General features: G+C 51.8%; 2 protein-coding genes across 3 annotated transcripts; one reads left to right on the top strand and one right to left on the bottom strand.

The window, feature by feature from the left end:
- Positions 1 to 1,708: 1,708 nt before the first annotated feature.
- GPR31 (G protein-coupled receptor 31) lies at positions 1,709 to 2,662 on the top strand. Its single transcript, XM_057740348.1, has one exon. It carries the CDS (start codon positions 1,709 to 1,711, stop codon positions 2,660 to 2,662), a length of 954 nt encoding a protein of 317 aa, XP_057596331.1.
- Positions 2,663 to 19,068: 16,406 nt separating this feature from the next.
- On the bottom strand, positions 19,069 to 33,909 carry CCR6 (C-C motif chemokine receptor 6). Of its 2 annotated transcripts, none has more exons than XM_057739901.1 (3): positions 33,794 to 33,909; positions 20,315 to 20,423; positions 19,069 to 20,215 (listed from the first exon to the last, which is right to left on the bottom strand). In XM_057739901.1, the coding sequence occupies exons 2-3, from the start codon at positions 20,321 to 20,323 to the stop codon at positions 19,097 to 19,099; spliced, it is 1,128 nt and encodes a 375-aa protein (XP_057595884.1). In that variant the 5' UTR covers positions 20,324 to 20,423; positions 33,794 to 33,909; the 3' UTR covers positions 19,069 to 19,096. The 2 variants fall into 2 exon arrangements, with proteins under 2 accessions (XP_057595884.1, XP_057595885.1); XM_057739902.1 differs by lacking the exon at positions 33,794 to 33,909 and adding an exon at positions 31,950 to 31,960.
- Positions 33,910 to 52,175: the final 18,266 nt, after the last annotated feature.

Here is a 52,175-nt window from a genome sequence, read left to right on the forward strand (position 1 = left end):
AAAAGAAGCAGATTTTCTATATTTAAAAAGGAAAACATGTAATTATTAATGTTTATGTTACCTATTGAGCTAGAATATTTATAATTTAGAAAGTTTTTGGTATACTGTGAACTGAAATCTGGAATTAGGGGGTAGCTTTTAAGGTCTCTCGACGTGTCCAGTGTGTTGAGAGAAAGAGATCTAATCTGTTTCTTTCCTGCATCTGTGTAACTTCTGTCCCTCAGGAGCTGAGTGAGTGCCAGCTTTTCTGGGTGTCACCATGTGTCACAGCATCCTTAGAGATGAGATGTGTGGTCTCCAGCCAACCCTCACCTGGAAAGAATGCGCCCTGTCGTGTCCCCGAGGAGCCCTTCATCACAGGCATGCAGTGCACGGGAGGTGTCACTGGAGGTACCAGGCGGGACGTTTCTGCAGTTCCGGATGCTTGGACGGCTCTCTGAATGCACCTTCTCAGGAAACATGTGGGAGGTGAACCTGCGTGACACAGAGGTGGGGGGACATGTGGGCTGGGGGTCCAGTTGGAAAGGAGAATCCTGATAAAATTAAAACAAGAAGGAAGGAATACAAGTCCAGTCACCTGAAATGTCACGCAGATCGGTGGCTGTGGCGGGCTTCCTGAGACGCGGCCGCCTCATGAACACAGGAGTGAGGCTGCCGTCTCCAGGGAAGCAGTGGGGCAGCGTGGTCGGGACCCAGGGCTCTGGTGCAAGCTGAGCGGAGGGGGTCCTGCTAAGGGGAGAAACCAGGTAGAACTAGAGTCCGTTTGACTCCAAAGCCCAAAGCAGGCCAAACAGGGACCTCCCTGGGGTCCAGCGGTTAGGACTCTGTGCTTCCACTGCAGGGGGCACGGGCTCGATCCCCAGTCATGAAACTAAGATACTGCACGCCATGTGGGGAAAAAAAACAGGTTGAACAGAAACAGGGTGAATGGGGATCACGTGTGGGTCAGGACCCGGGTGAATGAGGGTCAGGACGGGCAGGAACGGCCGGGTTCACCATTGTTTCTGTTCTGACTCTCCTCGTGTCTCAGGTTCTGTTTCCTCACTGGCACACAGGGCATGTCCCTGGGCTCACGGACCTGACATTCGGGTTGATTCTGTGCATCTGGGCCCATCATCGACTTTACTCCGCTTTCCGGGCCCACCGACGCCCGGGGTGTGGGACCTGACCCAGGTGGTGTGGGTGGGCAGGGAGGCCGCCTCTGCAGAAAATCAAATCCGACAAAATGAAAAGACAAGTGAAAATGGGCAGCTATGAAATGAGCGGGCCGCCCCACATCCTCCTCCAGGGGAACGCAGAGCGGATCTGACTATCGGAAAGCAATGCCAGCTAGAGAACGACCTAGCTCTTTCCCTCATGATTTTCACTTTACAGACAGCAAGTCTCCCTGAACTTCCCAAGCCCCTCCGGCGACAGCTGCGGGTGGAGGGCCGTGCCCGCCCCGGACACCCTCAGCACACGATGGTGATTTAATGCCAGATGATGGGAAGTGAAACACAATTTCCCCTTTTTCAAGGCAAAACAAAACTGCAAGGGGTTTTTTCCCTCTGCCCCTGATCCTCTTTCCCCAAACAAATTTTAGTTTGCCTTTGACTGTGATCGGACGCTGGTCAGTGTGCTTTCCGTCCTTCTGTGGGAAAGAGCACACCTCAGGCCCGCGTCCCTGCCTTCCGCTCCGTCGGGCTCGACCCAGCAGGGACGCAGTGACATGCTGCCACCCAACTGCTCAGTGGTGCACAGCCACGCGGTGGAGGCAGCCACGGCCGCGCTGCTGCTGCTGGAGTGTGCCCTGGGCGCGCTGGGCAACGCCGTGGCGCTCTGGACCTTCTTCTTCCGCCTGAAGGTGTGGAAGCCCTACGCCGTCTACCTGTTCAACCTGGTCCTGGCGGACCTCCTGCTGGCCACCTGCCTGCCCTTCCACGCCGCCTTCTACCTGCGGCGCAAGACCTGGGGCCTGGGCCGCACGTCTTGCCAAGTGATGCTCTTCCTGAGGGCCCAGTGCCGCGGGGCGGGCGTCGCCTTCCTCACCGCCGTGACCCTGGACCGCTACCTCCGGGTGGTCCACTCGCGGCTCAAGGTCAACCTTCTGTCGCTGCGGGCAGCCTGGGGCATCTCGGTCCTGGTCTGGTTAACGATGGCAGCCCTCACCCACCAGAGCGTGTTCCTCTCTGAGGCCGAGTGCCCCAGTTCTGAGCCCAGGATGGAGTCCTCCTTCAGCCTGATCTGGCAGGAAGCGCTCTTCTTCCTCCAGTTCATCCTTCCCTTCGGCCTCATCCTCTTCTGCAGCACCGGAATCATCAGGACGCTCCAGAGGAGACTGCGAGACCCAGACAAGCAGCCCAAGCTGCAGAGGGCCCAGGCGCTGGTGGCCGTGGTCGTGGTGCTGTTCACGCTGTGCTTTCTGCCCAGCTTCCTGGCCCGCGTCCTACTGGCCATCTTCCAAAGGACACACACCTGTGGGGTCCTGAGCGCCATGGTGCACGCCGCGGACGTGACCGGCAGCCTCACCTACCTGCAGGGCGTGCTGAACCCGGTGGTGTACTGCTTCTCGAATCCCACCTTCAGGCGCTCCTACCGCAAGCTCTTCTACACCCTCACCCTCAGAGGCCGAAAGCAGGAAGCAGAGGCTCCGGGCTACGAGCTCAGAGACTCCTACTCCTGAGGACGGCCAGCTCCCACCCTGTTTCCAGGACAGCTACTGGGGACTGAGCAGTCGTGATGGTTAGTTGGGATTTTGCACTACAAACTTCCACATGACTTCAGCAAGCGTGTGCATTGTTTGACAGGATTTCCTTCAGCTGTTTTGCATTACAGAGCAGTTACTCAAAATGAGCGAGCAGAGCCTCCTTTATGCTGTCCCGATGCAGGCGCGATCGCGAAATTACTACTACACACTTGCAGCTGAAGAAAGAGGCTCTGGTGGACGGGCGAAGCAGGAGGCAGAAAGCAGTGTTGCTGGACCCTGGTGTTGGCAAGTCACTTTAACTTCCTGTGCTTGTTTGTAGATGCAGAACATCTATGCTCTTTCCCACCTATTGCACAGACTTGTGGTAACTGACATGGGGAAGTGGGGCTTTGGGTCTCAACACAGGTTCTGCCAGGTCTAAGTGTCCTGAGCTCAGCTCTACCTAGCTCACAATGTTTGATGAACCTGAGCTTCACTTGCATAGATTATACGTTACATCCAAGACAATGCTGTCAGTGCCCTCGTTAGAAGGTATACTTTCCCACTAAACTTCTCAAAATTGCTTCTAGAAGTTTTTGTTGAGTGTGAATGTCTAAATGCTTTTGAAACTCAGTCTGCTTCCCCTGCTCTAAAAAAAATCGCTCTACCTGAAGCCTGCTGGGAGGAGCGCAAGGTGTGAGACACGAATTTGCGTGTGAAATGGTGGTTTCCACCGATGCCACCACGTAACCCCTGAGGAAGGCGGGCAGCTGGGGTCTAGCCGGGGGCACGGCCACTGTCGACAAGGCGGCCACAGCCCCTGGACACCAGCGACGGCTGCGTCTTTTCCTCTCACTCTTCTTAAACTCTGTCCCAAATTTGTAGCTCGTGCTGGTGGCCAAGGATTTAGCAAGTCACCTTCCTGCCTGCCTTCTCTCTACCTTCTGTTCAAGGCGGGGGTGCGCGCCCGCAAACGGACTCGCCAGAATGCTCAGAAGCGGCCTGGGGTCTGCTCACGGTACAGGGTCCCACGCAGCCCCCACCGGGCGCCTCCCCTGGAGCTGCAGCTGCACGGCCCCCAGGGAGAGACCGCTGCTTTTCCCAGGAGGGAGGCCTTTGATCACTGTAATATTCCAGGTTAAAACTGCTGGCATTAGGCAACAGAAAACGGCACATTGACACCCTCTGCAGGGGCTGTTTGCCTCCTAGGTAGGCTCTGCTAACAGAGCCAGGCTTGAAAGGTGGGTGCGACCCCGCTATGGTGCTTCTGAAGGATGCAGACCCTGCCAGCTCCGGGGGTGTCATGTGCCCAGTGGTCCCAGGGGAACGAGGACCCCATCAGCAACGCTGTGCGGGTTTGTTTCCTCCTGAGTGAATAGAATTCCAAAGGGCTTAGAAGGGACATGCGACCGCATGAGATGCGAAGCAGCTGTAGGAAATTCTCTGATGTGAACATTCTATGCTGTGTTTCTTCCCTTCCAAAGAAATGTCTCCATTTTTCTTCCTTTGTTCTGCGTATACAATGTTAAACGCTGCTTTTAAAAAATCTAACACTTAATATAGACATTTCCACGTTATGATAAACTCCCCATAAACGTCACTGATAAGCCAGCCATCTACCCAGAAGATGTTTCCCAACCATTTTCTGCTGATGACACTCAGATCCCTTCCCCCCACGCAGGTGGATCCACACCTGAAAGCACGTAGCCAGCTGTGTACAGACACCAGGTGCCCACAGGTGGGGCAAAGCCAGCCCGCGTGGTGGTCTGGACAGGTGTGCTGGCAAACGCTGCGCGCTAACGCTTCCCACGCGCGGTCCTGCCAGGCGGGCTCCCTCCACGACGCTGCGGCCAGCGGCTCTGCCCACCCTCAGGGTGGCGAGACTGGCGGTCTCCCCACAGCGCTGCTGCCTGTCGGGGTCTTGCTGACCATCTCCCGGGCTTGCCGTGGGGTCCGGGGGCTTTTGAAACCCTGATGTGTCGGCTAAGCCCGGGTGTTCTGACTCGGTTGGTCTGGGAGGCACGGGTAGGTTTGACGTCCCCTCGTTAATTCCGTTACTGTGCGTCCGGGACTGAGCGGCCCTGGGTTGGCGGCCACCGCCGGGGACTTTGGGTCAGCATCCTGCGTTGTCACTTTCCCACTTTGTGACCCGGGATGATTCGCCGAACCGCTCTGAACTTTCCTCTTCAGCAAAATGGGGGTAATAAAAACTGACCATACGGGACGACCGTGGGGAGGAAGCAGTACACAGAACTGAGAGGCACTAGCACACGACCAGGCTCGGCGGGCGCCACCCAGCTCTTTCCAAGCCATCGGCTTAGTCTCTGGTCTTTGCTTACATCTCCAGCGAGTCTGTGGCCCTTGCAGACACAGCCTTTCACCTGCACACCCCTGACTCAAGGCCTCGTGAGCTGGGTGTCGAACAGTTCTGCTAAGTCAAGGCTTTATCACTATTCTCTCTTTCTAGTAACTCCTTTCTGCACCTTTTCCAAAGAGCCTGTGGAAAGGACAATGTTTTGTACATGGAAGGTTCTGGATCCTCCGAACACCCGTCCCTGAGGATGCTCTTGCCACCCTGTTCTATCACTCCCATCAAAGTCACCCGCTCTGCACTCAGGTGGTTCTCTTCTTTAAAGACGTGGAGTAACAAGGCTCTTATCTTCTCCAAATTATTTTCTCTGAGTAAGGAAATGACTCAAAATGAAAGCATGAGTAGATAGCACACTATGGGCCTCCGAACCACAACCGTGTTGCTGCCAGCAGCAGGTTTTGGTTTCTTTCCCCTGTGACTCACTTCTTGTAAGACGGCAGGTACCCAGCCCTGACTGTGAGCCTGTAAATCTCAGCACTGTCTTGCTCCGGACACACGCAGGAGCCCAGATTCCCACCTGAGAGGTGCCTTTCTTTCCCTACGCAGACAATGCTGTCGCTTTTTCCAGATCCCGGTCATCTTCTCCTCTCCCTTCCCAAATCCGGCAGCCCCTGAGCTCTCCCGGTACACACGTCCTGCAGGTGCAGCGGTCCTGCCGGGGACGCTCCGGTCTCTGTCCTGAGAACCCCTACCTGCTGCTCAAGCCCCGGGACCTGCCTCTGACGCCCCCGCCGGACACGCACGCAGCGGCTGACTCCCTCCACCCCCGCAGGCCTCCTGTGGGCCTCACGGCTGCGCTCCCCTCCCTGTCAGCTGCTCGCACGGGGCCTGGCCCACAGACGACACTTAATAAATCTGTGGAGTAAATGCATAAACAGATCAACCCGATTTCAAGTTAAAAAATTCACTTTATGCACTATTTAATAGGTTTCTTTAAAAAATATACTTTGAAAGACTAGATCCTGAGGCAAACTTAAAATTGTTTCGGAGAGTCGTCCAGGAAAACACTAACACAAAGGAAAACATCACTTCCGTGTTTATTGCAGAAGCTTTTCCTCTGTATTTTCGTAGTGATTTCTGCCAAGAATTAAGTCCACAGTTCTGATTGACCTGAGGGTTGGGATGGTGAATGGGGCCCACGTTTGGCCGTGGGCTCGGTGTGGGGGGATGCAGCGTGTGGTCCTCAGAGGCTCCCGAGCCCACCGGCCCGTGCTCCCAGGACCCCAGGCACAGTCACTCTCAGAATGGCTCGTTTCTGAAGTTGGGGTAACATATACATAAAAGGTACCATCTTAACCGTTTTTAAGCGTACAGTTCAGTGGCGTTAAGTACCTCGTGCACCATCACCACCATCCACCTCCAGACGCTTTTCTCACCCGAACTGACACTCTGTCCCCACCAAACAGAGGCCCCAGCCCCTGGCACCCACCACTGTCCTCTCTGTCCCTGTGACGTTGACTCCCCGGAAGCCTCCCGTAAGTGGAGGCAGACGGTACTTGGTGTTTTCCTGATGCAGTATCCCCATGACGTCCCCACGTTTCCTCTGCTCTGGAGCCTGCGGCAGCATTCCCTTCGTCTCTAAGGCTGAGTCCCTGTCCACTGCTCAGACGCCCTGCGTTCTGCGTGTCCATCGCCCATCAGTGGACATGTGGGTTTCTTCCCCTTCTTGGCTACTGTATGCAGTGCTGTGATGAACGCGGGTGTGCCAGTATCTCTTCAAGACCCCAATTTCAGTTCTTTTGCGTCTATACCCAGAAGAGGAATACTGGGTCATATGATAATTCTAGTTTTAATTGTTTGTGGAATCTCCCTACCATTTCCACGGTGGCTGCACCATTTTACGCTTCCACCAACAGTGTGCAAAGATTCCAATCTCCCCATATCCTCACCAACACCTGTTATTTTCTGGTTTTGTTTTTTCTTTGTTGGTTTGTTTCTTAGAGTAGACATCCTAATGGATGTGAACTGTAGAAATGCTTCTTTGAAAATCAGGAAATGCTTGATAACTTCGGAGACTAAGAAAAAGAAATCCCTATGCCTGGACCCCAGACGACTAGACTCAGGCCCACCCTGAATTCGTTTCGCAGCTACACGGTTCTCTAAGCCACTGAGGTCTCACACAGTTTCTGTTTCTAAGGCTCTTCTTCACTGACACCCTAGGCCCGAGGACAAGTGCGCAGGGGACCCTGTCAGAGGAGCCATGGCCCGGACGTGAGCTGAGGCCCCCGGCCCCAAGCTCAGCCTCCCATGCCGGAGCCGCCTGGGCTCCAAAGTCAGGACCGGACAGGGTGCCGTCCAGCCGGGAGCACTTGGGCCTCAGCTTGAGCTTTAGCCCCGTTGCTCTTTGGCCGGGTGACCTCAGACACATCACCTTGTGGAGGCTACATCTTCATCGGAAAAGGGTGACAACCCTTTCCTGGAAGGACAGCCGGGAGGACAGCCGACCACCCAGGGCCTCGTCCTTACGTGTTCACGCTTGACACCACGGGGTCTTCAGTGAAACTGAACAGCAGTCTGAGAGCTGTGACCAGCAGACAGGAGAACCGGGAGCTGCAAGGTGGCGCCCCTCTTTACATCCTTCCCCTTCCCCTCCCCCTCCCCCACCCCCTCCGGTACCCACAGCCCAGCCTCTGCCCCCTTCTCTCTGCCGCACACGCCAGCCCGGCCCCATGGCCCCTCCCTCTCATGGGGGTTTACAGATACCCCCCGTGGCCCGGGCTCTTTTCTCTTCTCTTCCTCTGTAATCTGACAGGCTTTTCGTTATTCAGGCAGGGTGATCTGAGGGTGTAGATGGACTACATTCGCACACACAGGGCGTGCTGAGCTGCCGTGAGCCGTCCAAGCCCAAAACGGGAAACGGACCAGAAATTCGTGTTTACAAAACCTGTGAGGTCAGCAAGGAAAGTACTATCAGCACATCTACAGAGGGGCAAACTGATGCTCTGGGAGGCTTGGGAGTCTGGCTGAGACCCCCAGATGCGAGCCAGGCCTCCTGGAGTGGCGGGGAGCGGGGGACCAGGGCGGGAGACAGGAGTCCTTGTCTCCGTCTTCTCTCTCTGGCCGAGTTTTGCCTGCTGCTACTGAATCCCCTGCTAAGCAGCCGTGTGCTGGTGCTGGGCTATCTGGGAAGAGAAGACGCAGCAGTCCTGACCTGAAGGAATCCCCGAGATGTCAACACTCCCACGTGGCTGACTTGAAGCTGTGACCAGCTCACAGCAGCTTCCTGAAGGCTCCCCAGCGAGGCTGAAGCTGTAGCGCCCTCTCCTCTGTCCTGGCCCTGAGTCCCTGGGAACCATGTGCACCCCACTCCCGCACCTCGGGTCACTCGCCAGGAAGACCAGGACAGAATGAAGGGCCCTAAGAATGAAAGAATCTCACGCAGACCCCGGGGTGGGGGGGAGAAGGTCCCACTGACAAGCGGCCAAAGGGAAGGTGTAAGGCGCCCGTGATCCTGCCCCAACACTTAACCCCATCAGCCCAGCTTGTTGTCAAACAAGAGCGTCGTTGTGGAAACTCCTGGAAACATCCTGCAAAGAGAGCTTGTCTTAAAGGCCACCAAAAGGCTGGTCAAACATGCACGCCAGTGTTCACTGCAGCACTATTTACAAGAGCCAGGACATGGAAGCAACCTAAATGCCCATCGACAGATGAATGGATAAAGAAGACGTGGCACATATATACAATGGAATATTACTCAGCTGTAAAAAGGAACGAAATTGGGACATTTGTAGAGACATGGATGGATCTAGAGACTGTCATACAGAGTGAAGTGAATCAGAAAGAGAAAAACAAATATCATATAGTAACACATACATGCGGAATCTAGAAAAATGGTACAAATCAACTGGTTTGCAAGGCGGAAATAGAGACACAGATGTAGAGAACAAACATATGGACACCAAGTGGGGAAAGCGAGGTGGGGAGGGAATTGTGGGGAAGAATGAATTGGGAGATTGGGATTGCCATATGTACATTACTAATAAGAAAAAACATCAAACTGTACACTTTAAATACATGCAGTTTATTGTATGTCAATTGTATCTCAATAAAAGTTCTTTAAAATATAAAAAAGGCCAGTCAAACCCAGGCACGCAGGAGAGACCTAGCGAGTGGCTTTGAAGTGTGAGCTTCAGTAAGTAGAGGGTAATGCAAGATAAGACCTCAGATTTCTGAAGAACAACAGGAGGAAACGTGCTTCAGCAGACGGCACGTGACGAGGTCGGACGTTCTCGGGCTGGAATTCCAGCTCCTCCACGTGCGGCTTCCAACTCCCGCCCGAGAGCGGCATGGCCACCCTGCTGCATGTCTGCAGGGTGAGGTGAGGCTCGTGTGAGCCCAGCGAGATGGGGAAAGATTGGGCTGCCGAGCCGCCCCTCCTGGGGGTGTCCTCTGAGACACTCAGTGCGACGCGCCTCCTGGGCCCACACATCGGGACACATGGAGCCCAGGCCCTCGGCGGGTCAGGCTCAGCCCACCTTTCCCTGAGGAGTGACTAAGACAGCATCACATCCACAGACAGAGGGAACCACGATGGTTTTTGGAGAACATCCTAAATGAAAGCTTACAAATGCAAGTGATATTCACCAAAACCGCTACAAGATTTTCCTCCCATATATTTGATTGGAAAAGTATACAGTAACATGGAACAATTTTTAGTGTTCTAATCAAGAGCAGCAGGACTTCCTAGGTGGTGCAGTGGGTAAGAATCCACCTGCCAATGCAGGGGACACAGGTTCGATCCCTGACCCAGGAAGATACCACATGCCGCGGAGCAACTAAGCCCGTGTGCCACAACTATTGAGCCCATGTGCTGCAACTACTGAAGCCCACGCGCCTGGAGCCCGTGCTCTGCAACAAGAGAGGCCACTGCACTGAGAAGCCTGCGCACCGCAAGGAAGAGTAGCCCCCGTTCGCCGCAACTAGAGAAAGCCCATGTGCAGCAATGAAGACCCAATGCAGCCAATAAAATAAATAAATAAATTAATTAATTAATTAATAAAAAAAAAAAGAGTAGCAGCGGGAATATTGGGCCCAAACTATATTCTTGTTTCCTAAGTTAAACCAACTGAGTACGGCACAGCGGGAACTGGGGGAGGAGGCGGGGTCTCTTCTCAGCACCCTCACCTCCATGGTGCCGACCTCCTTAGGGCCCTGACTTCCTTTCTACACCTCGGGGTGCTCTTGTGTCCATCCCCGGTGAGCCCTGGGGGACCGCACGTCCGGACAGCGCCTGCTTCCCGGACATGGAGATGTCACCAAAAGTCACGCACCTGAGGGCGTCGCAGTGCTGGGTGAGACCAAGACTCCAGAGCTCACTTGCCCAAGCTGCTCCCAGGGCCTCCCCTGGCCCAGGCTGGGTAGTCGGGGAACACGATGGAATCTCCTCTCAGTCAGTTCAGCCCCCGGACCTGCAGCGCAGAGGGCTTCCCACATTTTCATTCAAATGGGACGGTTTGCTTAATGGGCCACTTGAGTGGACACGAGAACAGTCTTTGTTCTGTGATGTTTCACTTTACATCCTCAGCAGCTTCTCGAGCCTGTAAAGGGAGATCACGGGTGGAGACTGTGCTCCAGAGGATTCTTTGCAGACGGAGATTCAGAGACGGGAGGACACAGATGTGTGTGGTGGACGGGGCGTGGCAGAGGGAGGACGAGAGAGGGTGTGGAGCCCAGACCTCAGGGGGCCTGCACAGCCGCTGTGCCTGGTCACCTGGCTGTGCACTGCACCGTCACTGCGCCAGTCTGATGGCCTGAGGGCGCAGCAGGGGCTCCCCAGTCTGCCGCTGCGTCTGGGTGGTTAAACCACGGTCCATCTCGGAATATTTTAATAGCGACGCAAAGGCTGCATTCAGCCCACGGAAGGCTTTTGATTGACTCACGTTATTTTTAATTACTTTATATTCTTTGTAGTTAAGAAAAACCCAAGACTCTACACTTTTGTTTGGTTTTTTTTTGTTTGTTTTTTTTTTGGCACACGGGCTTAGTTGCTCCGTGGCATGTGGGATCTTCCTGGAGCAGGGATCGAACCCATGTCCCTTGCATTGGCAGGCGGATTCTTAACCACTGCGCCACCTAGGAAGCCCTACACTTTTACAAGTTTAGCTTTTCAGCTCTTCTTGAAAAGTGGCAGACCTGCCAGCCCTGGGCGTAGAGCCCCCAGGCGCTGGTGGGGGTAGAGCCCCGCCCTGGGGTGGATTTCACCTGCCAGTCCCTGCATCTGGGCTGGTGTGTGTCCCTCCTGGTCCCAGCGAGTGTTTACGCCGTCGTGGGCCCTGATCTACACCTCACTGAGTTTCAAACGCATTTTTCAGTTTCCCTTCCTCGGTAAGTGTGATGGTTAATTGTCTCTGTCCACTTGGCCAGACCAGGATGCCCAGTGACTCATCAGACACTAACCCGGGTGTTTCGTGAAGGTGTTTGTGGACAAAGTCAGTGTCGTGAGTGAAGGAGCTCCCCTTCCATGACGTGGTGGGCCTCGGCCCATCAGGAGACGGTCTTAGAGACAGAACCCCGAGGTTCCCGAGAGGAGGAGGAATCCTGCCCCCGGACCCGAACACAGAAACCCGCAGGAGCTTGCAGCCCTGTGAGCTTCAGACGTGTCACCCCTACAGGCGTGGCAGTCAATTCCTTTAAATAAATCCCTGTATCTGTGCCACACCTGTCCCGTTCCCGGGAAGGCATTCTCCTCCACCCTTGCTGTCACCTTCCCGTGTATCAGAGGTGGCGATTTCAGTGATGGCTGTCAGTGTGGATCTTCAAAAGCCTCACTTGTCTCTCTCACTCACATCTGCTCCACGCTCTCAATTTCAGGCCTCAGCTGGGCCTTGACCCCCTTCTCCTCCTAAGTGTCCTCTTGTCCTTTGACGCCCTCGCGTCTCCCCCGACACACGTCAGTCCCCTGACCCTGGCTTTTCCCTGCAGTCTTCCCGTGCCTGCGTGGGGACAGTCCGGAGTCTCCGGCCCTCGTGCATTTGGTTTCTGTTTGACATGAAACTGAAGCGGTCTCGGTTAGGTTCAGCCCATATCGGGTCAGCTTGTGTTCGTACAGCCCTGTGCAACTCAGAAGTTCAGCACAGGAGGTAGGTTTGTTTCTGACCTCTGGACAAAACTCAGACTGCTCTATTATCTGCATATGCACATGACACTTTTTCTCATTTAGCAAGAAAAGGGCAGCCAGGTCTCACCAAAATCCTAACCCGTCCCACACCCGCACGATATAGAAACACCGTTGTGCGCTGCAAGCCCCTGTCAGCTAAAACTCAACAAAGACATAGTAAATAATAGCAATTATTTCCAAATTAAAAATACAGGCAAAGGAAACCCTCTTGAAGCCTGAACAGGAAGCTGGGGTGTGAACACCCTGGCCGTTCTAGAGAAAATAAACACGTTCTCGGGAAATAATTCCTCAAGCGCCGCGAGCTTGCCTCGGGGGAGACTCAGACGCACTCTTTTGGTTTCTAACATGAATCTCAACGTCAGGTGAGTTTTAATGACTCACTTTTCTCATTTTTACTAGAACTCTGAGGCAATCATCCTTTTATTTTTTGAGACTCTCGTCCAGCCGCATAATAACAGGCCTGTTATTATTATTAAGAAGCCTGAAACTCTCCTGTGATCGTATCATTTTACCCACGGCACATTAAAAGCAATTAGAGCTTTAATTTACTCTAAAACTTTTAGTTTGATTCCAAACACCAGCTTCCTAAAATTTTAAGAGCTGGCTGCCTAGAAAAATGCATCGGCTATTACTTTTGCCAACACAAAGGTTAAGATAAAGGAAGAAAACAATAAACGTGAGGTGGTAAAATTCCCTGGAAACCATGGTAACAGCAATCGCGTTACTCGAAAATTCAATTCCCAGCCTGACGTTTAAGAGGTCGGCGGGGGCAGGGAACTGATAAAAGTGAAATGGTTCGCGGGTGGAGAGGCAGACAAAGGGACTCTGCATCCTCAGTGGGCGAGAGATGGGAGGGGCTCTCCCAACCTCCTCACCCACTCACCCTGGACAAAAACCTGAGTATCTTCAGGAGGGAAGGGGTTTCCTGGGCTCTGGCAATGGGCGGATGCTCCCCTCCTGGTCACGCCCAGCTGCCCGGTAACCATGGTAACCGTCACCAGCCTAGGGAGACCTGGGTGCCAAGGTTCCTGGCCCGTGTCCAGTCTCTTCTTCAATTGTGGAACATCAACAGATTCCTTCAGCCCTGAGAGTGGGCGCACAGGGCATGACCGTCCCCAGGTGAGGGTGCAGGGAGCCCCGCTGTGACTTAGCCGGAGGGCCTCATAATCCCCACACAGAGGGCTCTGTGTCTGCTCCCCTCTGCCCCCTTGCCCCACCTCCACACCTGGGTCTCACAGGGCCTGCGACTCGTACCTTCTTGCCAAGACAAATTGGAACAGCGATGCTGGCATTTTGGGTGGGACCAAAGAGTTTACGGAGAGAAAAGATAAGAACCAAAAGAAAAGATACGCGTAGCGTCAGTGCTACTCTAGCACCTCGTGCCAGCTCCCCCTTGACTCGTACACACAACCAAATGTAAACCAGCTAGTGGGAAGCTGCTGCATCACACAGGGGGATCAGCTTGTTTTGTGGCGACCTAGAGGGCTGGGATGGGGAGGGTGGGATGGGGAGGGTGGGAGGGAGGCTCAAGAGGGAGGGGACATGGGGATATATGTATACATACAGCTGACTCAGTTGTACAGCAGAAACTGGCACAAGAGTGTAAAGCAATAATATTCCAATAAAAAAATATCCTGTGATAAACTGTAATGGACACGGTGCCAGGCTTTCTAGGCACAGGGTGCGGACTTGAAAAGATGGCCCCTCTGACCACAGGACCCACCCCTGGCACCTTCTACCATTTGAACAGAAGAATATGTGCTTTTTACACAGCGCAGTGGAATCAGAGCTGCAGCCCAGCCCCAGAGATCAGGGATAGTCGGGCAGAAAGGGCGCTTGAGTATTAAGGTGTGATCTGTGTCTTCATCTGTGCGCTGATTGGACATGCACGCTTCAGGTGTGGAACACGTGCCAGGCATTGGCCGCCACTGGCGGGACAGACACCGTCCTGCCCGAACCAGGGCTCATCGCGAGTTGGACACAGACTCTGAAAAGTGAAATACACAGAACAAGCAGAGGAAGGAGCTGTGGGATGCCAGGAGGCCACCGAGAGGGTGCAGGGTTACAGGACGGCGTGGGGACCCACCTGGGTCAGGGAGAGAAGCCAGAGAGGCCCCACCGAGGAGGTCACCTTCCAAGCAAACCTGGCAGGATGAGCAAGCGTGATCCGTGCCCAAAGAGGAGCGTCCAGGCGGGAGGACAGTGCCGAGGAGGGGAGAGGTGGCCTTGGGAGGGAGGGGGCCAAGCTCTGGATGGGAGCCAGGGAGCGAGAGGGGCCTGAGGTGGGGAGGGGGCAGTGGGACCGGGACATCAGGCCTGGCGGGGGGTGGGGGGGCTGGGCAGTCAGGACGGTCTTCTAACTGCAAAGCCAGGGACTGAGAGGGGTGAAGCGGGAGAGGGAGAGGATGCATGCTGGGTTTAAAACCCCACTCCGGCTGCGCTGTGAAGGCAGAAGGGAGGGCGAGGCTACGGAGCACGGTGCTACTGCAGTGGCCCGTGTGAGACGAGATGCAGGTGGGAAGAGGGGCGGGGGCCCCGCCATGTGGAGATGTGCTTGGAGACAGGACCGACGGGCTTGGAATCGGGCTCTCCAGGGAGTGGGCTCGGTAAACACAGGGAGTAGAGGCAACAGTCGCTGAAAAGAGGAAGACGGGGCAGCGTCCTGGGGAAGACGGAGCGCTCGCCAGGCTCACGTGGAGTGTGAGACCCCGTGGAGGTACCTGCTGGCCACATTCAAGAGACAGGTCCGTTCGTGAGCCCAGAACCTCGGGGAAAGCTCCACACGTGTCATCAGCATGTGTGCGTGTGGGGGAGGGGGAGGGTTCTGGAATCCAGGGACGGAGGTGGCCTGGGTGGGGGTACACGGGGAGGGGAGAGAGCCCAGTGGGAGCAGCTCTGCACGGAGGGGTCGGCTAGAGCAGGGGGGGCCAACCGTGCCGCAGAGGAGGAGCCCCGGGGGAGAGAGCCCTCGCCCGGGCTGCGTCGGCAGGCGCTGGGCGAGGAGGCGGCCACCAAGGTCCTGAACGTCTCCAGAACTGCAACCCGCAGCCCCTGCTCCCCAGATCAGGCGGGCCAGCGGGCGTGTCTGTGCGGTGGCAGAGACCGGACCTCGGAAGTCAGGTCCGCGGGTGACCGAGGACAGCTCGTTGGGAAGGCTTTTCCCAAAGGCAAGGCTGCCGGCAGCCTTTGATGGGGTCTCCAGTGTGGCCACCGCTCCCCTGCCCCGTCGCACCCACAGACCAGACGCAGGAACCTCCCACAGGCCCAATCGCCATCTGAGGTTCTGCAGAATCTCTCACCCGGAGGCCCTGTGAGCGCAGCCTGCGTCCAGCAGGTGGCGGCAGCGCCCGGTCCAGGAGGCCAGCGGGCCCCACGTCGCGCTCTGGACCGCCTTACAGGCTGGCGCAGGTGCATTTGTTCACTGCTGGCGTGGAGGGAAGGGCTGGGTCATCACCTACGCGCTCAGCTCAGAAAAGGACTCCCAGAGGTCCTCTTCAAATTCAAATTCTTAAATTCAGGAAGCCAGTTACTCTTTCAAAATGAGGCAGAGAAATGAAACTTTCTCATTAAGATATTAACCCTGACTCCAAACACGGTCCTTGGACAATTTAGGCGGACCAGCAGGAAGGTGGGGAGGGAGGGCCCTCGCGGGTCGAGGGGGCTGGGCCGACCCTCTTCTCAGAGGCCTTGGCTAAGACCACAGCCACTTCTTGCGCTCTGTTTTTTTTACTGCAGCTTGAACATTTCTTTAAAATTTGCTACCTTGGTTCTTTTTTTTGAAGTGAGTGGTACAGCTGTCCCTCCTTCCGTTGAAGTTCATTTTCCCAGGGTCTCATCTCCCCTTCCGCAGAGTACCAGTCCATAGTGACAGAATTGCAGTGTGTTCACTGCTGTTACACGTGTGTGCACATGTGGCCCAGCAGGGGACATTTCCCGGCTTCATTACACCTTGTTGTAACCACACGACTAAGTTGAGGCCAATAGGTTGGGGGGTGTGATTCCCACAACTTGCAGGTTGCGCCCTTAAAAAGAAGGCCACCTGCCTCCCCCTTTTCCTCTTTCTGTTGGCTGGAACAAAAAAGTGATAGAGGGAGCTAGAGCAGCCCTGTTGCACCACGAGGACAGGTTGGAGTTGAGGACAAGAGCATCCCACTGGTCATCCTGGATCGTCAACCTGGACTCTAATACAAGAGAGAAATAAGCCAAGGGATTAGAAAAGATACACCTCTTACCACTAGCTCTCTTGTAGATTTACCTAAACAAAACTTCAGGAAAAATATTAGCAAAAGCAACTCAAGGAAGAACGTGAGAAAGCAATCTGGCAATTTGCAGTGAGTGTTGCAGGTGTACGTGCTAAATCCTAAAATGTGAAAATAAGTCACAGCTGCTCGCTCTGAGCTCTGCTTCTGCAGGCTCCCCACTTTACACGTGGGCACCAAGACAGCACGTACCTCCGGTTCCTGTAGGGCAACGAGCTCCACATCAGAGGAGCTGAACTCCATGGGGGCTGCAGCAATTTGAACAGTCTGCCAGTAAATGTGAAACACTGACTCTCTTCCTGCCGTTGTGAGGGAGGATACGGGATGCTCTAGGAGTCGGATTAGATAACAGAGGCCTCTGAAGTCTTGAGCCAGGAGTGCCCTATTTATACAAATGGGTGGGCGAATGGGGTCCCACTTCCACTGGCACCATCACAGCTGCCTTCTGCGGCCACAGCCGCTGCCTGTCCCCGAGAGAAGAGGGTGCTCTCTATTTCACGTACAGAAGTGGCCCAGGTTTGGGGGAATTCTCACAGCACTGCCGAGCCGGAGGGTGCGGGAGGGGAGGTGGGAGCAGCTCCCTCCCCCAAGGCGGGATGGAGGGCGGCAGACTGGCCAGAGGAGGCTCTCAGAGGAGGGCCATCAGTGGTCGGATGATCAGGGCTCAGTTACTGAGGCTGAACAGGTGGGGGCGGCTGGCCAGGACCACAGCGTCCACTGTCATCCTCATTTTAGGGGGACACGCACCTGAAAACTGAAAACCTGAACTGGGAATGACTACCTGGAACCTACCTTATCAGAAAGGAAATGAATTCTCACGTGTTTGAAATTAGGTGTTTAGGTAAATTACATTAAAGGATGCCATTTAATGAAATAAAGTATGTAGCACATTTTAGAAACATCTTTATTCATTATGGCTGAAATTTGAAGAGGGTTATTGCATAAAGAAGCAAGCTTCACTCCCCTGGAGACCTAGATGCAGAAGAGCTTGATTCCAGCTGCACCAAGTCCGCACGATGTTTTGGTGCCAGTGTAGAAACACACTTTCACGGATCGCACACCTGTGCTCTGGTCAAACCGAAAGAAGCATCTGAGTAATGCCTCCTCTGCTTTGATTTCTGGAGTCACACGCTAACAGATTTGAAGGACGTGGGACCCCTGAACACCAGGGTCTCCTGGTCAGAACCCTGAGCCTGGAAGACAACTCCCGCTTCACCCATAGAACAGCTTTATTTTGCAAAGCCAAAACCATGTTTTAAAAATACAGGCTCTGGGTCTTAAGAGATCACACTGAATTTCACGTAGGGATGTAGCTGAAGCTTGGAAGAACAAAGTTTCAAATAACACATTAAAAACACATCACTATCTTCGCAGTCCATGTCAGGGACTTTCTAATATGCACTTGTGGGGTTTTCTGCTTGTTTGTGTGTTTTGTTTCTTTGGCCATGCCTCAAGCCTTGTGGGATCCTAGCTCCCCGACCAGGGACCAAAGCCAGGCCCCCTGCAGTGAGAGCACAGAGTCCTAACCCCTGGACCGCCAGGGACGTCCCACATGTGTGTTTTCGTAAGATATATTGATGCCTTTCCACTTAGGTTCATATATTTACAAAGCACTTTCAAAACTTGAGTTCTATGAACTTTCAGTGAGGCCAAAGAGAGCTGTTAAGATCTGATTCCATGGCTAACCTCAGACTTTAGGTGAAACCACTTTCCTGCAGCAGAAGCCGACTCAGTCCGAGCTCTCCGCCAGCCACTTTGAAACTCGTCACAACCAGAGTCCCCTCCGCGCCTCTTCTTTCAGCTCCATGGTGGAAATGAACCAAAGTTCTTTCGTTATGGTCTCAGTAAAGTTTCCTGGTTCTTTTTTAAAAATTATTCTATTTATTAAAAAAAATATTTAAGCAGCTAACAGTTTAAACTGCACTATAAGCTCCAATTTTACTATGTTTTGTTAAACAAATATTTATTAAGCCCTTTCTGTATGCTACATGCATGCAGTCTAATGAATTTTTAGAGAATTACCAATCACGGAGGGAAATAAGGCAAACTTACTCTTCCTGACGACCTGTTACTATCTGAGCTGACTTACCCACCGTGGCAAGCATCCTAGTACTTACACAGCCACCTCTTCTGTCTCTGAGCTAGCTTTCCTTCTGCTTTTTTACGATCTCATGCATGAGAAATGAGGAAAAGCTCACACTTTTTCACAAGGAAAGGATATAAAGCTCAAGCCTGCCCATTTTGCTGCTATGATTACCAACAATAACCATTGCACTGGAAAAAATGTTTAACCTTTTGCCTAAAATGAGTTACGTGAGGGTTTCATTTGTTTTTTCCATGTTGGTTTTTTCAGCCATGGGACGTTTTGCCATGACCAGAAGAGACTGTGGTCTAGGGCTGCTTCATGAATATCCCTGAGAGGGTTCACATTTTATAAGCGAATTGTTTTCATCCAGTGTTTCCCAAAGCCTGTGTTGCGGGAATGCCAGCCTCAGGGACGGGGGCACAGAGCTTCCCCGGGCAAGTGAGTTTCAGGGGTGATGCCCGTCAGCGCCCGCCGGCACCCAGAGCACATGCAGCCCTGATCCTGCAGGAAAGACCCCGCTCGCCTTTGCTTCTTTTCCACATTCTCCGTACATTTTTGTCCTGTCTCTTTAACCTGTGCCGAGCCTGGGCGCAGGGTATCACATGGTGAAGGAGGATGGGTTGTCGTTGTCCACTGTCTCGCTGTTCTGCCGGGAGATGAAGGTGTCCGAGTGCAGCCGGGAGCAGGAGAAGCCCGCCGCCTTCTGCTTCCTCCTCACACACCACAGGTCCTTCATGATCTTCAGAAAGTAGCTTCTAAACTTCTGACCGATGAAGGCGTAGAGCACCGGGTTGAGGCAGCAGTGCAGGAAAGCCAGGACCTCGGTGACGTTCTTGGTGTAGCCCAGCAGCCTCTCGCTGCTGCACGAGCGGTCCGTCCTGCCCAGGTTCACGGCCGTCACAAGAAGCACCATGTTGTGCGGGATCTGGCAAGCCAGAAACACGAGGACCACTGCGATGATCACGCGGATGGCTCTGTGCCTTTTAGAATTCTGAGCTTGAATCAAGGTCTTGACAATAAACATGTAGCAAAATATCATAAACACCAGCGGGATGAAGAAGCCGAAGAGGAGCTGAAGCCCCAGCATCAGCAACTTCCACCGGATGGGCTCGGAGACCGAGTGGTACCTGGGCTCGCAGACGTCGCTGCCTTGCAGCTTGTATTTCTCGTTGAACGTGAAGGTGGAGCTGGAGATGAGGACGGACAGCACCCACACGACCAAACAGATCATTTTGTGGTGCGCCAAGGTTCTGGACCGGAGCCGGAAGGACTTGGTGGCCTGCACGATGGCAATGTAGCGGTCCAGGCTGATACAGGTCAGGAGCAGCATCCCACAGTTAAAGTTGACGGCGTAGATGCCCCGCGTCAGCTTGCACATGGCGTTGCTGAAGATCCACTCGCCGCTGGCGTGGTTGACTGCCCAGAACGGGAGGGTAAGGACAAAGAGTATATCTGCGACAGCCATGTTCAAGAGATAAACGTCTGTCATTGACTTGGCTTTCTTATAGAAAGCAAAGGTGACCACCACCAGAATATTGCCCAGGAGGCCAAAGACACATATGAAGGAGTAAGCGAGTGGCACAAACAGCCCGGAGAAGTTCCTGACCTCCTGCAGGGAACACAGAAAGCTCTCATCGTCCAGCATATAGTCTGAGCTGTTAGGCGACCCAAAATAATCCTCGCTGGCGTCGTAGATGTTGGTGGCGTTCGTGGGTTCCTGGAAAGCGAACAAAGACAGAGTTAGCTATCGTGTGATCTTCAAGGAGCCGTCATTGACCGAAATTATACTCCCAACCAAAATGGAGAAGGTGCTCACCGCCCTCATGGTGGTGCTGGCTCTTGGCAGGAAGTCCAGGCCTGGAGTGGAAGGGGATGGATGTTCAGCTCCTCCGGCTCACAGCGGCGAGGGTAAGAGAGGAGTGAGTCTAAGGAAAGAAAGCAAAGTGCATCCTGGTGAAGCACTCTCAGAGAGCCAGCGGATTAAGGGAATAGAATTCTTTCCGTTTTAACGCCACGCGTGTGCAGCGTGCCGACACAGAAATACTCGTCTAGCACTGCTGTCAGCAGCCTCTCTCGGGGACGGACCAGGTGGTAAGTATTTCAGGACCTCGGGTCACGTCGTCTCCGACACAACTACTCACGTCCGCGGGGCAGCGGGAGAGCAGCTACAGACAACTGCGCAGATGCGCGGGCGGGCCAGTCGTGGCGCCGTGGGCTGTGAGCCACGGACCCCTGAGCTAGAGCACAGAGGAGCGGGGACCAGCAAAGCCACAGATTCCATCTGCAGAAAATCTTCCTGCAAAATTCAGTGTAATCACAGTCCACAAGATCACACCGCACAAAACCTATAGAAGTGCAGATGTTGCTAGGATACTCTCATTTATAGTCCTAGCCTCAAAGCATTGTATATACTAGTAAAGACTGTGTGTGTGTGTATATATATACATGGTTTTATATAAAGCCACAGACACGTCCAGCGTGCACTCTAGCCGACGACCACTCACCCGCTGGAGCAAACACCTCGCAACCCTCAGAAACCCGAGTTCGGGAAGGAAGGCTCAGGCTGGCACGGTGAGGGAGGGCTCTGTGGACAGACCGCTCTGGGCCCTGGGAGGACAGAGTCCCTGCAGGTGACCGCTCTGGACGTAAAGGGCTCCTGAGCATCGGGTGTCTGTGAAACGGCTGCTAGACAACCGTGATGCCGCGTGTGATGTGCTGGGAATGCAGGGGAGGAGACGCAGGGGTCCAGCTCGGGAAATTCACCAGGGGACGAGGACAGGACGGTGCTGGAGCCTCAGCACGGAGGGCTCTGAAATCTGTCATGTGACGCCAGCAGGGCGGGAGGCAGGACCGTGTGCTCCTCCTGTCCTCGCGCCCCCTCCTTCACCTGTACCACTCCTCATCCTGCTACCCAGCCCCACCCCTGGCGAGCCCCCGAGCCTGCAACCCCGATACTCTCGTGCGACATGCACACACTCTCCTCCCTCGGCACCCCCCACCACGTGGCCGAGCAAGGCCAGGAAGAGGGAGAAACAGCAGAAGTGCAGGCCTCAGACGCTCAGACAGGAGGGGAACTTGCCTGTGACCCGTCCAGCTGTGCCCAGTCTGTCCCCACCTACGGAGTCAACACTGACACCTGGAGGAGGCACTTGGTATAACACAGAGGTCACCCTGGAGGGTTCCCTGGACACACTTCTTGTATCATTGGATCCTCCGGTTGTTGTTTCACAATCACAGATCAGGTGGCCCGGACCCACGCCTTCCCCGACACCTGGAGACTGGGTCTCGCTGCCGCTGGTCCCCACTCTGGACACAGGACTGCAGGGAGGCTAGGCTCACCCTGCACTTGGCCGTCACCTGCAGGTGCAGAGTTCTAACGGGCACTTCAGAGCATGCAGAAGACGCTCAACACAGAGCTCCTCTGTTGCAAAAGTATATGAGGAGGTAAGCACAGAGATCAGATTATCAGATTAAGCATATTAATCAAAGCATGACCCCAAGACGTGTGTTTCCAGCCATGACGGATTAGCAGAGACCAAAGGCACCCTGCTGCATTGAACAACAAAAAAGCCTATAACGAGTACTAAGTCACAGTTTTCAGACACTGGGTAACGGACGTCACAGGACTCTGGTCCCTGACAGGAGAAGTGTGAGGTGGGCAGTGGTCTGAGCTCTGCGAAGCCCCCAGCTCTCCTGGGGAGCAGGTCCCAAGTGCAGAGCAGGGGGGTCACCAGAGAGTGGCCTCCTCGCCGAGTTGAGGAGATGGGACCAGCATTCCGGGAGGCATGCGGCTGAGAGAGGAGGCCCTACTCACACACAAATGAGCAGACCTGCAGGGCAGCGTCCTCGAGAGGAAGCAGGAGGCAGACCCCCCCCCCACCCCACCCCAGGCTGGAGCCAGCTCTCCCACGCAGGGCGCGGCCGCAGCAGAAATTCCTTGACGGCCTCCACCACGTTCACCTTTCCTCTTTCAGCCCATCCAGCCGCTCTCTCTCACAGATACCTTTTTTTCTGTTTCTTTTTGCTTAACTATAGATTGAAAACGATTGTTTTCTGGTTAGAATTGTACTGTGCACCTGGTGTTCACTCCTTGAAGAGAACACTCACTAACTACCCCCCGCTTTGTGGGCATTCATTCCGGAAAAACACCGCGGCGCAGTTGCCTCAAGGACCACCAGAGCCCGTCCCCGGACCACCAGAGCCCGTCCCGGGACCGCCTGGCGCCAGCTTTGACGGTGTTGAAACTTCCCTGAAGTGAAGAAGGATCTGCACGCTCACCCTTGTCTGCGGCCCGATTTCCCAGCCTAGACTGTAGGCGCCTTTCCTTCTCTCTCTCAAGGGAGGGCACATCTTGGGCACTGGCCTGCCGTCGCCCCCTTTGCCTGGCAAAGCAATAAGGGCTACTCTTTTCTACTTCACCCAAAGCCGTCTCGGCGTTTCTCTCTGGCACCGGTAAACACAGGGGGATTTCGGCACCAGCACACCCCTGTCGCAGGGCCCTGGGAGCACCCTCAGAACGGTGCCGCCTTGGGGGCAGTGGGGTTAAAATAATCCGACCTACATGCAGCTCTGGACCTGCTGTAACAAAGCCTGAGAGAAAGCCTCACGTGACCCCTGATTCCAATAATACAACTACATTCCACAATAAAGCCCAAAATTATTTAGAGAAATAAAATTCAGCCTTCAACATGTAAAATTCATAATGTCAGGCACCCAAACAAAACCTTCCAGACCACTGTAGACGGAGCGTCTGCACGAGCTGCAGCCGAGCTCCCGGTGTGATGGGGTGTGGACGTGGGCCCCCCCTCCCCCACCCCCGCTCCACCCCGCCCCGCCCCCGCCCCCGCCCCCGCCCCCACCACCGCGATGGGATTCCACTTGAGCACCTGCTTCCCCTCTGGCTGCTCTCCGCCCCCTGGGGACACAGTGCGGAGACTGCAAGCCAGGAAGCAGGCTTTCGTCAGACCGGGATCTGCTGGGGCCTTGACCTTGGATTTCCCAACCCCTAGAACCGTGAGAAATAAAACCTTCGCTGTTTAAGCCACTCAATCTACGGTAATTTGTTATAGCAGCTCAAACGGACTAAGGCGCAGACATTTAAAATAACAGGAAAGTATGACCCATGATCTATACAGAGAAACAGAAAAATGACAGAGATGACAGAATTAGCAGAAAAAGATGTTCTAACAGCTACTGTAAATACACTCCAGGTGATCAAGAAGGTAGAGGAAAGTATAACCGTGAGGAGTGTCGTGAAAGATAAAAAAGACCTAAAGAAAGATCCTGCAGGTGAAATACACATTATGTAAAATGGAAATACACTGACTGGGGGACTTCCCTAGCGATCCAGTGGTTACGAATCCGCACTTCCACTGCAAGGGGGGCAGGTTTGATCCCTGGTCAGGAAACTAAGACCCTGCATGCCTGCGGTGCAGCAAAAATAAATAAATAAATAAATAAATAAATAAGTAAGTAAATAAATAAATAAATAAATATAAATATAAATAAAGGACTTCCCTGGTGGCACAGTGGTTAAGAATCTGCCTGCCAACGCAAGGGACATGAGTTTGATCCCCGGTCCGGAGAGATCCCACATGCTGAGGAGCAACTAAGCCTGTGAGCCACAACTACTGAAGCCTGCACGCGTTAGGGCCTGTATGCCACAACTACTGAGCCTGTGCACCTAGAGCCTGTGCTCTGCAACAAGAGAGGCCACTGCAATGAGAAGCCCAAGCACCAAAACAAAGAGTAGCCCCTGCTCACTGCAACTAGAGAAAGCCCATGTGCAGCAATAAAAATCCAACGCAGCAAAAAACAAAACAAAACAAAAAACAAATTAAAAAGATACACTGATTGGGATTAACATCAGATTGGACACTGCTGATATACACAAATCAACTGTAATTCTATACCCCAGCAACGTTTGGAAATTGAAACTGAAAACACAATTATAATAGCATCAGAAAACATGAAATGAAATACTTATGAATACATTCACCAAAATTTATGCATATCCTGAAAACTACAAAACATTGCTGAGAGAGATTAAATAATCTAAATTAATGGAGAGACTTCGTATTTACGATTAAACAATTCAATATTGTTAAAATGTCAGTTCTCTTCAAATTGATCTACAGTTACAACAAAACCCAAATCAAAATTGTGGCAAAGGTTTTTGTAGAAATTAAGGTAAATGTAAAATTTATTAAGAAATTCAAGGGATTTAGAATAGGCAAAACAACTTTGAAAGAGAGAACAAAATTGTAGGACTCACAATACCTGATTTCAAGACTTACTACGAAGTTACAGTAGTCATGACAGTGTGGTACTGGTAAGAGGACAGATACATACATCAGTGGAACAGAATAGAGACTTATTTTTAACTAAAGTATCAAAGTAATTCAGTAGGAAAAACAGTCTTTTCAGTAAATGGTGTCAGAACAACTGGATATTCATGTATAAAATTTGATCCATACCCCTTACCTCATACCATAGGCAAAAATATAATTCAGAATAGTTTTATAGATCTGCACGTGGGAGCTAAAACCATAAAACATCTAGAAGAAAACATAGGAGAAAATTGTCATGCCCTTGGGAATGAAAGAGATTTCTTATATAAATTGCTCAAAGCATAAACTATTATAAAATTGATAAATTGCAACTGATCAGAATTTAAAACGTCCACTCTTCAAAAGACTTCAGAAAATGAAAAAGATCATTGAATGGGGGAAATGTTGCGAATTTATATCAGATCATTGTGGCAGCATATTCAAAGAATTCTTACACCTCAATGTCCAGAAGACAAACAACTCAAGAAGAATCAGGCAAAGACTTTCAAGTCGATTCACCAAAGAAAATACATAGAAAACACACAGATGTATTTATAAGCACAAGGAAAGGCACTCCATGTCATCAGTTATTAGGAAAATGCAAATTAAAACTGCAATGAGGAGTCAGTTCATGCTCACCAGAGTGGCTAAAATCCAAAAGGCAAACAAGAGTGTGGAAGAAGGTGTGGAGCCTTGCGTCCTCACCGACGTGGTGGGAATGCAACTCAGAGACACACTCTGAGAAGACAAGGCAAGGTCTCTCTTCAGTTACACACACACCACGTGAACCACAAGTGACCCCTGCGTGTTCACCGGGGAGAATGAAAATGAAACACTTGTATTCAAAGGTTTATTCTCAACAGCCCCAGACTGGAAAGAACCCCAGTGCCCATCAGGGAGGAGCAGATATGTAAACTGACCCCATCCACCTACTAGAACACAGCCCGAAGAGGAGACGTGCCTACTGATGACCTCTCCACACGCGTGAACCTCAAAAGCATTCTTCCGGGTAAAGAATTCAAACATCTAAGACCATGTACCGCATTATTCCATTTACATGAAATTCTAGAAAAAGCGAAACAAAAGTGGCAGAAACCAAGTCAGTGGTGGGGGATGGGAAGAAGAGATCGGCGGGAGCCAAGCTCTGGGACCTTTTTGTGGTGATGGAGATGGTTCTCTGTCAGGGTGACTGTTGTCAGAATCCACTCAAGGGTGTGCGTCAAATTGGTGATATCTATTGTTATAAATTATGCCTCAAAAAACTAATAAAAATAACCGTGCACAGTTCCACACAAATGCGCTGACGCAGGGCACCGGGCCTCACTGGGGACCGAGCAGGTTATGGAAGGTTTGTGGGAAGAAGACGGTCGAGGACTCCGGAAGGAGGAAAAGGTGCAGACTGAGGGATGGGGTACAGGTGCACGCGCAGGGGGCTGGAAGCAGAGCAGGAGGGGACACCATGGGAGCGGGGTCAAAGGGCTGCTGTGGAGACTGCACTGCTGGGGAGCCTTGAGGGCACCGAGCCCAGACGGAGGCCAGACCTGGGGCGTCGACTGGGTACTGGGTGAGACGCAGTGGCGTGGGGGTCAGGCCTTCATACCATATGGATGTGGGGTGTCCAACGGTGGGAGTGGCAGCCCTGTTAAAATGCGGTAAGGAATGACGCAGCAGGCTGGGCCCAGCTGGAACGCCACTTAGGGAAGACATTTCTTAACCACACTGTGACAGATAATGTTTTCTGAACTCAGTTCAACAAATGTTTATGAATGTCTACCAAGCAGAGACACTGAAGATGCAAAGATGCATTGAACCAAAGCTCCAGCTTCAAGAAGCTGTCGGGTAAACACATCATTATGAAGCTGTGCAATCCTAGCAATGATAGCGGGGTATGCAGAAAAACAAGGGGGTCCTTCTCAGGGAAGGGAAGGCCAGGCGCAGGACAGGCTTTGCCGTGAATGTCGGCAGGAGGGTCTCCGCTGGTGCCGTGGGAAACCAGATGTTCCGGCCATGTCGGGGGCGGTGCTCTAAGCAGAGACTTTAGATGTTTGGTCTGAATTTCATCCATTCCTGAGACTAATTTTAATTTCCTTTGATTTACTCTTATTTCTGGTTAGGATGGCAGAATACATCACAGTAACCCAAATTTGTAAATTCCATGTCTTTCGGGGCTAGTGTTACGTGCCTGTTGTGTATGTACAAATCTGGATGGTGAAAATGTGAAGCTGTTGTGGTTAAGAATCAGTGTTCTCAAAAAAGATTGCTAACAGGGTGACGTGTATCCCAGGCGCTTGCAGTAACTGGAAGTGATTCACCCTGCCCCAGACCACCATTTTCATTACAAAAACCATGTGAGTTGTTCAGAAGAAATTGTGCTGGTGACAGATTAGCAACAGGGTCACTGCAGCATGCACAGAGCCTTTTTTTCTCAAGTAAATTACCTCAAATTTTGAGGTAGCAATAGTCAGCTTTTTGGAGAAAGAATCTGCGGACTTTCTGTTATGAAAACGTGACATTAAAACATGTAAAAATAGCGATTTCTGTACCTTCTCTAATGAAGTAAGAGTAACATATGTGTGGTCATTTGTATGGCGGCAAGAAAAACTAAAACAATGCTCAGTAAATGTAGGCTGTTAAAAGTAACTGATGTTTAATTTTGAGGCCAAGTTATTGTAAGGTTTAGAATGAGGTACGTGGTAGTTTCATCAAGGCTACACTGCTCAGACTTACACAGTAATTTTGAGTTGAGCTACGGGAAAAAAAAAAGGCCGGCTGGAATCAGTTGAAGCCAAGCGGCCATGGTGGTGAAGGTAGACCCCCCGCCCGCCCCCTGTGTGTCAGAACTGGAGATGCTCCACCTGCGAAGATGGAGCTCCAGGTAGGAGGGAGATCAGCAGCCGCCAGCAAGGGGGCATTTGGAAGAGGGTCCAGGCTCACACCTCCCCCCAAAGGGGAAGAGTGTGCCCACTGAGTGCAGAGGGTATCAGCAGAGCTGACGGAACGCTGTGAAGACTGTCTGAACCATTCAGTAAGGACGGCTCGGGCTTCCTTGGGGCGCGGCAAACTCTCTGTCATGCACGGGGCAAGTCCTCACGGGACACGGGTGGGTGTGAGGTGGGTCAGCCCTGCTCAATCCGCGTCTCTGCCGATGAGCTCTTCGAAGAGGAAACGGTTGAAGCAGGTGCAGCTCTGCCTTCCAGCCGGAGACCCCGCAGGACTAACCTTGGCCGGCCTCCTTGGAACCACACTAAGCTCATCTGCTAGCGGAGTCCCCGACTGAGAAGCCTGGAGGCAGACGACCCCCGTGTGCCGGATGTGTCACCGCAGGTAAACCTGGAGTGGAGCGGGCACTGGAGCCCGTGCATGGGCGGGTGCGGGGCGTGGGAAAAGGCAGCTTCGAGCTGTGCTGTGCGCGGGGGTGGAAAAAGCGGAGCCCTGAGAACGGTGTTTTCACAGGTACCGCTCATAACACTTCATACTGATCTGAAACCAAACCCTGCATTCGGTGAGCGGGGTCTGATGGTTCAGGACCCCTCCAGCAAGGGACGTCGCCCTGTGCTTATGCCTGCCTCGGTCTTTTGAGCCATCAGTGCAGTTAGGGGGCAGGTTAGCTCCAGAGTCCTGGGCCTGTCTGCCGTGGCCATTCACCCGCCCCCTCCTCACCATCTCCAGGGGACTCTGCTGCACGTGTGGGGTGTGTGTGTGTGTGTGTGTGTGCGCGCGCGTGTGTGAGAACTGCGGCTTTGTCAGGAATTCCAGCATCCAGCAACTTAGCTTGTTGGAATTTAGATCCGCATTTAGACGTGAGTTCCTGGGAGATGCTCTGGGTACAGAGACCAGCGGGAGAGCGGGGAGAGGAAGAGCAGGGGGAAGATTGCTCTGGGGCTGAATCATCCGGGGAGACGCTACCTCCTGCATCCTCCTCTTGGATATTTATCCCAAAGGCTCTTCGGAGCCCTGCTGGGTAACCACCACTTCCCAACCTGCTCACCCACGGAACCTGTAGGGTCAGTGTTCTCTGGAAAACACTTTGGAAAGAGCTGGCCTAGAGGAGCTGTCCCTCCCTTCCTTCCTTCCAAGACGAGTATAAATGCCAGGTGCACATGCGGCCCGGCCGGCAGCTCCGGGCTCTGTCCAGCGCGGGCACTGCCTGTCGGGGCCAGCGTGGAGAGAGATGTCACCGAGGCAAACGATCCCGTCTTTAGGCAGCAAGCCGGCCTCCACGCCCGCCTCCAACCAGGCGTGTACCCACCACTCAGAAACTGCAGGAAAGGAAAAGTGCACAGGCCTCGCACTAACTCCTGAGGGTTTCTTTCTTGTCGCAGACATACTTAGAAATCATCTGTTATTCAAAGGTATGTCTTTGAATGGCTTTCCCTCCTTTTTTAGAGACACATAGTGAAACTCTGCATGACTTTTGCACTTAAGATTTCAAACTACAAATATATTACCCTTTTAAATGAAAAGTAAATGTGCTGGACTTCCCTGGTGGTGCAGTGCTTAAGAATTCACCTGCCAATGCAGGGGACACAGATTCGATCCCTGGGCCAGGAAGATCCCACATGCCATGGAGCAACTGAGCCCGTGTGCCACAATTACTAAGCCTGCACTGTACAGCTTTCGAGACGCGACTACTGAGCCCATGTGCCACAACTACCGAAGCCCACACGCCTAGAGCCCGTGCTCCGCAGCAAGAGAAGCCACGGCAATGAGCAGCCCACACACCACAAAGAAGAGTAGCCCCAGCTCCCCGCAACTAGAGAAAGCCCATGCATAGCAACAAAGACCCAATGCAGCCAATGAATAAATAAATAAATAAAAATTTTTTGAAAATAGTAAAGGTGCTAAAATCCCAAGATTAAATAAATGTAGGCACATGGTGGGAGCGTCTGCCTCTCAGTTGTCACTTTTCAAAGATTTTGTTACCACCCATGAAAAGAAAGTGTTACTTCAAGGAAAACACAATGTAACTTAGTTAGATTAACATTTTTAAGATAGTATTTTAAGTGCTAATTTACATTTTTTTTTTGCAATTAAACAATGTGGCTTCCTACATTTTCATTAGGTACAATATGCAAAAGAGGGTATCTCAGAAACTAACAGCTAATTGACTACTTCATTCAAAAATGAAAAGAATGCCTAACAATATGTGTCTTGAAAATCAGAACAGCCCCGCAAGCTGGAGGCCTCACAGCCCACCCCAGACAGTGCCCCTTCTCCCCACACAGCTTCTCTCAAACCCACCAGAGGCTGCCCCCAGGGCCTCCACTTCACAGAAGACACTTCTCTGGACTTTGCAGAGGACCAGAGACAGGTAGGAAAGAGTCTAGGTCGCCAGCAGCCAGCGTCTTAGCTGGTGTCAGTGGACCAAGGAGAGCCTCTGTCAATTACCGGGCTGCTCTCCGCTGGGACCAGGAGTGGGTGACAGCAAAAGGGAAGTAAGGTCCCCGAGAGAAGAGAGGAGGTGGCTGAAAAAGCAGAAGGGGGCGGGTGACAGACCAACTCCAACTTTTCGTCCATTTGGCCAAGGGCAGAATCCACCCACGAAAGTTAAATGCAGGGAAAACATTAATATATTTATCAAAATATTCTCATCAAGGAAAACTTCAATTTTTGATTTCAACAAATTTAGTAACAAGTTTAACTGTTAAAATTAAAGCAGAAGATTTTAAATCTGTGCTTATTTTTCATCAGTGGTAATGGCCCACGAGACAAGAAACAGGAACTAAATGTGTGTGTGTACGTGTGCGTGCATGTTGAGTATACATATGTACATGTATGTACGTGTGTGTGAATGTGTATGCTTGTTGAGTGCATGAGGATGGGTGCGCAGGCTTTAAATTAAGTTCTAATTACACACTAGGCTTTACATCTCATACCTCGTTTAGCCTCACAAAAACCCTTTAAGGTAGACTTATCCTCAGTTTATAGATAGGAAGACTGCAGGTCCTCCAGGGCTGTGAGTCTCTTACTCACCGTTCTGCTTCACCTTGTCTCCAGCAGGTCTTACTGAAGGGCTATAAGAGTCCCACAAGATCTTAGATAATATGTTTATTTTAAAACGTTATGGATAGCAGAATCTCACACACTACAAAGGTAGGTATTCAATAAATGCAGGTTCTCTTAATTCATTTGAATCACGGGCACAGTGTGTTTTGTCCTTTTTTAGATGAACTGCGGCGGAGCTGAAACTCTCGTCTGGCTTCCTTCTGCTTTTGAATAAAAGCGGTTAAGAAAGAAGCCGGGGGGTTTTTTCCAGTAGTCGGTGTATAGGTTTGTACTTTTTTTTTCTTTAGGTTCCTTTTGCTTCTTTAAAAGCTCGCTTTTACATTTTCTTTTTCATTTACAGAAATTATATCTCATGTCTCTAATCATTTCCAGAATTAGTGATAAATTAATTCAAACCATGCATATGTTTCTTTACAGTATAATCTCCACAATATCCACTTTGTGCAACTCCATAGGCTTTGTAGGGAATCTACGGCAGCCTCTTTTAAAGACCACTGTGCATTCATTTATGGTCTTGAGACACTAACTCCACAATCACTGCGGCATTTGCAGCCATTATTAGGGCTTTTTCTGTATTGCGTTGAGTCTCATAAAAATTTCCACCCAATTTCTTTTAAATGATTGCCTGACAAGCTCCTTCCCAATCAATCTCCAGCCATTCGAGATACTCACTTGTTACCTTTCAGTGCATAAATCACCTTTGGCATCGTCTCCGAAACATTTTTTAGCCCAGGGCTTAGGTTTTCAAACTCTTCGTATACTTATTTTAATAAAGAATTGCATTTCTCTCCAGACCTATGCCCCGTGGACTTTTACCCTGTGAAGCAGTGCCTGAACCATCACCCAAGCTCCAGCGTGAGGCAAACAGAATGAAATCACTTACTGTACGTTTAGAGGGAAAGCGAGCTTCTCGAACACACAGTACCATTCCTAACACTGTAAGGACACTGTACGTGTGAAAGTGAGCATGTTTCATTGAGTGGAAACACAGACAACATGCCCGCATTCTGGAATTCTTAAGAGTAAAGCAGTTCCATTTCTAATACTCCTTAGAAGCGGGTATCAGAGAAGAAAAGACATTTTTGAAAGGAGTCAAGGGGGCTTAGCAGGGCTCACCTTGAGAAACGCCGTGATCCAAAGTGCACCGTTTGGTAACGCACCCCTCACGATGCCCCAGGAACTCACATCACCAGTGCAACTCTGAACCAGATGCACTTTCTAATGGTCATTAAGAAAAAAGCAGTGAGAGACCAGAATTAACCAAAAGCAAATAGCTGAATTACCACTTCCTATGTAAAAGGAACGCCTATTTGCCCAAATACATATGGTTAACCATTTATATCCTGTAGGTTATAAAACAATCATATGACACCCTGGAGCCCGTGGTGAAGCTGCTGAGAAGGGAGGGACCTGCGGTGTTATGCCCCAGAGGGACGACTCCGAGGGGCTTCTCAAGGTGTGGCAATGAGTTTGTGCTCAGACACTCACTCCTTCTCCTGGTCAGTTACCTCTGGGAGCAAGGGCACTTTATTGGCTGCCCGGAAAGATCTAGAAGTATTTAGAAAAGGCCACGTGAGCATCGCGGTCAGTGATGCAGCCTCTGGAGTCCCCCTGCCTGGGTTCACCCCCGGAGCTGCGCACCACAGGGAGGGCCTGACCCTCTGCACCCCTCATCGCCTCCTCTGTACAATTCAGACCATGACGGGGCAGCCTCAGAGTGTCACGTGGGGCAGCAGCCCCAGGTCACGTGACGCACGTAGGACCGTGCCCGGAGTAGGGCAGCTGCTCAATAAACACTAGGTTCAGGGGGATAAAAATACAGTATGATTGTATCATTTGGGATCAGAAACACCACTGTGGTGATGGACGTTCACCAGACTTACAGTTCATTCCACAGCACGTGCGAATATCCAGTCACTGTGTTGTACACCTGAGACAAACATAACGTCACATGTCGGCTCAAAAAGAGAAAAGCATGAGGCACTAAACAGCTGGGACGTGATCTTTACGAGATGGCGGGTGACAGACCTGACGAGTGCCCTGTCAATAGATATAGACACTGATGGGAGGAGTAGCCATCGATGAGTCACATGGGGAGCTCATTTTTGAGTGCAAGTGGTTAGAAAAACAACAAAAGAATAAAGGAAGGACTTCCCAGGTGGCGCAGTGGTTAGGAATCCGCCTGTGAATGCAGGGGACATGGGTTTGATCCCTGGCCCAGGAAGATCCCACATGCCTCCAAGCGACAAAGCCCACGAGCCACAACTACTGAGCCCGTGTGCCACAACTATTGAAGCCCGCGCACCTAGAGCCCGTGCTCCACAACAAGAGAAGCCACCGCACTGAGAAGCCCGCACACCACAACGAAGGGTAGCCCCCACTCGCCACAACCAGAGAAAGCCCGCGCACAGCAGTGAAGACCCAAAGCACCCAAAATAAAAATAAAGTTAATTAATTAATTAATTAATTAATTTTAAAAAGAATAAAGGAAAAAGAATTCTGGAATCAGAAAAGTGTTCACCATCATGTAGTGTTTTGTTGCGTTTCAGGTCTCAGGAAATAGTTTTATAAAAAGGTTTATAGCACAGTTTTATAGCAAAGATCAATAAAAAGCAAGACCAGGCTGACTGACACGTCCCCGCCTCCACACCCGCTGCTTCCTTTCTCTTGCTGAGCTGACCAAGCTGCCCACAGCCTGCCCGCCCTCTGCTGTGTCTTGACGAAGTGTCAGGGGCCTCTCCTTCCAGCAGACCCCAGAAGCCGGCTGTGCCCAGGCCTGGGCGGCACTGAAACACGGACCTGCCCCCTTGTCAGCCTGTCTCAGAATTGTCAGAGCACAGCGGGACCCCCTTCCGGCCACCGCAGGACACTTCCATGCAGAGTTTCCCTCAGGCCTGTCTCCTTCCCCGACCCTATAGAAGAAAAGCCTTTTGCTCTTTGACCTTGAGATGCTTGCAGACCTGTGGTCCCGGGACCCCACTGTTGCAGTAGTCCCGTCCGACATTCTCTCCTTGCCAAGTCCTGACTTGTTTTCCTCCTCAGGGGGCTTACGCTTCCCCATGGACATGAGTGTCCTGTCCCCTCCGTGTGACATCCTTCTGGGTCCCTGAACTGGACTGCTGATCCCTGGATGGAGAGGAAGGACGCTTCCCTCTGCCGCCCGTCACATCCCCTGCTCCTCCCCTCCCCGCCCCCACCACCAAGGTCCTGCTTCTTGCTGTGGGCGGAAGCTGCTGGAAGGGCTGCCTTCCTGGCCAGGCTCCTGATAGAGGAAGAAACGGGCCACCTCGGGATCTGGGGACACGGGTGTCACGCACACACCTTTTCTGCCCGTTCCCTCTGACATCCCCTTTGATGGTCTTATTGAGCAAGAAGGTGGGAAGGTAAACCCTCTCGTAGCTCGTTATGGCCCTGGACCTGGCCTGCCTAAAACAAGAGAAACAGGTTTGACTCTGCTGAGGACCGAGAAGGAACCGTGCGTAGAACGCAGCGTGTCGAGAAAAGGGACACCGTGAGGCCACCTGGGAGGCCGACCGGCCGGGAGGCCCCAGCGCCGCTCCTGCCTGGATTCAAGGGCCTCGCGCGGATGCTGGGCCGCCTGTCGGAGGAGCACGGGGGCCGGAGGGGGAGCCGCCCCAGCGGGGACCACCGCCCCTCACACGCCTTCTCCGCCCCCAGAGGCCGGTGAGCCGAGGATTCGGCCGTGGCCTCTGAGCGGCTCCAGCCCCGAGCCTGTGGCCCTCCCGCCCCGGCCCCGGGCTGCCTCTCTGTGGGCCTCGGGGCCTGTGGGGTCCTCGTGTGTCCTTCTGTACTTCAGCGTGAGGTCCACAGTACACGTCATCCTTGGGAAGCTCAGCTCCACTTTGCCTTCTCCGACTGGAAAGTTTCCCGGATGAGAGGTCCCGGGCGCTCTCGCCCCTGTTGAATTAAGATGCCGCGGCCCGCTGGCGCGACCTCGCGAGGCACATAAACAGCAAAAAGCGCAGACTACGGTTATGCGTTCTCTGCAAACACTTTCCAGTCTGAAAGTCTGACAGCAAGGGTGAAACGTTCACCCAGAACAAAGTCCAGGGACAGTGTGATAAATCAACATCACAGCCAGGCAGGAAGTGCGTGTCCCCGCGGCGAGGCCGGTTGTCACGCCCCTGTAGCTCTGGGCTTCCCGGGGACCCTCATTCTAACTGGCGGGGCTCACCCCTGGGGTGTGGAAAGGCAGCTCCTCCAACTGCAGGGCCCTGGGAGTCTCGGCCACACGGCACAGAGAACACAGCGGCTCCCTTAAGACGGAAGAGGAATTTAAAAGGAAAAATAGGAACTTGGGAAGTGTGTGTAGACTGTGAGCAAACACATGTACACACCACTGTATTTAAAACAGACAACCAACAAGGGCCTGCGGCAGAGCACAGGGAACTCGGCTCAACATTCCGTGACAAGCTAAATAGGAAAAGAACTTGAAAAAAATAGATCCGTGTACATATCTATATGTATACATACATGAACTGAATCACTTCGCTGGACACCTGAGACTCACGCAACGTTATGAATCAACTATACTCCGTGTAAAATAAAAATTAAAAAAGAAAAAGAGAAATAGGAGCTTGGGACGTCTGTGTTGCTTATATACAGACACATTTTTTCATTAGAAAAATTAAAGCGATTTTAGGCAGCAGTTTCGTAAAGAAAGTTTTTCAATCAAATGGACTTCCTCACAGTTGATACGGAGTGTTCCTTTAAGGACTGACAAGGATTTCACACATCTCCAACTCTGTGGGTCATTTCCAAAGATGCGCGACGCACGGATGACCCGTGTCTGCGGATGGGCGTGTGGCGGGAAAGCTGAGGGCCTGCGGCATGTCGGTGGACCTCGGCCCTCACCGATGACCCATGCCTGTGTCTGATGTCTGCCGGCCACCGTGCAGGCGCGGCGGGTGATGGTTTGCGGGGTCTGAGGATAACACGCTGGAGTCTTGCTTCGGTGGCTGGGGTGCTGCGGCGGTGGGGACCTGGCAGATGAATCCCGCTGACGGCCGTGTTACCTGTACCTTAACGTGATGCGCGCGTCATGTGCCAGACAGTCTTTGGCGACGGCCAGCTTCCGTGCCTTTGTTTCTGAAAGGAGCGCGCGGGTCACACGTCAAGAGGTAACATCTGTTTCCCTCTTCTTGGGTCTAGACCAGCCTTGCTGACTCGCCTAGGTCGGAAGGGACGGTCTGGAATGCCCGCGGCTGGGTCACGGGAGCCTTGCGGCGCCCCACCGGGCTGTGCTTCTTCGGAAGCCGGCCTCCACGCTGGGCTGGGGAGCCCAGGCCGCGCGGAGAGGCCACACGGGGGCAGCGTGGTGAGAGCCCCGCCGAGCCCCCGGGCAGCGGCAGCTGCGTGGAGCCGTCGGACGCCGCGGGCCCAGCCACGCTCTGACCGTAGCGGCCTGACGGGCCCCTCCGGAGCCCCGCCAGCCCCGCAGCCGTGGGAGGGGCTGGCGAATGGCTGTTTGAGCCTCGGCAGTGAGTAACTGCAGCCGCCCTCTCCTCTGCACCCTGAGCTCTGATCCTTTTCTGGAGGAAGGACGTGCGTCCCAAACAACAAAAACCCAAACAAAAACGACCTTTGTCTAAAAAACATCCTCCCCAAGAAAGCCAACAGTTAGAACAGGTGCTGGGGGCCGGTGCGGGGAGGATAAGCCGTGTAGAGCAGCCATGCTGCTGGCGGGATGAAGTGGAGCAGCTCGGAAACAGAGGTCTCATTCAGCAGTGGCTTAGGGCTGTGCCTGTGGTTTGGCTCTGTTGCTTTTCCTCCGGACAGAAATAAGGAAACGCTATTCATCAAATTCTGCCAGCAAATTCCCCTCTAGGGACAAGAGTGCATTGTATAGAGGGAATTACCAGCCGTGCTGACCCCTCATTTTTGAGTTGAGAAAGATTTCAGGTTGTGTGGCTTTCTCGTTCAGGGCGTGTGCTGTAGCTTTGGGCCCGCAGAGTCTGATGCTCTTTTTTACTCTACACCCTAAACGATCCAGCCTGAAAATTGTACTGCTAGAGAGTCAGGGACACGGATCTCCTCTGCCTGCTATAAATTAAACTTTCAGATGACGACCCTGTGCCCTACACCACGTACAGAGACACTTTAAAGTACGTGATTTATTTCCTGCCTTTAAAGAACTTCCGCGTTGGAAAGGTGAGGCGTAGGCACCTGACGGTTCAGGCGGTGAGAGCGAGGCTGTGCGCAGCGGTTCACAGTATTGAGGACGGGAAGCTTCTGCAGGCAGAGAGCCCAGCGTCTGTGGGGGCGGGGCCAGAGCTCAGCAGGAGGGGTGACCTGCTGGCCAGGTGGGGAGGGGGAGGGGCAGGCAGCAGGGCCAAGGCGTGGTGGCAGGAGAGCATCGTCCCGGACCAGACCAGGAGCAGTGCGGGGGCTGGACCGCAGTGGGAAGTCAAGGAAGGCTGGCCGAAGAGCTGGGACTTGGTCTCAGCAACGACGCAAAGATGTGGGAGTTTTGTGAGCTGTGGAGTGTCGGGGAGCAAGTTCCCAGAACCGACAGGGACAGGAAGCCGTCCAGGAGGCAGGCAGCCCCGAGTCCGGGAGCGACTGGCAGGGCTGAGGGCGCACACCCAGGTGTCTCGGTGTCTCCATCGCCCTGTTCTGCTCATCCTCACGAGAAACCTAGAGGGTGCTGGTGTTGTCAAACTGAAACTCAGAGGTAAAGCAACTTCCTCAAGTTCACACATCTCATAACTTGAAGAGCCAAGGCACAAAGCCATCGGACCCCGAAGTTTATGCATTTCTGGGATGAACATGAAGAAGAAACGATGTTTTGAAAAACCAGTAAAAAGCAAGAGGGAGAGGGATTAAAATGATGCCTCAACAGAAATGGGGAAACCAGAACTGGAAACAAACTTCCAAGTTCCTGACATACTCTAACCAGAGAAGGTACAGAAACTGATCTAAGGGGAAGGAAATGAGATTCATTTCAGGTACACGGAGTGTGGGACTGAGGATCCCGTAACTGGAGATTCTTGACTTTAGATCTGGGTCAGCCACGTGCCCATCATTTTTCAAATTAATCTCTGGGTGTCTGTCTCCTCGTGGATAAAATGAAGAGGAGAGGTTTGTGAAGGATTAAGGTGAAGATTAGAGAGCCATGAAGCGCAGACCGCCTGCAGTGTTTGGCACCCACCCACAGCTGGCCCCTCCTCCCCCTCCCCCTCCTCCCTCTCTTCCTCTTCCTTCTCCTCCTTCTCCTTCTGTCCTAAAGAGGAGCTCTGGCGTGAGGTCCAGGGACAGTTACACACAGGAGGTTGTACGTGAACTCAGAGATGTAGATGAAAGCTCCAGGAGCTTGAACTTCAGCACAGGAAGCAGGAGGACCCAGTGACGTGAGGGAAAAAAAGACAGAAAAGAAGTAGCCAGAGGAATAGGTCACTCAGAAATTAACACAGTGTTATTGGAACAGGCAAGGGAGGAAAGTGCTTGAAGAAAAGCCTGCAGAATATGAAGCCTGAAAACTGATCTTTGTATGTAACCACTAGTGTTTACAACGCTCTTGGAAGATAAACTTTCAGTATGAATGTCTGAGTGAAAGCTTTATTACGAGGATCTAAGAAGAGAGTGTGGTCTCAGGAAACAGAGACCACAGATGTAGGGAGAAGAAACTTTTTTTTAATTGGCAGTGATAAACAACAAGGTCCTCCCGTAGAGCACAGGGAACCGAATTCAATATCCTGTGATGAACCATAATGGAAAATAATATACAAAAGAATGTATATGTGTGTGTGTGTGTGTGTGTGTATAACTGAATCACTCTGCTGTACAGCAGAAATTGACACAATATTATAAATCAACTATACGTCAACTTAAAAATAAGTAAATAAAAAATAAAACTAAAGAAAAAAACTGGCAGAAAGACTCAAAGAGGTACAGGCTTTATGGAGGGCAGCAGGCACAAGTGGAGTTTTGTTCATTGACGCGCAGGAGCCAGCAGACCCACTGCGGATCCCACCCCACACCCCCGGCCCACATCTGATTTCAGCTGCCGCTGTGGGCACGGGGGCTGCGCTCCTGGCGGCCCCCATCTCAACACCCAAAGCTCTGGTTTTCTGACTCCAGGCTTTTGTGCTCAGCCTGAGCGACAGCCCAGGAGCACAGAGGAGCTGGTGGCCCCGATGGACCAGCAGGGGGAGGGGAGTCAGCCCTCCCCCCACGGAGACGGGAGGATCGCTTCACGCCAGCGTCGGCCGCCGGCCCCTCTCCTTGGGGGCTGCCAGCATCAGGGCGGCCAAGCCCCCGGTCTCCCAGGATGCAGAAACTTCAGGGCTGAGACCACGGCAGTCTGGGCAGACCAGGATCTGACAGATGTAACAGCACTGAGGACCGGGCTGCAGGAGCCCTTCTACTTGGCTACGGTGAGGCCAGAGCGACATTAGCGAGGCAAAGGCGCCTGGAACCAGGACACGCCAGGAAGGGGGGGGGGGTGGCCGAGAGGGGACCTCGGGGAAGATGCTGCTTCCGTGTGTGAAGAAAGCCAGCAAGCAGAAGGAATGGCCTTGTTCTCAATTGTGCTGAAAGGAGGACTTGGGCCAAAAGACGCGAGGGTGGAAGGAGGGGCTTTCAGCCGGGAGAAAGGAGGAATTCTGAGATACCCAGGCTGCACAGCCACGGAGTGTGCGCTGACCGCAGCATTCTACATGCGGCCTTATTCTCACTAAAACTGCTAAGCAAAAAGAGAAACTATGACAGAACCATAAGGCTATGCAACACTAACTCTTCCCAGAACACAGCCTGGGAAGAAATATATTGAAGTGATAGCTGCGGTGGCTTGGGGAGGTAGAAATATAAGAAATGTAGTTTTGTTTCTAAGTTTTGGTGCTTTCACTGTGTTTAATAATGAGATGCACTGGTTGTACAATGAGACAGTCTCTGAGAACAGCAAAGGGACTGACTGCAGTAACTGTTGCAGACATCACTAATTAAACCTCTGGGAAAATTACTCCTTCTACTCACTTCCTGATCATCTTCATTGTCTGAGAGCTCCCGTACTCACCACTTTCCCCGTCGGTTTCCAGAACAGCGAACATGCTATTTTGCTTCAAATCAGACACAGGAAATGGTGAAAGGAATTGTTGGACACGACCCCTGGCTCAGCACAAGGAAACCAAAGGGAGATGGTTACAGCCGGTGAAAGAGCTCTAAGTAGCATTAAAGCTAACTTCCAGTTGGATTGGCTTTTCTCAGACTTACTTTTAAAATATCACAAAGCTCTTCAAGGAGGGCACAACGAATTCTACCAGAATGGATGGGGTCGGGCCACAGAGTGGGGACAGCAGAAAGGCCCCCTTTTCACCTGTCCTACCCAATCAAGAGGCAGACGGACAGGAAGGGGGCAGCCGGTCCCCGGCAGAACCCCTGTCGGAGGCCAGCAAGTGCCTCTGCCTCGCGCCTGCAGAGAGGACGCCCACCCCTAACCAGAACACGTGGGAGGAGGCATGCAAATCACATCAGCCTGTTTTACAGAATCTGGAAATGCTAAAAGTGACACAAAAGGCCAAAGGAGACTCACATTTCATTGCATGTTCATTTAATTATACATACACAAGACAGTGACTTTTAGTTTCCTAAAAGCTCTCTTTCTCTGCCAGGAACAAATCTGAAAGCCACGCATCCTTTTGAGTTGGGGGCCTCCAATCGAATAATTTTGATGTTTGACAAAGCCACAAGTAAAACCTGTACCCTCCTTCCTTGAACCCGTGCAGACACCACTGCCCTGGTTCCCGACGGTGCTCGCTGGGCATGGGAGGGGGGAGCTGAGCAAAGGGCCTGGGGCCTCCACTGATTCATTGCATTCCTCCATGACCCAGATTCAGGCCTGTTTTCATTCTGCCTGACGGGAACAGCCAGGCTGACTTATACAGGCGCTACAGAAATGAGAAAGGACGGGGTCATGATAATGTGACAACAGCCTCAGCTGCTCTCCCGGCCGTCCCATCAGCCGCTGCTAAGAGGGTTGGGGACAGACATGTGGCGACACAGCAGCCGGCGACACCTACACAGCAACCAGCCTTGGGATCCAGGATTGCTCCACCCAGCCGAGGGGTTCCCGAGCGAGCGGACCAAGCGTACGAGTCGCCTCTCCAGGTTCCGACCCAGCAGCCCCCGGGTGGGTCCTGAGATCCTGCGGCTCCTACCCCCGGTGCCGCGGCTGCTCAGGGGGCCACACGGGAGCAGGAAAGACCAGAGGGTGCATGTAATTTGTCGCTCACCATCCTTCGTCCCTAGAATTTCAGGTGGTCGGTAGGATGAGGAGGGAGACGGAGCACAGGGAGGATGAAGTCCTCACAACTCCATCCGGGAGGCGGCTGAGGAGGGGAGCCGAGGCCTTGCACCCCCCAGTCCCAGGCGACGCTGCCGATGGCTGCGGGTGAGCCCTGCTCTGCTCTGCCCGCGGGCCCTGCCCCGGTCCTGGGTGCTGCGCCACTCCTCCCCGACCCCCCGACCCCCCGCACCCCCGTCAAGGCCTCTGCTTATCATCTGAACGCTTCCCCGCTGTTTCACACCTTACCTCCTGCTCAGCCTGCTCCCTCCTTTACATCTTTATCCTCCCTTTGCTCCCTTTTCTCTTTTTTCATGCATCCAACTCCTCACACTACTCCCAAAACAGAAGTTGTACAAAGTAAAGCGGAGTGTATCTCACAGACGTCAGTCTTCTCTGACACGGAAGCGTCTTTAGACCCTAAGACCTCACCAGCCATCATGAGCAGCTTCCCCTTGACGTGGGGAAGGTCATTCAATTAACTTTCAGCCTAGGTTGACCATCTGCCATTCTAAGGATTTTAAAAGTTGAGACCTGGTGGATGAAATTCTTGCTCAGACGCACCTTCTAGTAAAATCACCGTTGTCCAGCCCTGCCTCTGATGCGCTTTGTGGTCACCACTGCGGACGCGAGCTTTTCTCCTCTGCAGGCAAAGCCCAGCTTCCACGCAGAGGTGGCTCAAAAACTGGGGCCTATTTGCTTGTGCACTCCATGGCCCCAGAGTGAAGTACCTGAGCTGTCCTCTCTGTATTTTGGAATGTTCCCACCCTACCCTGTCCTCTTTCCTGACGCACTCCTCCCGGTGTCTACCTCCAGTAGTGACCTTCCCACTTGAAACCTTTTGCTTCTGTAAGCTCTGGGCTGGGAAGCCAAACAACCCCATTTATGAGAACTGCACCTAAAATAAAAGTTGGTACCTCTGAATGTGCACCTGAGGGTCTCCCCTGGGAGAACAAGTTTTAGGCTATGGGCTTTGTGGTGTCTATTTTGGCTGCAGAGTCTCTTCTGGTGTCCATTTCCTCTTTCTCAATTTGTCTTAGAGGGTGGATGTCAATACATAGGAGACCTCCAGGTAAGTGAGGGCTCAGAGGCTCAGGATGTTTAGTAAGAGAAGACACGATATGAGATTAAAGCATATGCCTCCAGTGTTGCCACAGTAACGGAATAACAGTACTCTTTTCATGGCATAAATACTTGCACCCACAACACAGTGAACCACTGCCACCCGTTTTTCACTTTCACTTGAAAGATAATTTTGTCACGAGAACTTCTTCCCGTGAACGACAGCACCATCCATTCTCTTGAACCAGACCCACGAGTACGTCCACGCCCGGACGCGTGTTCACACGCGGACCCGCACCTTCTCCAGAGCTGACGCCCAGCTGCCCCAGCCCTCCCTCCCACCCCGTCGGCCCTGTTAGTCAGCCCCTGTGGCTCTCTTCCCTGTCTCTGCGGGACTCGCTCCTGCCCTGTCCTCCTGGCCTAGACCAGCACCCTGCCCTCCAGGTCAGTTCCCGCCTCCCGTCTCACAGCCACTCACGGCCCTCCCCGAGCACCATCCACGTTCCATCCCCAAGCACCCCTCATCCTGCACACAGGGGCACCCGGGTGCGGCCCAGCGTGCGGGCAGGTGGTACGTTCGGGAGACCGTGTCTGGTCTCGGGCTGGATCTGTGCTGCCCCTGCAGGGTGACGGCTCACGCACGCGGCCGCTCTGCTCCGCTGGGTTCTTTGCCGACGTGCCCGCAGTCCCTCCCCAAGTGCTGGTCACCATCTGCAGGGCACAGGCGGCACGAAGGGGCCCCCGTGACTCCGTCTCTCTAACTCTCTAACCACCCTGCTCCCGGGACTGCGGCTGGCATTACGTAACAACATAAGGTCACACAGAGTAACACAGGTGACGTCTCTAGAAGAGAGGCCAGCATATCACGGACTCAGCAGACGTTCGTGTCTCCCCTTCTCTCCCTGAGGCATGGCCAAGCGGTCTCGGTGACAACCAATGTCTGACTCGATCATCTAAACATCCGCAGGACTCTTCTATCTTCAAAGCACTAAACAGTTAAGATGACTGGGATACGATGTTTTCTAAGTTTCAAGGTGAAATGAAAACTTACCCGTAAAGGAGTAGCTTCTTGTTCCACAAATGAACAGCCACAGAGCTCTCCCTCTTGAAGGTCAGGTTGCTTGACTCTTTGGACGCCCCTTCGCCGGTGTGGACCGCGGGGCTCCGCGCTGACTGCGTGCGGCCGGTCGGATGCCGAGCGCTCGGCGCCTGCGCCCGGCTGTGCCTGGCCGCGTGCTCACTCCCTGCCCACGCCGGGCGGTGCGGTGAGCGTCTCGCCACAAGCTTTATCCTTCCAGCGCGTACCTCAGATCATAGAAAGGTAAAACATAAGATGGAGGAAGGAAGAGGAGCTGATGCAACTAGGTCACTTCATAATTTCAAGTTTAGAGACAATTTTTTTCTTGTTTCAGAATTATTAGTCTGTGGAATTTTTTTATTCTTCTTGGAAATTACAAATTAATCAGAATGATTATAAAGTTCTCTGAAAAGTGCCACATAATACCTAGTGAACTTTATAGCCAACTACCCACATTCTGACTTAAAAGAGCAAAAAGCCTTAAAAAACCACATGACTTAGGCTTTAAAGGAAAAAATATGATAGAGAATCAGCACATCGCAAATAATGTAGGTCAAGGATCAGCTCCAAAAGAAGTCATAACCCAGCTGTGGAGGAGAAACACCACCCTCAAAAGATCCACGTTACCTCCTGCACCGTTTTCTGCAAGCTGTGGCCATCGTGTCGCAACCTGGCCTGTACAGGGACAGCAGAAGCCTGAGCGCCTGCATGCCCAGAGCAACTATTCGGGTTGGGAATAGCCCTGTCATCTGAGGGGGGATCTGGGTTACCTTCTCTGAAATCTGAAATAGAATCAGTCAAGCCACAAATCCCCTGTGGAAAGTCCTCAAGTGGCCCTTGGTAGAAAACACCAGTGACCCTGCTGGGCAAGCAGTGAGAATGTTCATCCCTGGTTAGTCTAACGCTCTCCTTTCTCTTTCTATGGTCATAAACAGCATGGTTAATGTTAATTAACACATCTCATAAGATTAGAAAGAACTTTTCATGTTTATCATTTCCCTTAATCCTGACAAACAATTTGGCTAAAACGTTTTGCAGATGGAAAGAAACCAGCACGTAAAGAAGGTAAGTAATTTTCTCAAGAGTCTATAAATCAGGAGCAGTGGATTCAAAAAATAAGGCCTGGGTCTTCTAAGTCCTCTCCACACCAAACCACAACTCCTTGATTCTTTCAGCAGACACTCACTGAGCTCCTGCTACGTGCTGGGAACTTTTCTAGACCAGAGTGTCGCAGCAGTGAGTGGAACAGACAAGTTCCTTGCCCTCGTGGGATCTACATTCCAGTCATGGGAGCTGGGCTGCAAACAAAGTAAAGAAAAAGGTTTACGATGTGGTAGAAGGCGACCAGTGCCACAGAGAAAAGTTAGCAGGGAGTCACGTGGGGAGTGCTGAGGCAATTTTAAGTCGAGTGGACAGGGAGGGTGTCACTGACAGGCGATCCTTAAGGGGAGCCCTGAGAGAGGTGCGGGAGTGAGTCACATGTTTACATGGGGGAGGGGCATTCCGGACAATGGGGCAGCGTCCCTGGTGCAGACGTCTGCCTGACACGTTCAGGGGAAAACAAGGAGGCCGGTGTGACTGGAGTGAGCCCGGCAAGCGTAGGGAGAGTTGAGATCAAAGAGGTGAGAGGGGCCAGGTCGCGTGGTCCTGCAGTCCACTGTAATGGTCTTACCTTCCTTTCAGGGTGCAGTGGGAAGCTATTAGATGGTTTAGGGTGACATTATAGTTTAAGGACTGTCTGACTTACATTTTAAGATTACTCTGGTGGCAATGTGAAATGCAGATTAGAGGGGACCCAGGTGGAATTAGGAAGAACATCCCAGGAAGATATGATGGGTCTGTTTTGGAGATAAAGTCAACAACATTTGCTGATGGACTGGATGTAGGATTTGAGAGAAAGAGAAGCACAAAAGATGACTCCAGGGTGTTTGACATGAACAGTAGAAGGATAGAGTTGATTAAACAAAATGGGAAATATTGCAGAAGCAGCAGGTGGAGGGTGGAGGATATCAGGAAGTTAGTTAGGAACGTGAGAAGTTAGAGATACCTATTAGAGCATCCCAGTGGAGATGCTCATACAACAAGTAGTTGCTTATCTGAACATGAAGCTCAGAGGCCAGTGCTGGGCGGAGACATCAGCCTAGCTTATGGGTGGATGAGGTCACCCATCGAGTGGGCACAGCTGGATAAGAGGAGAGGCTTGGGGTCTGACATCCGGATGCCAAGCACAAAGGCATTTCAAGCAGGGGAGAATAATGGACTATGTCATGCTGCTAGCAGATCAAGCAGCACAGCTGGAAAAAAAAAAAATGACCATTAGATTTAACAGCTTGCAATCTCCGCAACCATGGCAGTTTTTGGTGAGTGGTGTGGGGAAACCTCGCTGGCAGAGGGCTGGAGGTAGGAGAGGATACAAACACACCCTTCAGGGAGTTTGCATGAGAGGAAAGAGAGAAATAGGCAGGAGTTAGAGATGACGCTAGAGTCCAAACCTCTGTTGTCGAGACGGGAGAAATGAGAGACGTTTACACGCTCGTGGGAATACCCAGTAAGGAGGGAAATGTTGACCATGAAAGAAAGAGAAGGGAGACGCGCTGGCCCTCCACCCCTGAGTGGCCCAGGGAGGCTGGGGGACGGAGCCCCAGCGAGGGACTTCCTCGGCGGTGGGCAAGGCAGCGGCGTGCACAGGCACGGCGCACAGCTGGGTGTGGTGGTCGTGCCTACGTGGGCTCACTTATGAGTGTTCCTACCCTCTCCGTGAAAAGGGAAGCCAGGTCATCAGCTGAGCATGAAGGGGGAGAAAGAGGCAACAGAGCTTTGAGGAAAGAGAAGGAAGGAAACAGCCATCTAGCGGAGGGGGAGAATTACATAACTGCCCGGCCGCACAGGTGAGCAGCTGTGAATTTAAAGTGAGACCAGTCACTGCAGCTGTTTGCTGTCCTTTCCTAGACACATTCCATATGCAGACGCACAAGCCGGGGAGGGGGAGTCGAACTCAACCAGGGCTGTCGTTTAGCCAGCCGAGTGAGACAGACAGACGGCCAGCGGGCTGGGCGAGAAAACTATCACATGGTCCTCTAACCACCCAAGCAGCGCTCCACCCCAGGATACTCTCGTGATGGCCCGCAGACGGATGCGTGGAGAAGAAGCATAACGATCACCGTCCAGCTTCAGACTCAGGGTCTGTCCGACTCACGGCTGACGTTGGTCTCTGCATGGACAGCGTCCCTGACATTGGTACCAAGGAATACGTTCTGATGGGATGCAATTGTCCTCTTTGACGTCAAGTACAAATCTAACAACATTGTTAATCAAAACCTTTGCACCCTTTAGAAGCTGATGGTGGTTTATAACATCTAAAACTTATTTAGGGAGGGGATATGGGGATATATGTATACATAGAGCTGATGCATTTTCTTTTATAGCAGAAACTAACACAACATTGTAAAGCAATTATACTCCAAGAAAGATGTGTAAAAAAAAATAACAAATAAAAAAGTAAAACTTACTTAAACCTTATTTTACTTTTTTAATTGATTTTGCTCCTGCAAATTTCAGAGCAATAAATTGTTGAACTTTGACATCATCTATAAAAGCAACGCTTTCTTTTTTTTACCATACTTACTTTTCTCATGCATCTACTACATTCTAATATTCTGGTATTTAGCAAGCAAACCCATGCTTTGTATAGTAACATCCCTGTTAATAATTATCATAGCATCAGGCTGTTTATACCGTAGATACATTTCAGAAAGGTAGAAATGCTATTTGAGCAAAAGCAAACTGGAGTTGCTTGTGCATTCTTGGGCTGTACAATAAATCATATAAGTAATCTTGGGGTCGTCTGTCCTTACTGATTAGGAAAACTTGCTAACAGTGCTTGTAGACAAACAAATGTAGGGTCAGACACCAATCTGGGCTAGTGTTTGGGAGACATTACCCATGCATAATAAAATAATATGAGCAGAAATGTCTAATATTTCATTTTAGGTTTTCCTGGTCTTTTCCGTGATGTAGCCAGCACTCCAATATCCCCAAAGCTTAAGTAAAATTCTATTGCGTACATTAGACATATGCTAGAGGTGCTTTCCAGGAATGAAGAAAATAGATGTTTTGCAGAATCAGGCACCCACAGTGGAAAGAGAAGCATGTCTAGGTGTCAAAAGGAGATGTTAGGAGAGCAAGTAGCTGCCCAGGTCATCTGAAATCCCCAAGCATCCCCTAGAGAGGACTTGCTGTGGTCCACATTACCCTACAAATCTTGACACACTACAAAGAAGCAGGTGATCTTGGGTTCTCCTCCATCAGATTGCTTATTTGAATTTTTACCTTCTGGAATCATTTAGTCATCCAAGCACACGGAACTGAATAGAACTAGTCAAAGCACAGCACCTTAGACATCACACTGGTTCACTAACATTGGTGCTTTCATGGCCAAGAAGACTTAAAAGCAGAAGGTCGTATTGCTTTGAAAAGACAGGCATGAGTCAGAGGGTGGGAGATAAGTCTTCTGACATCAAAAGGGCCTCTGTTCTCGGGGATGTTCCTGGGGACCCAGGTGCCTGGGGACCCAGGCACCTGGGTTGAAATTCCTTACCACAAGGAGGAAGGTCCCACTCTATCTGGCTTCTTCAGGGTTTGAAGTGACATACAGAACTCTTATCCTAAACTGTTCACTGGATGACCTGAGAAGATGCCAGCTTTCAGTGGGTCCAAGAGCAAGACAGGACTTGCCAGGGTGATCCAGGCTGGAGTACTTGCCGCCGCTGCCGTGCTGGCCTCCGGAGAGGGCCTCCACTCCCCGTCTTTATTGCCCCCATGGACTGAGCCCTGGCCTCTGTTCCCACAGCACGCGCAAGACCCGTTCTTAAACGAGACCTTACTGAAGGTTGAGGATTCATGAAAGGAGGCTATGATCCACGTGGGAACTTCGGTTGCTATCAGACGTGACTTCACATCTCCAGAGCCGTCCTCAGGGGACCCGTAGAGGATAGACTCCTTTGCGTGGCTCCTGGGTGGTCACCTAGCTGCCACTGGACTGGGCAAGGCACTCGCACTGGAAGGGCAGTCAGTCAGCCTTGGAGCCCAAGTCCCAGCACCAGAGCCACCGGGGAGGGAGATGCTCCCCTGTGCTCCTGTGGCCCTGGTTCCTCATTCCAAGATCTCTTTCTCTCAGAACCAGGGGCATCACCGCCCCATCCAGGCCACCCCCAGAACCTGTACCACCCCTTCCCAACAGAACAGCAACCTCACAGCATGAGGGCCAGTTCACCGGGTTTACACATCACTTTCAAACAGCACACGCCCTGGATGAGCTTGCCCATCCAGTCCAGGCAGCTGCCCCAGGCCCCACCCGGTGTCCAGCACAAAATCCTCCAGCTCCAGGAGAAGGTCACACTTGCACATCTGTCTTTCAGCCAGATCTCCTGAAAACTCTCCCTAAAGAATCGATAAACCAGCCCCAAGCAAGCAAGCAAGCAAGCGAGGTGTCCTACTGGGATCGACTGCAAGGAACCTCATGTGTTCCTCCAGAGAAGCAACCAGTTCCGCAGAGGCTTTGCTGTGACACACAGCCCATCTCGTGACGCACGAGACTCGTGGCTTCAGAAGTTCCTGCATTCACACATCTTCACTTCCTTCCAAAGTGATGACCTTGGTTCACTTCTAAGCCCACTGAGGGGCAGACTGTCTGTTTCAACGGTTGTTCAAGTCTCAATCTCTTTGAAATCAAAATTCACTCAAACGTTGACATTTTTCATCAGGGTAAAGTAACACATGTTAGAATTGGGGCAGCCTGCTAAGGTGGTAACCTGGTCATCAGTGGAGCACTTGCCGTGTGCACACATTTTGTACTTTGTCTCTGATGCTCACAGTAGCCTGCGAGGTCCCCCCTATTGTGCTCGTTTACTGATGAGGACACAGTGAACTCAGAAAAAAAAGAGACACTTTGTTCCGATTTCCACTGTCCCCCAAGAGGACCGGGACTTGTGCAGAGTATAAATACTCCTTCCAAGAAGGTTCAAAGTCATCTTTCGTTCTCATAAACACATAAGGTAGCTTTTGACAGTATTTGCCATTGCTGAAAAAAATTAGTAAGAGCCAAAGAAGACACTCAGCTTGAAAGGAAGCAGCAAACCTTGGCAAGTTTAAGAATTACAGTTTCATCACCAATAAGACAGTCGTTCGACCAGAGGATGGGGGGTGAGACAGCAAGTGACACTATTCTTTCCACTCTCGCCATCCAGACCTTTACTTTACACTCACGGTTTCCACATGAGTGAAAGCAATTTTCAAGCAGATTTCGTGGGTGCCCCTCGTGCGCCCTCAGGACTCGGCCTTCTGGTCCAGCGGCCAGCTGTCCAGACTCAGGCATCCACCCTCTGTGCCCAGGACTCCCTGTGGAACGAGAGCCTGCTGACCGGAGCAAGGCAGACCGGAAGCACTGGAGAACCAGCACCTGCGGGAGCGGGCCCCTCCGTGTCTGGTTGACCAGAGCTTCCTAGCGGAATCAAGCCAGTCACCCACAGTGGGGCCTCGCTGGACGGCGCCACTCGCGTTGGCTGCCTACCCCTCCACCCTCCACCCCCCACTCCTGGGGCCCTAGTCGCTCTCCAGGGTCCTGGACCACCCCCCAGGCTGTGAAAACTTCCATTAGCATCCAGGGGCTGCCTCTAGCAAACCCCAAACTATGCGACACGTACAGGTTGTCAGGGTTTCATCCTGGGATAAATGCATCCTTCTGTTTTAACACATACTTTTTTCAATACATACAAAACGTATTTTACAAGCAGTTGTTTTGGCTTTGTTTGTGGAAATACACAGCTACAAAGGAGGCCAACGGGACCCAAGCAGAGTGAACGAAACAGCCACCTGGAAATAAACTTTTCATGTCTGCTGAAGAAACCAGCACCAACCATAAAACTCATTAATTCTGAAAGGATAAAATGGGTCCACCTTCTGCCTCCTAGAACAAAACGGAACAATGTTGTAGAGTCAGTGATTTTTAAATAAGAACCATCAATTATTAAAAAAAAAAACTTTTGAATTGTGAAGACTTGAGAAGGTGCAACTACACGCAAGGAACTTGGAGATTCAGTGAGAATGTAAATAACGAAGCTTTATTCATTCTAATCCTCTGTGTAATTTCTTCCTTTTATAAATGTATAAAGATCCAATTATTTGGAAATATTGCCTCCTGGCATCTAGTGTTGTGTGTTGGATCGCCATAAGTATTTATTAAAAGCAAAGTTGCAGTGATCAGAACAAAAAGCCTCACTCAGTCTTTCACCTGCTCGTGTTCCCTCTCACCTCCGCGAGGAACAGGTGCCAGTGTAACGCCTTCAACTGCGAACAAGCTGAACACGGTCACCACCATGGCCAAGCAGAACCGTATTGTTTCTTAGGGTTAAATTTCTAAGCATCTGTCACATTTGGGCATTCAGATCGGAGCTGCTGAGAGCAAGGTTTTTGGTGGTTTCGCCTGTTTCTCCACGTTAGTGTTTTAGAGCAAACATATGGTCAAATTTCAAATTTTTAATGAATAAAAACAAAAAGTTAATCAAGGTGCCAAATGTCTGATGCTGAAAGAACAGTGATGACAAAAACAGAATACCGATTCCACTGGCTGTACCGTTCAGCCAGTGGACATACTTCTCTTACTTTTTATTCTCCATTAAATAATTTCTTCCAAATCCTCTTTTACACGTCTCTCCTCCACTGACACATCATTTCTCTCTCTCCTTACCAGCATCATGTCTTACCTCTCTAAGTGGGCAGAAAATATAAAAGAAACTTTTTGTGGCCAGTTTGTGTTCTGCACTCTTAGGAAGTAGAGATGAGGGTTAATTGAGATGCCGAGGCTGGAAAATCGGTACCTGTGAGCTTTGCGCAGATCCCCACCCCACCCCCACACACACACCATCGCGTCCTCGGAGACCCTTCAAGGTTCACCACCTGTCCCATTAAAGTCGTTCAGAGCCCAAGGATCCGACCTGGAATCACATTTGTGCTTAGTTCTCAAGTCTCCTTCGCAAGTAGTCAGTTTCTTAGTCTTTCCCCGGTCTCACAACCTTGACATTTCAGACAATTGCAGACTGTAGAATAGTCCTCGGTTTGGGCTTGTCTGGTGCACCCTATGTCTAGATGCAGGACACACATCTCTGGCAGAGATGCCACGGAGCTGATGCTGTGCTCCTCCCGACAGGCCCTAACAGGTTCCTTGTCCCTCGGCTTATACGAACCGTGATCACGTGATGGAAGCGGTGTCTGCAGACTTCTCCACTGTCAAGTGGTTCTTTTCCCTTTGTAACGAGTAAGCACTTTATGAGGGAAGCTTTGGGACTGTAAATAGCCCTACCGTCAACAGGCCTCCATCGCCAGTTCTAGCATACCTGGATATTTCTTGGATTACTTATCGTTACCAGGGTACCCGATGGTGATGCTGCAATCCACCTGTCCTTCCACACTGAAAGGCTGGCATTCTGCCTCCAAAAGCTTTCTCCTCCCTGTTTATTTATATCAGAACAGGCTCACAGGTTCCTATTTTGTTCAGCGGGCTACCGAACAACCCATTGTTATTTTCATCAATCATAGCGTCATTATTTATTTGGATGTGAAAGTCTCTCCAGATTTGACCAAAGTCTCCTTTGACAACCCAGCACTGTTTGAGCAACCCCTTACTTCTTATTTTCAGCCCATCTTGCAATTTCCCAGCCCCAGCCCTAGGATCTGCCACTTCTCCAAGTCTGGGGCTTTTGTGTGTGAGAACAATACGTAGAATCTAATACCTGGGCTCTTGCGTGTTCATTGTCACAGGGGTGTCTGCTCCCAGCCGCTCTCAGTGGGAAAACCTAAAGGGTGTATTTATGTTTACATACACACACATGCACACACGTGATACATC

The sequence above is a fragment of the Hippopotamus amphibius genome, chromosome 6 (assembly GCF_030028045.1).
Source record: "Hippopotamus amphibius kiboko isolate mHipAmp2 chromosome 6, mHipAmp2.hap2, whole genome shotgun sequence".
In the NCBI taxonomy this organism is placed as follows: Eukaryota; Metazoa; Chordata; class Mammalia; order Artiodactyla; family Hippopotamidae; genus Hippopotamus; species Hippopotamus amphibius.

What these genes read in the sequence shown, in the direction of transcription:
- GPR31 (XM_057740348.1), top strand. Translation starts at nt 1,709, where the DNA reads ATGCTGCCACCCAACTGCTCAGTGGTGCACAGCCACGCGGTGGAGGCA.